Consider the following 72,089-nt stretch of genomic DNA (forward strand, 5'->3'; position numbering starts at 1 on the left):
CTATCACAACACCTTCTTGTAAAATGTTTTCCTCTTTCTCAGCACCGACTATGGGAGAAAAACTGCGAGACAAGGCATCCGCCTTAACATTCTTAGTACCAGGGATGTAAGTAACGGAGAAATTAAACCGCGAGAAAAACAGTGCCCACCTAGCCTGACGGGCATTCAGGCGCTTGGCAGCATCAAGATATATCAGATTTTTATGATCCGTAAGAACCTGAACGGGAAATTCCGCACCTTCCAAGAAGTGGCGCCAGTGTTCAAATGCGAGTTTAATAGCCAATAATTCCCGATTACCAATATCGTAATTCAATTCAGTCTCCGAAAAATTTTTTGAAAAAAAGGCACAGGGATGTAATCCATCCCCGTTATCCTGAGACAATACTGCGCCAACCCCCACAGAGGAAGCATCAACCTCAACCAAAAACGGCCTAGTAACATCAGGCTGCATAAGGATGGGAGCAGAGGTGAACCTCTCCTTGAGATACACAAAAGCTTCAATGGCCTCAGAAGACCACTGAACCGCATCAGCACCTTTCCTGGTGAGATCAGTCAGAGGTTTGACAATACTAGAAAAATTTTTTATGAACTTTCTATAGTAATTGGCGAAACCCAAAAACCTCTGTATCGATTTCAAACCAATAGGCCTAGGCCATTCCTGCACAGCCTGAACCTTAACCGGATCCATCTCAAAACCTTTGCTGGAGATAATGTAGCCCAAAAAACTAATTCTCTGTACAGCGAACTCACATTTCTCCAGCTTAGCAAAAAGCGAATTGTCCATTAATAACTGTAATACCTCACGCACGCTCCGCCAATGAGACTCCAGATCTGGCGAATAAATCAAAATGTCATCCAAATACACAACCACATTTTTACCGATCAAAGGTCTAAGGATGTCATTAATCAGATTCTGAAAAAATGCAGGAGCATTAGTAAGACCAAAAGGCATAACCAGATTCTCAAAATGACCCACAGGAGTGTTAAAAGCAGTCTTCCATTCATCACCCTCCTTCATGCGCAACAGATTGTATGCCCCCTTAAGGTCAATTTTAGAGAACCACTTGGCCCCCAATAACTGGTTAAACAGATCAGGAATCAATGGCAGTGGGTAAGGATTGCGTACCGTAATTTTGTTAATCTCACGAAAATCCAGACAAGGGCGTAAACCGCCGTCCTTTTTTTTTACAAAAAAAAATCCAACCGCCACAGGAGACTTAGAGGGCCTAATGTGACCGGCGGCCAAGCTTGTCTGTATGTATTCCTCCAAAGCCTTCCTCTCAGGAATAGTAAGGTTAAATAAACGACTCTTAGGAAGAGTCGCTCCAGGGACAAATTCAATAGAACAATCATAGTCTCTATGGGGAGGCAAAACCTGCGATTCCTTCTCAGAAAAAACTCTCCAAAAATCCTGAATAGGAACAGGCAATTCTCCCCTATCCAAAGCTGCAATACGCCCGTTACAACACTTGTCATAACATTTATGGCTCCAGGATTTAATTTCACTGGTAGACCAATCCAGTACAGGATTGTGACATTTTAACCAGGGCAAACCCAATATTACTGGAGAAGGCAAGTTATTCAACACTACCAAATCCAATTTCTCATGGTGAACACCATTAATAGTGAGAGGAAATTCACTGACCTTGAGAGTAATATTCTTCAAAGGGGAGCCATCCACAGAAACCACAGCAATGGGGGATGATAAAGGTTCAGGTTTTAAATTGAGTTTTTCCACGAATCCCCCATCAATTACATTCAGTGTAGACCCGCAATCAACAAACACCCGAAATTCCATCAATTTTTTCTGAGCAATCGTGGAAGCAGCTAAAAATACACCCTTGGAATTTAAACAGGCAATACGGGCGTGACTGACCATTTTTTTTTCTTTCTTCATACGAAGCTCACAGCCTTTAATCAAATGACCAGATTTTCCGCAATAGAAACACAAGCCTTCCGAAAAACGACGGTCTTTTTCTCGAGAGCGAGGTGCCACCGATCCAATCTCCATCGGTTCACCACTGTTAATACACACATTATCATAACCAGAAACTGACATAGCAGAGGATTTGCTCTCATTAACCCTAGCACGCAGTCTTCTATCCACCCGTATAGCTAATTGCATAGCCTGTTGCAAATCCTCAGGTGTAGGATAAGCAATTAGCAGGTCTTTAACCCTTTCACTGAGCCCAGCAAGAAATAGACTTTTCAGAGCAGAATCGTTCCACCCTGTTTGAGTGGACCAACGACGAAAATGTGTACAATATTTTTCCACATTACCCGATCCTTGTTTTAGACGTCTCAACTCAGTCTCAGCTGATGCGACATGGTCAGGATCATCATATAATAGTCCCAAAGCAGAAAAAAAACTATCCACTGATCTGAAGCATGAATCACTAGGTTGCAAAGAAAAGGCCCACTCCTGAGGCTCTTTGCGCAAAAGTGACATTATGAACCCTACGCGCTGGGATTCATCCCCAGAGGACTTATGTCTCAAACGAAAATACAATAAGCAAGCATTTTTAAATGAAAAAAATTCTCGGTGTTCACCAAAAAATAAATCCGGCAAACATACCTTAGGCTCCAAGAAATGTGCTCCAGGACAGTTACTCACGTGCTGACGGAGCTCGGCCACCTCCAGAGAGAGTCCCTGCAGGCGATGAGCCAAATCCTGAACCGACACCATGATGGAACAGAAAAATCTTTCCTTAGAGAATTTGCTGGCTGGACTTACTGTTATATTCTGCTACCAAAGCTAAGGAAAGAGAGGAGATCTGTCCCTACTATAGGACTCAGCTGAATCCCTACGATGTAACAGGGAACCTGATCCTTCGATCAGACCTGCTAAAGTCCTAATCTAGTCTGTACGGAGACCTATAGATGTGGGGAGGGAATCCCTACAAGTACTAAGGACTGGGAGGAATATGGGACACCTCCTAACAGAAATAGTAGCAGACAGACGAACAAACAAAATAGATAGAACATAGAGGTCCGTAGACCAAGCAAACTAACAGAGTTAGATACAGAGCACAGGCTAGCTAGAAAGTAGATATACAATGAAGTCCAGCAAAGCCAGAAGGGCGGAGCAGGACTAAATAGGCCAACAAGGTCATGTGACCAGCAAAGGAAAAAAAACCTAACAGCAAGGTTCTAACAGTGAGGGGCTCAGACAACTCCCAGATAACTTTGGAGCGCTTCACAGGACCCCCTTTGTGTGTCCTTTGTCTGGCCTTTCTTACCAACGCTTCTGTCCGGCTGCCTCGGGCCTCCTCTTGGTAAACTTGGTGCCAGTTTCCCTGACCCTATGTGGTACCTTCCTAGCGGGTGTAGCGAGGGGCTGCGCCACATAAAATGTCTCAGCCTCCAGTTTCTAGCTGAGGGTCGTTTCCCGCCTCCACTAGTTTCGGGGACCGGTCTCCCCCTTTGGCCTGACCCCTCCAGGCAGGTGGATTCGGGCGTGCGGTGGCGACTCACCCGTCCGCACCCCTGGGATCCCTTCGTTCCTCGTTCCTGGAGCCTTCTCCACTCCTCTTCCTTCCTTCTCCCTCTTCCAGGCCTGGGCCTCTGTTACTAGGCCCGCCTCCAGGGCAGAGCTCATGCAGAGCCCCTGCTCCCTGTCACTTCTGCTCAGACTTCTCTGCACTGAACTAAGATGGTGCCCATCTTTTATACTCCCTTCTCAATGCACCGAGGAACTGATTCCTCCCTGCTCCTGCACTACAGGGTTTCCCTTCCTCGGTGTGCCCTCCCCCCACTCCAGCCATGGACAGGGACTGTCATGCCCATCTCAGGGGCATATTAGTCGCCCTGCCCCACGGCAATGTGGTGTAATGCATGCAGGAGGCAGGGTCCTGATCCACACTCCATCCTTACCTGAGAGTGAGATATCACACCTCTGGGTGAGGTGCAATACCTCTGTAGCAACCGAGCCCTCGGGGTGCTACAGTTCCATTTATCTTCAGCCTAGGTGACGTATTGCAATACAGGGCTGTGATTTTGGCTATAAAAGGGTCCCCTAGACCCTTACCCCAAGCTTTTTAAGAGAATAATACATGGCGTGCCAGGAGACTCTATGGAACGCTTTCTCAGCATCCAACGAGAGTATCTAATTACAAAATTTAACTGCATCTAGCCCAGGAAATACTTTGTGCCTAGTAGCAGTGTCTGCTAGTCAGTGGATTATCCCAGCTGTTAAGCAAGGTACACCACCTGTAGTTTGGACACTTAATTTTTTTAAAGGAAATGCTTCGGGCCCCCGGGACACTCAGTGAAGAGCATCCGGAGGCACCCCAAGGCACAGAGACTGGGACTGGCGGTAGGACGCCTTGCGGTGGACCGCCAAGCTCGATCCTTATAAAAGCTTTTTAACTGCAGCAGCTTTAGTGGACTCTACTGGAGCTGGAATTCCCGCAGCTGCTGGCATCAGACTTCCCCTCCAATAGATCCTTGTAAAAGGATTTAAAGTGTACTCATTCAAATTAGAGAGACAATTTAAATTAAAAAGCTTAGACGTGCCTCCACCCCAGGGGGGCTCGCTCGACCCACCAGCGGACAGGCACCAGTATTGGCAGAGGGGGGCTGGCCGTCAGGGTCCACCGCAGCTCTGGCACAAACCCGGCGACATATATCTGTGTCTCCCCCTCCTTTTACTCCTCCACCTCTTTTCTTTTTGCATGACTATATGTACTTGTCACTTTTCCATGTGTTAGTTGTGTCTTCTGAGCAGTTTGTCAGCTTTTGGACACCTTTGAAGGTGTTTTCTATGTGTTTCTCTGTGCTTTTGTTTGCCTGCCATTGGTTTTAATGGTGTTCGAAGGTGTTCGATGAACAGTTCGACGAACAGTTCGGCGAACATACGGGTGTTCGACGAACCGAACCGAACTCGAACACTACGGGGGTGGCCCAACACTAGTGTTTAACTAAACTGTTAGGACTTGATTTGGAAAGGCAAACACCTGTCTATATAAGACCTCACAGCTCACAGTGCATGTCAGACCAAATGAGAATCATGAGCTCAAAGGAACTGCCCAAGGAGCTCAAAGACAGAATTGTGGCAAGGCACAGATCTGGCCAAGGTTACAAAAGAATTTCTGCATTACTCAAGGTTGCTAAGAGCACAGTGGCCTCCATAATCCTTAAATGGAAGAAGTTTGTGACCACCAGAAGTCTTTCTAGATCCGGCCATCCAGCCAAACTGAGCAATCATGAGAGAAGAGCCTTGGTGAAAGAGGCAAAGAAGAACTCCAAGATCACTGTGGCTGAACTCCAGAGATGCAGTAGGGAGATGGGAGAAATTTCCACAAAGTCAACTCACTGCTCGAGATGCTCGGCGCTCTGCGAGTATTTCCTGGTTGCTCGGGTGGGTGCTCGGGTCTCCTCCCTGCATGTTTGGCGCTCTTTAGAGAGCCTATGAACATGCAGGAATTGCCTGCCATGCACTGTAATGCCGTAGCCATGTTGGTTGTGGACATTACATTACAGTGATTGCTGGCTGCATCATCAGGTGTATATAAGACCAGGCGCCGCCATGCTCGTCGCAGTCTACCCCGGAATCAGGGAGAGTAGGGAGAGGTGCTGCTGCGTCAGGGAAAGATTTGCGTGTTTAGAGTTAGCATAGGTATTCCACAACATATATCCATAATATCCATCTTAACTAACAGTCCTTCTGAGGACTAATCCAGCTGAATATAATCCGTGCTAAACAGGCAGTGTATGTTGCATGAAAAAAAGTTGAAGAAACCAGCTTCCAAAAGTGCAAATATTTATTGAAGCAAATCCACGCAGTTTAAAAATTTCCAAATTACATCGAGGAATCTCACATGGAAAAAACGTAATGCGTTTCGAACACAGAGCTGTGTTCTTTGTCAAAGCTGACATGCATATGACACTCTATAGTATTATATCCAATAACAACCAATCAGATCGATATACTTGGTCACATGAGAGTGTGAACAGGGTGCATAATTAGTGTGAGCCAATCACATAAAATGGAAAAAACAATAAAACCATTATAGAGAGAAAGAACAAGAAAAGATTTAAAATTCATTTTAACATGGAATGTTACATGAAATAGATAAAATAAACTGACAGAAACATGAATTAGAATCAATAATGAAACATGATTTCACGGCGTGCATTGAGTCCGTCTGGGAAACGGGATCCAAGGTTGTAAATCCAGAATGCTTCTCTGGTGAGTAAATGGTGTCTGGAATCTCCTCCACGATGTGCAGGTTTAACCCTCTCTATACCAATGACCTGTAGAGAACTGCACGATCTCTGGTGAAATTGAATAAAATGCCTAGAGGCATGTGAAATATTATGGTTGGTACTAGAAAGAGAAGATATATCAGTTAAATGTTCTGAAATGAAAACTTTAAGATTTCTTGTTGTGCAACCAACATATATAAGATCACAAATTTTGCATAGAATTATATAAACCACATTCGTGCTGTTACAATTTATGTGTCCTTTGATTTTGAAAGTTTCTGTGTGGTTATAATTGAAACATTCTTTAGTAGCTGATGTATATTTGCATGTCCGGCATCTATTTTGGCCGCACTTATAGAAACCAGAGTAATTTAGCCAAGTATTACTTTTTAAATTATTAGAGGAGAAAAAAGACGGTGAAACGATGTTACCAATAGTGACACCTCTCCTTGCTACTACAGAGCAATTGGATTGTAAAATTTTAGATGAAGCTGCATCCTCATACAAAATGGATATGTGTTTGAAAAAAGTAGATTTGATTATATTAAACTGAGGGCTATACTGCAATGACAGGACTAGTCTATTAGAATTATTGTGATCAATACGTGGCCCAAATTTTGGTGTCTCTTGTGTTTGATTATATATTTGGCTCTACTCAGGGTCCATTTAGGATACCCCCTTTCTGAAAGTTTGGACCATGTATGTGTAAGTTCTGTAGATAGAGTGTTTTCATCAATGCAGTTCCTTGCAACACGTGTGAATTCACCCACAGGTAATGCTTTGATAGTATGGGGCAGATGACTACTACTTGCATGCAAAATAGTATTTCCAGACTGTGGTTTACAGTAAGTACTAGTCAATATGTGTCCATCTGGGATGCCCCGCAAATTCAAATCCAGAAATGAAATGGCAGAAATTTCAATCCTATGCGTAAATGTCAGATTGCAATGATTGACAACTAAATATTGCACAAAGTCGGGTATGGCAGACACATCGCCTGACCAAACGAATAGTAGGTCATCTATGTACCTGCCATACCAGACCAGGTGTTTGGTAAAAGGATTATCAGTACTGTAAAGATAACCTTCCTCCCAATAGGCCATAACTAGATTGGCTAATGATGGAGAGTGCTTAGCACCCAATGACACGCCTCTAGATTGTAAATAATATTGGCCATCAAAAGAAAAATAATTACATGTCATAAGAAAATTGACCACTTGTATAATAAATGGACATAGGTCTTCCGTATAATCACTGTATTTTTTCAAATGATATGAGAGTGCTTCCACTGCAATTTCTCGTGGGATTGAGGTATATAATGCCATTACGTCACAAGCAATCCATGCAAAATCTTGTCTCCAAACTATATTAGACAGTTGTCCCAATACATCTCCAGTATCTTTGAGAAAACCAGCTGTTCGTTGTGATAATGGTTGCAAAAGCGAGTCAACCCACTCACTTAATCGTTCAGTGACCGATCCTATGCCTGAGATGATGGGCCTCATAGGGGGTGGGCTGACTCATTTATGTACTTTGGGCAATGCGTGCATAATAGGGGTGATTGGAAAATCTACCAAAAGGTAATCTCTTTGTTTTTTAGATAATACACCCAACATATAACCGTCACTTACAATTTCATAGGTTTGTTTTTTAATATCTACAATCGGATCACACCTTAATTTACGATATGTGGATGAATCCTCCAATAAAGATGCAACCTGGGATCTATATGTGTCAGTGTCCAGCACAACTACTAAGCCCCCCTTATCAGCCATACGTATAACAATATGTGGCATATTTCTCAATTCCTGCAATGCTTGATAGTGTAAAGATGATAAGTTATGGTGGGAACCATGGTGCTTGACATCCTGTGCCAGCGATTTGAGCTCTCTTTCCATTGTATCCTGGAAGCGATCCATACAGTCCACCCTTGTCTGTAAGGGATAAAAGAAGGATTTCTAGTTTTGAACTAAGTAGACATCGAGGTTTGAATAGAAACCGGTTCCAAAGGATTCTGAAGATCCTGCAAATGCAATAAAGACATCTGTTCCTTGAAATTCAAGTCTCTGTATTCATTGACAGTAATTTGAGGGAGTTCAGGTTGCTCATTATCCTCTGTTGTAAAGTGTTTTTTTATAGTAAGATTCTGTATGAATCTATTCAGATCCAATAGAGTGGAGAAAAGGTTGAAATTACGGTCTGGTACAAAATTCAAGCCAAGTGAAAGAACTTCATCTTGTTTCTGAGTTAAAACTTGTTTTGACAAATTCAGAGAATTGGATTTATGTGATGTTAAAAATATTTCTTTCGGCGAGTTGTCATGTCTGAGGGGTTTGCTGTGTTTGCGTCCTCCCCTCCTTTTCCGTTTTTTGTCTGTTTGTGGCTCTTGTAATATTTGGGCTTGCGATAATAAGTGAGATTCTCCCGAGTTTCTGTGTCTGACGTGCAAATCAGATGGCGTATTAGACTGACTATTTTTCTTTTTTAGAATGGAATTAGGTGATTGGGAGGTGCGTGCCCACCTACCCCAATCATACACCTGTTGCTGTGAATAATCCATTTGATCCCTTTGGAATTTAGACCTTTTCTGTGTCATAATAGTGGTTTCTAATCTGGAAACTGCTTGTTGTATGCGATCATTATAAGTCTGATAATCGGGGTTAATTTTGTATTGCTCCAATTTATTGTGTGTGGCTTCAATCTCTTTTTGTAATTCAGTGAGTTTTGACTCCTCATGTTTTAATAATGAGCCTCATCAGATTCAAGGAGCAGTCTGAAAGTAGCTGATTCCAGCTCACAACAAATTCCTCAGAGTAAATTGTTGTGGGTATTTTTTTGATTCTTAAACCATTTTGTATGAGGATGCAACTTTATCTAAAATTTTACAATCCAATTGCTCTGTAGTAGCAAGGAGAGGTGTCACTATTGGTAACATTGTTTCACCATCTTTTTTCTCCTCTAATAATTTAAAAAGTAATACTTGGCTAAATTACTCTGGTTTCTATAAGTGCGGCCAAAATAGATGCCGGACATGCAAATATACATCAGCTACTAAAGAATTTTTCAATTATAACCACACAGAAACTTTCAAAATCAAAGGACACATAAATTGTAACAGCACAAATGTGGTTTATATAATTCTATGCAAAATTTGTGATCTTATATATGTTGGTTGCACAACAAGAAATCTTAAAGTTCGCATTTCAGAACATTTAACTGATAAATCTTCTCTTTCTAGTACCAACCGTAATATTTCACATGCCTCTAGGCATTTTATTCAGTTTCACCAGAGATCGTGCAGTTCTCTACAGGTCATTGGTATAGAGAGGGTGAAACCTGCACATCGAGGAGGAGATTCCAGGCACCGTTTACTCACCAGAGAAGCATTCTGGATTTACAACCTTGGATCCCATTTCCCAGACGGACTCAATGCATGCCGTGAAATCATGTTTCATTATTGATTCTACTTCATGTTTCTGTCAGTTTATTTTATCTATTTCATGTAACATTCCATGTTAAAATGAATTTTAACTCTTTTCTTGTTCTTTCTCTCTATAATGGTTTTATTGTTTTTTCCATTTTATGTGATTGGCTCACACTAATTATGCACTCTGTTCACACTCTTATGTGAACAAGCATATCGATCTGATTGGTTGTTATTGGATATAATACTATAGAGTGTCATATGCATGTCAGCTTTGACAAAGAACACAGCTCTGTGTTTGAAACGCGTTGCATTTTTTCCATGTGAGATTCCCCGATGTAATTTGGAAATTTTTAAACTGCGTGGATTTGCTTCAATAAATATTTGCACTTTTGGAAGCTGGTTTCTTCAACTTTTTTTCATGCAAACATGTGAGGCCACACGTACCCGTGCTTTCTTCCAAAGCCTACAGCAATCAGGTGAGCTGAATCTACTTTCCTCTTTTTTCACAGTGTATGTTGCAGACTGCAGTGTATGATACAGCACAAGAGGGCCCATTGAACGTCCTGTTAGTATAGATATTCCACAACATATACAGTTATATGAAAAAGTTTGGGCACCCCTATTAATCTTAAGCTTAATGTTTTATAAAATTGGTGTTTTTGCAACAGCTATTTCAGTTTGATATATGTAATAACTGTTGGACACAGTAATGTTTCTGCCTTGAAATGAGGTTTATTGTACTAACAGAAAATGTGCTATCTGGGTTTTTAGTGCCGCCTGTGGAATTATAACCGATAGGCGAATCAACCTGTCAACTGAAAATGCTCAGAGGCTGATTCTTATAAAAATGAACAAGCGCTGGATTGGGCCAGACTTCTCAACACCACCGAATGATAGCAGCGTAACATAAACTCAAATACAGTGTCTTTATTTGGGGAGGCCTAACTCTATTCCCATGCACCTCTGTCTTCACATTCAGACATCGGTATACGCTTCCTGATTTTTGCTCTTGTCCTCCTCCTTCTCCGATTCCTCATTCTCCACCACCATATCATTATAATATTTACCATATTAACATATCTATGTTTTTTGCCAGCCATTGCTTCACTGCATAGGCAAACAGTATGGGAGACACACTTCCTAATAAAGGGGCATTGGAGTTCCTCCAAATTTTTGGCAGCTATACAAGGCATGAATCATGCCTAGTATGTCCTGCCAGCCTCTGTGTTACTATCATGCCCAGCATGTCCTGCCAGCCACTGGTGGTGTGGTACTATCATGCTAGTACTAACACCAGTGGCTGGCTGGCAGGACATGCCATGTGAGCTTGAATGCTAGTACCACAGAGACTGGCAGTACATACTAGGCAATGGGCATGAAAGTACCACCAGTAGAATGACTAGGTGGTCTCCAGGGCTCCGTCTCCCCTTCTCGCTGCTGTTAGGCTGGATTAACATTGCGTTTATGCTGTGCCTTACAACGGATCCGTTGTAAATCAGCGCAGATGCAATGTACCGTAGACTTGCATTGCAAAAATAGGCATGCGTTTGAAAGTATGCATTATTTGCAACACACAGGAAAACATGGTCGGCGGCTGGAGGCCAGCTGAGCACTTCTCTGACAAATGTGTTCTAGCGTCATTCTGTGCCTGCTCATCTCTGTCAGCAGGCATATTTGTCTGATGGCAAAGATGTAGCAGAGCTAGAGACAGAATATCCGTGGATTACGTCAGAGCGAGGATTTTGTTTTTTATTAAAGATGGAGTCCCTACATGTGTTTTGTGTTTTATTTTTATTAAAAAAAAACATTTCTGTGTTGTGGGTATTTTTTCTGTTTACTAGAAATTCATGGTGGCCATGTCTAGTTTGACGTGACGCCATGAATTTCAGGCTTAGTGCCAGCTGATAATACCAAGCTGGTATTAACCCCATTATTACCCAGCATGCCACACCCCACCAGGGCCGTTGGAAGAGCCGGATAAAGCGCCTGGAAATGGCGCTACGATGAATGCGCCAATTCCAGGGGTGGCTGCGGGCTGCCGTTTTCAGCATGGGGGGCCCAGAATGCTTGGGCCTTACCATGCTGAGAATCCCAGCCCCCAGCTGCCTGGTTTTACCAGGCTGGCGATCAAAATATGGCGGGAGCCCACGCATTTTTTTTTTAATTATTTTTTTATATAAAAAAAAACATTGGGCTTTCCTGACTTTTGATCGCCAGCCAAGGTAAAGCCAGGCAGCTAGAGGTGGCAGCCCGTAGCTGTCTGCTTTATCTGCGCTGAGAATCAAAAATTCTGCGGAGCGCTATGTCATTTTTGTTTTATTATTTATTTATTTTCAGACTTCTATATGTTTGTCAGGCCCAACAGCTAATCACAGATGCTGACACAGAGAATGGCTGCTTGAGTAGCCTGAAGGCAGCCCATAAATAGTACCATACTAGAATGTATGGGCTGATTGTAGATTAATCGAACAGCCAATCACAGACGCCCATCCTCTTTGACAGCATCGGCGATTGGCTGTTGGGTCTGTCACATATAGAAGTGTGAAAATAAATTTTTAAAAACGATGTAGCACTCCGCAGAATTTTTGATTCTCACCGCAGATAAAGCTGACAGCTACGTACTGCCACACCCAGCTTCCTGGCTTTACCTTGGTCTGCGATCAAAAGACAGAGAAGCCGAATATTTGTTTTCAACTAACTTTACTTTTTTTTTTCCCGCCATATGTTGATCGCCAGCCAGATAAAACAAGGCATCTGGGGGCTGGGATTCGCAGCATGGTAAGGCCCAAGCGTTCTTGGCCCCCCACGCTGAAAATCGCAGCCCACAGTCACCCTGAAAATGGCGCATTCATCATAGCACCATTTCTAGGTGCTTTACCAGGCTCTTCCAGCGGCCCTGGTGGTGAGTGGCACCCTGGGTAATAATATGGTCAGTACAAGGCTAGCTTTGTATTATCAGCTGGTTCTAAGTCCGAAATTCATGGTTTCACGCCAAATTAGACATAGCCACCATCAATTTCTAGTAAACAGAAAAAAAAAACATAGAATTTTTTTTTTTTTAAAAAATAAAACACATTTAGGGACTCCATCTTTAATAAAGAAAAATCCTCGCTCCAACGTAATCCATAGGTCTTCTGTCTTCAGCTCTGCTAGATCTTTGCCATCAGACAAATATGTCTACTGACAGATGAGCAGGCACAGAATGACACTGGAGCACTGTTACTGTGTAGTGCAGTGCTATGTTTCTTTTTTTGTCATTTCATGCAGTGTAGAAATTTTGGGAAAAGTGTGGATTGTGCTCTGGAAGTGATCAGTTATAGCTAACTATGTTATTTTCTGCAGAGATAAGTCCTGCATAGAAAATGTGATATATCGGTCTGCAGATAAACAACTTCACCTAGAGACATCACTGGTGAGTATGTGTATTACCTATACACACAAACTGACACCATACACAGAGCTCCTGTGTATAATGTCACTGGTGATCCCTGTATTACCTGTACACTGACACTATATACAGAGCTCCTATGCATAATGTCACTGGTGATCACTGGATTACCTCTACAATGACACTATACACAGAGCTCCTGTGTATAATGTCACTGGTGTTCCCTGTATTACCTGTACACTGACACTATATACAGAGCTCCTATGCATAATGTCACTGGTGATCACTGTATTACCTCTACACTGACACTATACACAGAGCTCCTGTGCATAATGTCACTGGTGATCACTGTATTACCTGTACACTGACACTATATACAGAGCTCCTGTGTATAATGTCACTGGTGATCCCTGTATTACCTGTACACTGACACTATACACAGAGCTCCTGTGCATAATGTCACTGGTGATCACTGTATTACCTCTACACTGACACTATACACAGAGCTCCTGTGTATTATGTTACTGGTGATCACTGTATTACCTCTACACTGACACTATACACAGAGCTCCTGTGCATAATGTCACTGATAATCTCTACATTATCTGTACACTGACTCTATATACAGAGCTTTTTTACATTTTCATTATCAGTCACTATCTGGTGCCATTATGTGCCATGGTTATGGCGTGGCGGTATTTGTCCCTTGTATATGGTATTATTCAGACAGTCACTATGTTGTGATAATATGTGGTCTTCTCATGGTGTGGCAGTATATATACCTTGTACTTGGTAGTATTTGATCACTATGTGGTGGTATGTGTTTTGGTCATGGTGTGGCGGTATTTCTCTCTTCTATATGGTATTATTAGTCTAGGTTTAGTGGATTGTTGACAGTCATTTGTTTATTCGGATATTAAGAATGGTAACATTCTTTATTTGCAATACATATTAAATACTTGGATGTTTAAATTCTCCCTGTGTTTTGACTACTACACAGCTGCAGAGATTTATTGGTTAATAAAGTTGATTTATTTTGAAAGAGTTTGTGGACTTATGTTATTCCTATATACGGTAACTGCATGGTGCTGGTGGGCCCCAAGATTGATTTTTTTTCCTGGTGGGCCCCAGGTACTCCAGTCCGGCGCCAGCCCCTGATGTGCCGAAATAGTTGAACCCCCCCACCCCACAATTGACTCCATTTTGGAAACTAGACCCCTTAAGAATTTTATCAAGGGGTATAGTGTACATTTTGAACCCAAAGGTACGACAGAATTTGATAACATTAGGTCATCATATTGAATAAGTTGTCATTACTCTTGAGCGCAAGTGCTTGCTACTTGAGTTTGCATCGGGTACTCAGGTATACACCAAGTATCGCGGGTGCTCGAATGACATGCTCGAGTCCCCGCCCCGCATGTTTCACGGTTGTTAGACACCCAAAAAAAAACATGCGGGTATCGCTCGTGCATGACAAGCAATCCCAGCAATGTTTTTTTTGGTCGCGAAGCATATGGGTCAGAGACTCGAGCATGTCACTCGAACACCCGCGATACTCAGTGCATTCCCGAGCACCCAATGCAAAATCAAGTAGCAAGCACTTGCGCTCAACACTGGTCGCCATATTGTCATCTTTTTTTTTCTTTACTTTTTAAAAAAAACCCACCCTAGCCCAAACCCTAACCCTAGCACAACCCTAACCCTAAAGTTCATTTTTTATGCCGTTCCTCGTGTGGTATAAGTGATTAGAAGTCTTTATTCTTCGGGTCGGTGCAATTACAGTGATGCCAGATTCATATCGGGTTTTTATGATTGACAGCTGTCACACACTAAAAAACGCATTTTTTTGCAAAGACTAGTGTTTGCATCACCATATTTTGAGAGCTAGAATTTATCCATATTTTGGTCGACAGAGTCATGTGATAGCTTGATTTTTGTGGGACAAGTTGACGTTTTTATTGGTACCATTTTTGGGCACGTGACATTTTTTGATCGCTTTCTATTCAGATTTTTGGGAGGCAGAATAAACAAAAACCATCAATTCAGGAATTGTTTTTTTGCAGCTTTTTTTATGCCGTTCCACGTGTGGTAAAATTAATAATGCAGCGTTATTCATCGGGTCAGTGCATTTACAGCGCTACCACATTTATACATTTTTTTTTATGTTTTAGCGCTTTTACACAATAAAAACGATTTTCTAGAAAAAATAATTTTTTTGTATCACTTTATTCTGAGAGCTATAACTTTTTTTGGGGGGGGAAATGGAGCTGTGGGATGGCTTGTTTTTACGGGACAAGATGACGTTTTTAGCGTTACCATTTTTATTTACATTCGTCTTTTTGATCGCGTGTTATTCCATTTTTTGTTTGGCGGTATGATGATAAAGCATTGTTTTTTGCTTCGTTTTTTATTTATTTTTTTTACTGTGTTCACTAAAGGAGTTAACGCGTGGGACAGTTTTATAGTTCAGGTCGTTCCAGACGCGGTGATACCAAATATGTGTACTTTTATTGGTTTATTTTTTTTTTTTCATAATAATTAAATATTATGGGTTCAATATATTTTTATTTTTTGGGGATTATTTTTTTCATTTTTTTTATATTTTTACAATTTTTTTTCTACTTTTACACATTGTCCCACTATGGGATTTTCACTTTTTGCAGCCTGATCGCCTGCATGGCATAGAGAGCAGCAGCTCCCTTTGTCATGTAGCCTGTCAGCGCTGCACACAGGGGAGACATTACTTTGGCCGTGCACTGCGCATGACCAAAGTAAAGTCCTGCCTCCTGGTGACCCGGATGTTGTCATGACAACATCGGGTCATCATGGCAACATCCGGAAGCCGCCGCAGACATTGCTGGACGCTGGCAGGAGAGGTGAGTATAACGATCACCTCCCCCCTTGCCACCGCAATGCTGCGATCGACTTTGATTGCAGCATTGCGGGGGTTAATGTGCCAGGAGCGCTGTGGGACTGCTCCCAGCACATAGCACCCGGTGTCAGCTGTGACAATCAGCTGACACCCGGCGGCGATCGCCCCGAACCGCTTGTGTGAGAGCACGATCACAGCGTGCGTAATAGTACGTAGCTGGTACATAAGTCCCAGGGCACAGCTACATACTATTACTGACATGGTCAGAAAGGGGTTAAAAAGCGTTTTTGTTGCAGATTTTTCTCCACTCATTGGAATGGGTGAAATATGCTGCAAGAATTAACAATATGCAGATTTTAATCTGCTGCAAATCTGTAAGGAAAAAATAGGCGACGTGTGCATGACTTCAGGATTCTCATTCAGATTGCTGGTACAGTACAAAGATGTGTATTTGATGCAACATGTGCACATAGCCTTGAAATTAGTTGGGGAATGTTAGACACTGACTAATTTATATTTATTGGGCTCCAGAAGTTATAGTTAATGGGGGGGGCACAGAGCTAGATTACTTATCAGTTTATATTTTTAATGGTGCGTGGCTGATTATATATTAATCTTGGGGTACATATTTGTATTAAGGGGAGCAATGTGATGGAGACGTGTGTGTGTGTATATATACACATATGATATATGTGACATTATTTTCAGGGCTGCTGTGATCAGTGTGACAAGACACATCGTGGGTGGAAGATGTCGACATGAAGGTCTGACCAGATTGAGAAGAAACAACAGAAAATGGCTCTAATCAGACGAGATGTAAGTATTTATTCTGATGTGTATGACTTGGATTAACACTGTTCTTTGTAAAATTCCTTAGGCCACTTTCTCACATTTGTGTGAAATGTCTGTGAGCTGCCAGATTTTTTTATTGGATATCACATGAACTCAGAGTTTCATAGATCCATTCACATATCTGTGAAAATCACGGATCCGAGAATGAGATCTGCGAGACTTGGAGCATGTCCTGTTCTCATGTGGTTTTGAAGATCAGAATAGGACTTACTCAGTGGGTCTGTGTGCTGTTTGAGAGAAAAAGAAAATTGAGCAGCACACTGATACAGAAATGTAGCCTTACTATATACAGCGCCGTCCCTTATTGTATAGTGTACTCCCTTATTATGTATAGCACAGTCATTTAAGGGGTATTCCCATCTCTAAGTTCCTATCCTAATATGTAGTAGGTGTAGTAATATTAGCAAATGGCCACACACATAGTGACAGTTAGTCAGCTGTTAGTGGTCGTAACTAGTGATGAGCGAGCGCGCTCAGTTAACCCTTTCACCGAGCACGCTCGGGTACTGACCAAGTATTTTCGGAGTGCTCAACAACTATGTTCGAGTCGATGCGGCTGCATGTGTCGCGGCTGTTACACAGCTGCAACACATGCAGGGATTGCCTGTTTGTTAGGCAATCCCTGCATCTTATTATGTATAGCACGGTCCCTTACATAGCATATTCTTGTTAGTTTTGATAATCACTGCGCCCTCTCTCTATCACATGGTTCCCACTTGTTAGATATATAATGACTGCTGATGAAGCAGCATCTGATCAGATCAGTCCATCATCCGCCTCCATTAGAAAAAAAGCTTTCTCATGCTCCATCAGCCGTCATTTTAGTTTATTTCTAACAAGAGTGAACGCAATGAAATAAGGACGGGCCGCCAAAATATTGAGAATCTGATATGTAAAGGACGAGAGAGGACACTATGTAAAATTATATTACACATATATAGCTTTGTCGCCACAAAAGGATGGGGGCCCAGACACATTTCTTGAACAGGGGCCCCAACCTTTTAGTGTCCGCCCTTGGACGGTGGTATGTGGCGCCCTGCTACGGCCAGGTGCCACAGAACCCAGAAGGGTGCATGGATGGACTTCTCCACAAGATGCCCTTACATATTCACACACCTCCACCCTACCACCTCATACCAGCAGAGGGAGCCCCATTGGGGATATATAAACTGGAGGGTGGAGGTAGGCAGTGAGTTAGTTCACTGGGTGGTTTTGGGGTGTGCTGGCGCTTGGACCGGTGGGGGCGCAGCGCGCTGGCTGCTGTGCTGGGGCGAGCCAGGGCCTACAGCACGCTGAAGCCTACTGAGGGCCCTGAGTGTGGCCGAAGGCAAGAGGAGGGAGGAGTTGAGGGGGCAGAGGAGCGTACCTGGCTCACCCCGAACTATACACCGGGAGCCGGGTCCGCGTCTACCGGGCCCCTTTATACCCAGTAGGGATCACCAGATACCTGGAGGACTACAAGTCCCAGGTCTACCAACGCTGACTACCGTACCAGGGCTAGGAGTTATGGAGGCCCCAGCGTTCAGGGAGGGTGATCTCCAGGAGAAGGCTCTACCACCAGGTCAGCAGGTGCAAGAGAGAGAGAGACAGTAATTAAGCCAGGCCTAGCTCTAGGCAGGTCAGAAGCTTAGCAAGTGAAAGCAACGGATCAGGAGACCTATACCCGCTCACTGGGGAGAGTCCAGAAGTGCACCCTTCCTACCGAGTACCCTGGACCATACCTGCATCTCCACCAGTAAAGGTACCGAAGCGAACCCCGGTGTGAGTGTCCGTCATTTCTCCCTGACCCGTCCTGGCCGTCGCTCACCTGCACCACCATCCATTTCCCTGCGCTGCCCTGGGGCCCGCTCCACCTGTGGGGAACCATTCCATCATAAGCTGCCCTAACATCTGCCTCAGAGAATTGCTCCGCAGCGGCGGCTCCCTTTAGCCGCATTCCACAGGTGGCATCACGAACACTTTACAAATCCCCTATAAATAATTCCCCTTGTTCGGTGACCGACCTTGGTCACGGACCGGGTCACCGCCACTGTGACATTTCCCTAACCGACGACCGGCCCGGCACCGAGTGCCCCATGGCCCAGGGGGCATATCATGTATATATATGTATGTATGTGCAAAACATAATACAACAACAGAGGACCTGTGTCTCCAGTCACGCACTGATTGGCTGCCGGCATTTATTGCAGCGCAGGGAGTCGGCGGGTCCCCTGCACCATAATACATTTCAGCTGAATGTGTGTACAATGATGCACATCAAGCTGAAATAGTCGCTGGTATCGGCGGCCCCCTCCAGCTGCATCAGACATATGTCCGCCCCTGGTGCAGGGAGTAGCTGGGATCCCTGATATCACAGCTGAGCCTAGACCACATGCAAGGCCGTCCCTGGGATGCCATACTATGTATATTACTTATACTTGAGCAGTTGGGTGAGAAGTTTTTAATTATAACACAAGTGTTGGCACATTATCATTCTGATGCAATTAAGGCTTTTTATTACTATATACAAATACATGTAAAGTTGTACAGAATAATAATTAATTATTGTTAAATGAGGAGATTAATATTATTGCACTATGATTTCCTGATGTACAGTGATTAATCACTGATTATGGAGTATATCTTATATATACCTTGTTTATGCACTGTGAATGTCAATAGCTTGAGAAAGGCTCACAGTATAAAGAGCTGAAATGTCGCACATACACAAGTGAATAAAGATCAGTGTTTTTACTATCTCGCATATGGAGTGCTGCCATTTTTTTGCTGTATTTCACTATAAATAAATATCTATATGAATCTCTAGTTATATGGTTACATTTTTTATATGTAAAACAAAAACTGCATAGATTTGTCCTCATATTTATTAGTGTAAAATATACGGACTCGAGACAATCGGCAGGATCTTTGTAAAACTTCTTTGGCTGGTATTCAGACTAAAGCTTGTCACCGCAGGAGTCGCAATTAGAGATGAGCGTTGTTCTACTCGAACTGTTCGCCAATCTCAAATTCGAGCTGTTTTGGGCGGTGTTCGAGCCGGTCGGCGAACACGAACAATTTGAGAAAAATTCGGCTGTTCGAGGTTATGTTCGATAACTGTTCGTGCACCAAAATCATAACTGGATTTTTTCTCAGTAATGATGAAAATTAATGTTAATACGCAGTTTGAGTGTACAGCGGGGCGGGGGGAGGGGCAGGGGATGGATCTCTGCAGGAACAATGAAGATCTCCATTTTTTTTTCTCTTTCCCGCATTTGCAGTGGGGAGGTGCAATCTGTCAGCCTATCAGCAGCGCACACACGGAGCGAAGTGCTTTTTTTCACACAAGCAAGGGCATGTGTGATTGGCAGTGTATGTCACATGTCCTTGCCCTATAAGACCAAGCCATTTTCCCCGTCGCCACCATTTTCTCACTGCTGCAGCTGCGTGTTAGACGGCACCGCTGTTGCTGTGTGCGCTATACCTTGTTAATTTCAAGCCAATTTTCGCACAAATATACAGATAGCTTGGGAGTAGGGAATAGTTGTGATTGCAGTCCTTTTAAGGACTAGGTTACAGCATTTCCTACGACTTTTATCAGGCAGGTCTGTGCTCTTAAATAGATAGATTGTGGGAGTAAAGACTAATTGTAATTGGAGTCCTTTTCAGGACTAGGTTACATCAGTTCCTATCAGTTTTTGCCAGGCAGGTCTGTGCCAGTGCTGTGCAAGTTTTTTTCACAGCATTTGGCTGAATCTAGCAAAGCTAATCCTTTTTGGCCTATTGCAGAGTGTGTTAGTCAGTGGAGTAGCCTATCTGTGTTGCAAGATATACCACCTGTGTATAGAATACCAATTTTTTTACTGCACCTAGTGAAGTAAAATCTTTTGGGCATAGCATCATTCTATTAGTCCATCTATACTGACCTCCATCAGGTTGCAAACTGAATATAATTTTTTTCTGCATCTAGCTCTGAAAAAATATTTGGGCTTCTAGCAGTGTGTGGGACTTGGTCTATTAGTCCATCTATACTGACCTCCATCAGGTTGCAAATTAAAAATAATTTTTTTCGTCATTTAGCTCTGAAAAAATATTTGGGCTTCTAGCAGTGTGTGGGACTTGTTCTATTAGTCCTTCTATACTGACCTCCAGCAGGTTGCAAATTGAATATAATTTTTTTCTGCATCTAGCTCTGAAAAAATATTTGGGCTTCTAGCGGTGTGTGGGACTTGGTCTATTAGTCCATCTATACTGACCTCCATCAGGTTGCAAATTAAAAATAATTTTTTTCTGCATCTAGCTCTGAAAAAATATTTGGGCTTCTAGCAGTGTGTGGGACTTGGTCTATTAGTCCATCTATACTGACCTCCATCAGGTTGCAAATTAAAAATAATTTTTTTCTTCATTTATCTCTGAAAAAATATTTGGGCTTCTAGCAGCGTGTGGGACTTGTTCTATTAGTCCATCTATACTGACCTCCATCAGGTTGCAAATTAAAAATAATTTTTTTCTGCATCTAGCTCTGAAAAAATATTTGGGCTTCTAGCAGTGTGTGGGACTTGGTCTATTAGTCCATCTATACTGACCTCCATCAGGTTGCAAATTAAAAATATTTTTTTTCTGCATCTAGCTCTGAAAAAATATTTGGGCTTCTAGCAGTGTGTGGGACTTGGTCTATTAGTCCATCTATACTGACCTCCATCAGGTTGCAAATTGAATAAAAAAAATTTCTGCATCTAGCTCTGAAAAAATATTTGGGCTTCTAGCGGTGTGTGGGACTTGGTCTATTAGTCCATCTATACTGACCTCCATCAGGTTGCAAATTAAAAATAATTTTTTTCTGCATCTAGCTCTGAAAAAATATTTGGGCTTCTAGCAGTGTGTGGGACTTGGTCTATTAGTCCATCTATACTGACCTCCATCAGGTTGCAAATAAAAATAATTTTTTTCTTCATTTAGCTCTGAAAAAATATTTGGGCTTCTAGCAGTGTGTGGGACTTGTTCTATTAGTCCTTTTATACTGACGTCCAGCAGGTTGCAAATTGAATATAATTTTTTTCTGCATCTAGCTCTGAAAACATATTTGGGCTTCTAGCGGTGTGTGGGACTTGGTCTATTAGTCCATCTATACTGACCTCCATCAGGTTGCAAATTAAAAATAATTTTTTTCTGCATCTAGCTCTGAAAAAATATTTGGGCTTCTAGCAGTGTGTGGGACTTGGTCTATTAGTCCATCTATACTGACCTCCATCAGGTTGCAAATTAAAAATAATTTTTTTCTGCATCTAGCTCTGAAAAAATATTTGGGCTTCTAGCAGTGTGTGGGACTTGGTCTATTAGTCCATCTATACTGACCTCCATCAGGTTGCAAATTGAATAAAAAAATTTTCTGCATCTAGCTCTGAAAAAATATTTGGGCTTCTAGCGGTGTGTGGGACTTGGTCTATTAGTCCATCTATACTGACCTCCATCAGGTTGCAAATTAAAAATAATTTTTTTCTGCATCTAACCCAGCCAATAGTTTTGGCCTAATACCACAGTTTGGCCACTCAGCTCTGCTCGGTTACCATCCATTGTTTTTTTGTGCAAACAACTCCAGAGTTGTGAATTAGTTAACCACCAAAATGAGTGGAAAAAGGCCTGCTGCTGGTGGAAAGGGGAATAGGCGTGTTGGGAAGGGGAAAAAAGGTTGTGTCCGTGGGGTAGGTGCAGAAGAAAGACCATCTTCCAGCCAAACTAAAATGTCTACTTCTTTTAGCGGACAATGTGATAAGATCCCTTTCTTACGGCCACGCCAATCGCTACAAATTCCAGATGAGGCACAAAAACAGCAGGTGCTTCAACGGATATCAAATGCTCCTTTAAGTGGGCTCTCCTCCACATCAACTTCAACATCACAAATACTCCAGTCCTCAAAGGTGTCACCCAAATCGCACTTGCTTCCTCACAGCTCCCAAATCTCCAGCTGCCCGTCTGAGTATGAGGTAGAACAGATGGTTGAGTCTGCAGAGCTGTTTACTCATACTATAGCCTGGGAATCAGAGGTCGACTCCAGCGCTTCTGTGAATCCAGACGAGGAAATGATCTGCACTGATGCCCAGAATCTTTATGAGTCGGATCCAGGACCAGACGCAGAAGGTTCTGACCATAATGTAGACCCTCATTCCCAAACTGTAACTCCTGTTGGTGGAGACAATGAGGAAGACGATGATAAGACTCAAATACCTGATTGGAGCGACAACTTTAGTTTTTTGTCAGGGCAGGAACAGGTTGGCTCTGAGGACGACGGGTGTGATAACGCACAGGGTGATGATGATGAGGTCGGAGATCCCACTTACTGTCAACCCACAGTCAGCCAAGAGATGAGGTCAGCAGAGGAGGTGGAGGAAGATGCTAGTGACGACGAGGTCAGGTTGCGCCTTCCTGGACAGAGACGTAGTACTGGAAGCACGTCAACAACTGCATCCTCAAACACAACTCTGCCTCTCACCACAAGTCGTGGTGGCTCTTCAGGTCGCATGGGTGCTAAGCTTTGCATAGCCTGGGCATTTTTTCAGATCGATAAAGATGACCCAACTCGTGTTATCTGTAACATTTGTCAGCAAAAGCTAAGTAGAGGCCAAAAAATACATAGTTTGAGTACTTCATGCATGAACCGGCACATGGACATGAAGCATAAGTTGCAGTGGGAAGCTCAGTGTGCTACAATGCGGTCTAGCCGGCCGGGCCAACCACCGTCTGCCATATCTTGTGCATCCGCGGCCTCTTCATCCTCTGTGACTGGGGGGACAGCAGTCACACCTGTTTTGGGGCGCAGACCTGCCACCTCTTTACCCGCAACAGCCAGCGTGATTGGCAGGTCATCATTTTCTTTGGAGGTGGTAACACCAGCTGGTCTTGAGCGCTGTCCGACATCGATAGCACCACCTTTGGATCAAGGCAACCTAACATGTCCGCCTGCATCTTCCTCACAGACCGGCAGTTTGCCGGGGACACCCTTATCAACCCCGTCTAAGCACAATAGCCAGCCCTCGGTCCCTCAGATGTGGACAAGTAAAAGACCATTTTCTCCTAGCCATGAGAAAGCTAAGAGGTTGAATTTCACCATCTGCAAGCTCTTGGCTACAGAAATGCTGCCTTTCCGCCTGGTGGACACAGAGGATTTTCGAGACCTTATGTCCGTCGCAGTGCCCCAGTACCAGATGCCCAGTCGGCACTACTTCTCAAAAGAAAGGTGTGCCTGCGCTCCACCAGCATGTCGCACACAACATCACCGCTTCTTTGAGAAACTCTGTGTGTGACAGGGTGCATTTCACCACAGACACTTGGACGAGTAGGCATGGACAGGGGCGTTACATGTCGCTGACTGGGCACTGGGTAACTATGGTGACAGCAGGACAAGGGGCTGCTGTCCAAGTCTTGCCGTCCCCACGAGTTGTGCGTCAATCCTCTTTATGTCATTTTTCCTCCACTGCTTCTGCCTCCTCAACCTCCTCTCGGTCTTCCACCTGCACCCAAAGCCTGTCTGGTCATGCCACAAGCTTTCTAACTGCGCAGAAGGGATCCTGCACACCTCCTTACTATGCTGGCAGTAGGGCTCAACGTCATCAGGCGGTTTTTACATTGAAATGTCTGGGAAATGTGAGTCACACAGCTGAGGAGTTGTGGTCAGCTCTGGAGAACCAATTTCATGAATGGTTGTCTCCACTGGACCTGAAACCAGGGAAGGCCGTGTGCGACAATGCTGCAAACCTGGGTGCGGCCCTTCGCCGGGGCAATGTCACACACGTGCCTTGTATGGCTCACGTGTTGAACCTGGTTGTCCAGCAATTTTTAGCCCACTATCCCAGACTAGATGGCCTTCTGCAGAGGGCACGGTCGCTGTGTGCTCACTTCCGCCGTTCGCATCCCGCAGCTCAGCGACTTACATCTCTACAGAAGTCGTTGGGCCTGCCACTTCACCGGCTAAAATGCGATGTGCCTACCCGGTGGAATTCAACTCTGCACATGTTGCAGCGACTGTGGCAGCACCGACAAGCCCTGGTGCAATACGTTCTGACGTATAGCCTGGGCCAACGAGATTCAGAGGTGGGGCAAATCACGCTGGAGGAGTGGTCTCAGATCAGGGACCTATGCACCCTTCTGCACAGTTTTGAAATGGCGACGAAGATGTTTAGTGCTGACGATGCCATTATCAGCATGACTATTCCGGTGATTTACATGCTGGAGCACATGTTAAACAGAATTCGGAGTCAGGTGGTGGCACAAGAGGAGGTGGAGGAAGTAGAGGAGGAGGAGTTGTATGCGGAAGGGCTAACATCTGCAAGGTCCAGACGGTCGGCAGCACCAAGGCGGCAGGCATGTGAGGGTGGGGGAGATGATTTTACCAGGGCGCATGGTAGCAGCCAAACTAGTGAGGAAGGTGCAGGAGCCCAGGAAGAAGTGGAGGACGAACTGATGGAAGACTCATCAGATGAGGGAGACCTTGATCACATTTCTGTTGTGCGAGGTTGGGGGGAGAGGACAGAGGAAGGAAGCATGATTGCTACCTCGCCACCAACACAACAGGGACTTGGTGCTCCTGGATGCGCAACACACATGAGTGCCTTCTTGCTGCACTACCTGCAACATGACCCTCGAATTGTGAGAATTAGAAATAATCCTGACTACTGGGTTGCCACACTGTTAGATCCCCGGTACAAAAGTAAATTTGCAGAAATTATTCCTGCCATAGAAAGGGATGCACGCATGCAGGAGTATCAGCAGAGACTGTTGCAGAATCTTACATGTGCTTTTCCACAAAATACCAGTGGTGCACGTAGTGAATCTCACAGTTCCAACTTGCCAACCGTGGGACCGTCAAGTGTTCAGCACTCAAACCGTAACAGAACCACAGTATCTGCTGGTAACATCAATTTAGCAGAATCATTTCACCACTTTTTTAGCCCATCCTTTGCAAGGCCACAGGAGACAAGAAGTCTGACACATAGTCAACGCCTAGAGACGATGGTACAGGAGTATCTCCAAGTAAACATTGAAGCCACGACTGTGTCACTGGACCCTTGCTCTTTTTGGGCTTCCAATCTGGATAAATGGCCGGAGCTAGCCACTTACGCCTTGGAGATCTTGTCATGCCCCGCAGCCAGCGTTCTGTCTGAACGTGTGTTCAGCGCTGCTGGTGGTGTGCTGACAGATAAGCGCACGCGGCTCTCCACTGATAATGTAGACAGACTCACGTTCATAAAGATGAACAAATCATGAATCCGAAACGACTTTTCTACCCCTGTGTCATCCTGGGGAGAGTAAAAGCTTGATGATTGGTTAAAATCACCCTACCAACCGTTTTAAGCTTTCAAATTACTAATCATGTTTATCTGTATCTTGACTGGAAAATAATTTGGGCTTTGTAGCAGTGTGCAGCACTGTTCCTATTAGGCCATCTATAATAAGCTTCACCAGATTTAAAATTAAAAATAATTTTTAGCTGCATCTAGCCCGGAAAATAATTTTGGGGCTCCGAGATGCGCAAGACACATAAGTGCCTTTTTGCTGCACTACCTGCAGCATGACCCTCATATTGTCAGAATTCGAAGTAATCATGACTACTGGGTTGCCACACTCTTAGATCCCCCAAACTTTTCGATCAACCTTTTCATTTTAATAAAGACCAAAAAAATGGTCATTTTTGAAATTATAAGCATTAGCAAGTTGTTAGAAACTGAAATCAAACAGTTTTCAACTCAAAACTTTATTCTAGGTGATGTTACATTTTCACATAGGACCCCTTGTTCGAAAGGAGCTTCTGAACTCTCTCGTCCATTGAATTTGTCAGGTTTTGGATGGTTTCTGCTTCAATTGTTTTGCATGAGGACAGAATACCCTCCCAGAGCTGTTGCTTAGATGTGAACTGCCTCCCGCCATCATAGACACTCCTTTTAATGATGCTCCAAAGGTTCTGAATGGGGTAGAGGTCAGGGGAGCATGGGGGTCACACCATAAGTTTGTCCCCTTTTATGCCCATATCAGCCAGAGATGCAGATGTTTTATGTGCAGCATGAGATGGTGCATTATCATGCAGAAAAATTATCTTGCTGTGAAATACACGGTTCTTCTTCTTGAACCATGGCAGGAAGTGCTGTTTGAGAAAATCCACATACATTATGGAGTTCATCTTTAGCGCCTTCAGGGATCCTAAAGGGGCCGACAATCTCTCTCCCCATGATTCCAGCCCAAAACATTACTCCACCTCCTCCTTGTTGGCGCTGTAGCCGTGTTTGCGTGGGGTGTCCATCAACCAGCCATCCTCCACTCCATTCATCTGGACCATCGAGCGCTGCACGGCACTCATCCGTGAACAAAACAGTTTTGAAATCAGTCTTCATGTAATGTTTGGCCCACTGGAGCCGTTTCTGCTTGTGTGAAGTGGATAGAGGAGGTCGACAGGATGGCATATGCACAGCTGCAAACCTCTGAAGGACCCTGCATCTTGTTGTTCGGGGGACGTTGGAGGCACAAGCAGCTTCAAAAACTTGTCTGCTGCTATGACAAGGCTTTTTTGCCGCTGCTGTTTCAACCTGACGTAATTGCCTGTAGGAAAGAGTCCTCAATTTGCCCTTATCAGCACGCACACGTGTGTACTGTGAATCAGCTACATACTTCTTGATTGCCAAGACACTTCATCCTGATCATCGCACAATGTTGATTGTAGTCATGCCTTGACCTAAACACTCCACAATTTGTTGCTTCTCAGCAGCCGACACATCCTTTTTCTTTCCCATTTTGGCAGAAAATGTAGGCTGCTTAATAATGTGAGAGAGCCTTCTTAAGTAGTCTTGCCTTTCATTGGACACACCTGCCAAACTAATTAGCACAGGTGTCTGCAATTGCTTACAGTGATATAAAGAGCCCTGACACACATCACCATCAATGAGTTTAACTGACAAACAAACAAATTCTTCCCTTATCACTCCTAAACACTTTTTGCATAATAATTTGGAACGCGGTGTACATGTGCTTTTCCACAAAACACCAGTGGTTCACGTAGTGAATCTTACAGTTCTAACTTGCCAACCGTGGTCTGTATGGAATTGTTCAATAAAGGGCCCAAAATTAAGATAACATAGATGGGAGAGGTCTCTATGAATAGGAATTCCTAAGTATTTGATACCCTGTGAGGGCCAGGCAAAGGGAAAGTTGGACTGGATGGAATCCTATATGGATTTAGGGAGGGAGACATCGAGGGCCTCAGACTCGCTGCATTGATTTTAAAATTTTACCATGTAACAAAGTGATCTATTTCAGCCATAACAGCAGGGATGGATATATGTGATTGAGTGATATATACTAGGACATCATCAGCAAATAGAGAGCACTTTTACTCGGTGCCTCCCACCTCAATCCACCTAATATTGGGGTTATGGCGAATTGATGAGAGCAGGTGCTCCGTCACTAGGATGTATAAGAGAGGGGACAGAGGACATCCCTGCCTTGTCCCATTGGTGATTGTGAAAGGTGATGAAAATGTTCTGACGCACCCCCTGGGCCTTGGGACACCCGGAGCCGGACCCTTTTTGGTGGATGCTGGTGGTTGTAGTCTTCGTGGCGGCGATCCGGTTCCGTGGCTCAGGGCGGTCAAACCAGTGGCGGAACTATTTATGTGGTTTTGATGTTTAAATGTCCGACTACGCCACCCGTGGATTGCGGTCAGAGTGAACCGCCGCTACAGGGCAGACCGCTAAGGCTGGTGTTGTGGGTGCAGCAGAGCGTAGCATAACTCCCCACGGGAGGAGTATAGCCTCAGGGCAGTGTATGCGGAGGATGGGGGTGATGGTGCAGGGCAGCAGCAGTAACGACACGGAGTCAGTGATGCAGTTCAGGGCCTTTACTCACAGTTCTTATTATCCAGACCACGTCTGCGGGTAACGGCTGCCCACGTCGTACTGTGCTCACCAGGTGAGGGGCTCAGACAACTCCCAGATAACTTTGGAGCGCTTCACAGGACCCCCTTTGTGTGTCCTTTGTCTGGCCTTTCTTACCAACACTTCTGTCCGGCTGCCTCGGGCCTCCTCTTGGTAAACTTGTCGCCAGTTTCCCTGACCCTATGTGGTGCCTTCCTAGAGGGTGGAGCAAGGGGCTGCGCCACATAAAATGTCAGAGCCTCCGGTTTCTAGCTGAGGGTCGTTTCCTGCCTCCACTAGTTCGGGGACCGGTCTCCCCCTTTGGCCTGACCCCTCCACGCAGGTGGATTCGGGCGTGCGGTGGCGACTCGCCCGTCCGCACCCCTTGGATCCCTTCATTCCTCGTTCCTGGAGCCTTCTCCGCTCCTCTTCCTTCCTTCTCCCTCTTGCAGGCCTGGGCCTCTGTTACTAGGCCCGCCTCCGGAGCAGAGCTCATGCAGAGCCCCTGCTCCCTGCCACTTCTGCTCAGACTTCTCTGCACTGAACAAAGATGGTGCCCACCTTTTATACTCCCTTCTCAATGCACCCAGGAACTGCTTCCTCCCTGCTCCTGCACTGCAGGGTTCCCCTTCCTCAGTGTTCCCTCCCCCCACTCCAGCCAGGGACAGGGACTGTCGTGCCCATCTCAGGGGCATATTGGTCGCCCTGCCCCACGGCAATGTGGTGTAATGCATGCAGGTGTCGGGTCCTGATCCACACTCCATCCTTATCTGAGAGTGAGATATCACACCTCTGGGTGAGGTGCAATACGTCTGTAGCAACCGAGCCCTCGGTGCTACAGTTCCATTTATCTTCAGCCTAGGTGACGTATTGTGATACAGGGCCGTGATTTTGGCTATAAAAGGGTCCCCTAGACCCCTACCCCAAGCTTTTTAAGAGAATCATATATGGCGTGCCAGGAGACTCTATGGAATGCTTTCACAGCATCCAACGAGAGTATCTACTTACAAATTTTTAACTGCATCTAGCCCAGGAAATACTTTGTGCCTAGTAGCAGTGTCTGCTAGTCAGCGGATTATCCCGGCTGTTAAGCAAGCTACACCACCTGTAGTTTGGACACTTAATTTTTTCAAAGGAAATGCTTCGGGACCACGGGATACTTAGTGAAGAGCATCAGGAGGCACCCCAAGGCATAGGGGCTGGGACTGGCACTAGGATGCCTTGCGGTGGACAGCCGAGCTCGATCCTTATAAAAGCTTTTTAACTGCAGCAGCTTTAGTGGACGCTACTGGAGCTGGAATTACACGGCTGCTGGCATGAGACTTGCCCTCCAATAGATCCTTGTAAATGGATTTAAAGTGTATTCATTCAAATTAGAGGGACAATTTAAATTAAAAAGCTTAGAGCTGCCTCCACCACAGGGGGGCTCTCTCGACCCACCAGCGGACAGGCACCAGTATTGGGAGAGGGGGGCTGGCCGTCAGGGTTCACCGTGGCTCTGGCACAAACCCGGCGACACGGAGGTGGCACGGGCAGGAGCGGACTGGCCGTCTCGGCTTCTCACTTTTTGGATTTTAGAAGGGCATGACATGCCTATATCTGTGTCTCCCCCTCCTTTTACTCCTCCACCTCTTTTCTTTTCGCATGACTATATGTACTTGTCACTTTTCCATGTGTTAGTTGTGTCTTCTGAGCAGTTTGTCAGCTTTTGGACACCTTTGAAGGTGTTTTCTATGTGTTTCTATGTGTTTTTGTTTGCCTGCCATTGGTTTTAACGGTGTTCGAAGGTGTTCGACGAACAGTTCGACGAACAGTTCGGCGAACACACGGGTGTTCGACGAACCGAACCGAACTCGAACACTACGGGGGTGGCTCAACACTAGTCGCAATATGACCCTACTCACCTGCATCACGCTACCATGCAGCAGTGGCATAAAACGAAGCTTGGTAGCTTGACCTATGTTGTGACCAAACTTCGTGTAACCCAAGCATAGGCTAGACCATGTGTGTGGGCTAATGTCACTGCCATGAAACAACAATCACTGGCACATCAACATCAGCTGCTGCCCTCTGATTGGCCAGCGGCGTGTATTGCAGTGCAGGAACTCAACGATTCTCTGCACCGTAACACACTTCAGCTGATTGTGCGTCCTGATGTGCACATCCGAATGAAGTAGTCATATGGGCCCAGTTGCACTTTATGAGACCGCAATCATTATGCCCCTGGGTAATGTAGAGGACATGTGATGATACTAACATCATTGTGGATGGGGTGTAAGATGAAGTGATCGGTGCTGCACTGCCACAGATAAAAGCACAGGATCACTGCTCAGTCAGTTCCAATGCTGGAATGAATGGGGTCAGTGCTGGGGCGGATTACTAACAGCCAATGAGTGAGGATTGGGCGAGCAGAAGCAAGTGCTGGACAATTGAGTCAGGCAGTGCTAGCTCTGGTTCTGAGTCTACAAAAAAAAACACAGGGTGTACAATCTAGTCTGGAGAGTAGCATGTAAACAGGGTGCAACAAATAAAAAGAAATTCAGGAGTAATGAAAGGTAGAAATCAAAAACAAAGTTTATTGGGCAGTCATCCAAAATTGAAATTAAAAAAATAAAAAAGCGGTATCTATCAAGGCAGGTGGTGGTATCTATCAAGGCAGGTGGTGGTATCAAGGCAGGTGGTGGTATCGGTGGTATCAAGGCAGGTGGTGGTATCAAGGCAGGTGGTGGTATCGGTGGTATCAAGGCAGGTGGTGGTATCGGTGGTATCAAGGCAAGTGGTGGTATCGGTGTTATCAAGGCAGGAGATGGTATCGGTGGTATCAAGGCAGGTGGTGGTATCAAGGCAGTTGGTGGTATCGGTGGTATCAAGGCAGGTGGTGGTAACAAGGCAGGTGGTGGTATCGGTGGTATCAAGGCAGGTGGTGATATCGGTGGTATCACAGCAGGTGGTGGTATCGGTGGTATCAAGGCAGGTGGTGGCATCAAGCCAGGTGGTGGTATCAAGGCAGGTGGTGGTATCGGTGGTATCAAGGCAGGTGGTGGTATCAAGCCAGGTGGTGGTATCAAGGTAGGTGGTGGTATCGGTGGTATCAAGGCAGTTGGTGGTATCGGTGTTATCAAGGCAGGTGGTGGTATCAAGGCAGGTGGTGTTATCGGTGGTTTCAAGGCAGGTGGTGGTATCAATGCAGGTGGTGGTATCGGTGGTATCAAGACAGGTGGTGATATCAAGGCAGGTGGTGGTATCAAGACAGGTGGTGATATCAAGGCAGGTGGTGGTATCGGTGGTATCAAGGCAGGTGGTGGTATCTGTGGTATCAAGGCAGGTGGTGGTATCAAGACAGGTGGAGGTATAAAGGCAGGTGGTGGTATCGGTGGTATCAAGGCAGGTTGTGGTATCAAGACAGGTGGTGGTATCAAGGCAGGTGGTGGTATCAGTGGTATCAAGGCAGGTGGTGGTATCGGTGGTATCAAGGCAGGTGGTGGTATCGGTGGTATCATGGCAGGTGGTGGTATAAAGGCAGGTAGTGGTATCAAGGCAGGTGGTGGTATCGGTGGTATCAAGGCAAGTGGTGGTATCAAGACAGGTGGTGGTATCGGTGGTATCAAGGCAGGTGGTGGTATCGGTGGTATCAAGGTAGGTGGTGGTATTGGTGGTATCAAGGCAGGTGGTGGTATCAAGGCAGGTGATGGTATCGGTGGTATCGAGGCAGGTGGTGGTATCTGTGGTTTCAAGGCAGGTGGTGGTATCAATGCAGGTGGTATCGGTGGTATCAAGACAGGTGGTGATATCAAGGCAGGTGGTGGTATCGGTGGTATCAAGACAGGTGGTGATATCAAGGCAGGTGGTGGTATCGGTGGTATCAAGGCAGGTGGTGGTATCGGTGGTATCAAGGCAGGTGGTGGTATCAAGACAGGTGGAGGTATAAAGGCAGGTGGTGGTATCGGTGGTATCAAGGCAGGTTGTGGTATCAAGACAGGTGGTGGTATCAAGGCAGGTGGTGGTATCGGTGGTATCAAGGCAGGTGGTGGTATCGGTGGTATCAAGGCAGGTGGTGGTATCGGTGGTATCAAGGCAGTTGGTGGTATAAAGGCAGGTAGTGGTATCAAGGCAGATGGTGGTATCGGTGGTATCAAGGTAGATGGTGGTATCGGTGGTATCAAGGCAGGTGGTGGTATGAAGGCAGGTGATTGTATCGGTGGTATCAAGGCAGGTGGTGGTATCTGTAGTATCAAGGCAGGTGGTGGTATCAAGGCAGGTGGTGGTATCAAGCCAGGTGGTGGTATCAAGGCAGGTGGTGGTATCAGTGGTATCAAGGCAGGTGGTGGTATCAAGGCAGGTGGTTATATCGTTGGTATCAAGGCAGGTGGTGGTATCGGTGGTGTCAAGGCAGGTGGTGGTATCGGTGGTATCAAGGCAGGTGGTGGTATCAAGGCAGGTGGTGGTATCGGTGGTATCAAGGCAGGTGGTGGTATCAGTGGTATCAAGGCAGGTGGTGGTATCAGTGGTATCAAGGCAGGTGGTGGTATCGGTGGTATCAAGGCAGGTGGTGGCATCAAGCCAGGTGGTGGTATCAAGGCAGGTGGTGGTATGGGTGGTATCAAGGCAGGTGGTGGTATCAAGCCAGGTGGTGGTATCAATGTAGGTGGTGGTATCGGTGTTATCAAGCCAAGTCATGGTATCGGTGTCATCAAGGCAGGTGGTGGTATCAAGGCAGGTGGTGGTATCGAGGCAGGTGGTGGTATCGGTGGTTTCAAGGCAGGTGGTGGTATCAAGGCAGGTGGTGGTATCAATGGTATCAAGACAGGTGGTGGAATCAAGGCAGGTGGTGGTATGGGTGGTATCAAGGCAGGTGGTGGTATCGATGGTATAAAGACAGGTGGTGGTATCAAGTCAGGTGGTGGTATAAAGACAGGTGGTGGTATCGGTGGTATCAAGGCAGGTTGTGGTATCAAGACAGGTGGTGGTATCGGTGGTATCAAGGCAGGTGGTGGTATCGGTGGTATAAAGGCAGGTAGTGGTATCAAGGCAGGTGGTAGTATCAGTGGTATCAAGGCAGGTGGTGGTATAAAGGCAGGTAGTGGTATCAAGGCAGGTGGTGGTATCGGTGGTATCAAGGCAGGTGGTGGTATCGGTGGTATCAAGGCAGGTGGTGGTATCTGTGGTATCAAGGCAGGTGGTGGTATCAAGCCAGGTGGTGGTATCAAGGTAGGTTTTGGTATCGGTGGTATCAAGGCAGGTGGTGGTATTGGTGGTATCAAGGCAGGTGGTGGTATCAGTGGTATCAAGGCAGGTGGTGGTATCAAGGCAGGTGGTGGTATCGGTGGTACCAAGACAGGAGGTGGTATCAAGGCAGGTAGTGGTATCGGTGGTATCAAGGCAGGTGGTGGTATCGGTGGTATCAGGGCAGGTGGTGGTATCAAGACAGGTGGTGGTATAAAGGCAGGTGGTGGTATCGGTGGTATCAAGGTAGGTTGTGGTATCAAGAAAGGTGGTGGTATCGGTGGTATCAAGGCAGGTGGTGGTATCGGTGGTATCAAGGCAGGTGGTGGTATCGGTGGTATCAAGCAGGTGGTGGTATCGGTGGTATAAATGCAGGTGTTGGTATCAAGGCAGGTGGTGGTATCAAGGCAGGTGGTGGTATAAAGGCTGGTAGTGGTATCAAGGCAGGTGGTGGTATCGGTGGTATCAAGGCAGGTGTTGGTATCAAGGCAGGTGATGGTATCGGTGGTATCAAGGCAGGTGGTGGTATCGGTGGTTTCAAGGTAAGTGGTGGTATCGGTGGTATCAAGGCAGGTGGTGGTATCAAGGCAGGTGGTGGTATCGGTGGTATCAAGGCAGGTGGTGGTATCAAGGCACTTGGTTGTATCGGTGGTATCAAGGCAGGTGGTGGTATCGGTCGTATCAAGGCAGGTGGTGGTATCAAGACAGGTGGTGGTATCGGTCGTATCAAGGCAGGTGGTGGTATCAAGGCTGGTGGTGGTATCAAGCCAGGTGGTGGTATCGGTGGTATCCTATATAGATTGGAAATATAACAAATAATATTGTTAAAGCGCATTAAAGTCACAAAAGTAGTCAGTGAACATCTTGTATAACTGTGTACAATTGGTGTGCTCTCTAAGTAACTCAACACACAGCCATTAATGTCTAAACCACTTACAACGAAAGGGAGTACACCCCTAAGTGAAAATGGCAAAATTGTGCTCAATTAGGTACTTTCCCTCACCGGTTTCATGTGGTTCATTAACGCTACATAGTCATAGATGTGAATTTGGAGCAGGAGCATTAAATTTGGTGTTATCGCTTCACACTGGTCACTAGAAGTTCAACATGGCACCTCATGGCAAAAAAACTCTCTGAGGATGTGAAAAAAAGAATTGTTGCTCTATGTAAAGATGGCCTAGGCTATAAAAATATTGCCAACACTGTGAAACTGAACTTCAACATGCTGGTCAAGACCATACAGTGGTTTAACAAGATAGGTTCCACTCAGAATTGGCTTCGCCATGGTCGAACAAAGAAGCTGAGTACACGTGCTCAGCGTCATATCCAGAGGCTGTCTTTTCAAAAGAGGTGTAAAAGTGCTGCCAGCATTGCTTCAGAGGTTAAAGGGGTGGTGGGTCAGCCTGTCAGTACTCAGACCATACTTTACAATCAAATTTTTATTGCATGGCTGTCGTCACAGAAGAAAGCCTCTTCTAAAGATGCTGCACAAGAAAGCCCGCAAACACTTTGCTGAAGATAAGCATACTGTGGCGCCCCTGAGTGTTCAGTCACCACAGAGGTACTACATTTAGTGGTGCCTCACTCTCAGGTAAGGAAGGAGTACAGCCTGGGACCCTAACACCTGCATCCAACACTACACTGCTCCAGGCCGGCTGGAAGGGCAAGATGCATTGCTTTCTGCTGAGCCCTGTCCCTGGCTGGAGTGGGGGGAACCAAAGTGAGGAGGAACCATGTAGTGGGTGTAGGTGGAGGAAGGAGTTTAAGGGAGCATTTGCTAGGAGTATATAAGGGGAGGCCATTTTAGTAGAGTGAGTCTTAGAATGTGAGAGTGGTGAGGAGCAGTCTGAGGAGCAGTGTATCTTCAGGAGCTCTGCTCCAGTTTGGGGCCTAGTAAGCGAGGCCCAGGAGAGAAGTAGAGGGGAGCAGAGGAGAAAGGCTCCAGGAGCTAGAAGGGATCCCAGGGGTACGGAAGGAGCTGGAAGCCACCTGTACACCCGAATCTGCCAGGCGGTAGAGGGATCAGGCCCCAAGAAGTGAACCGCTCCCTGGGCTAGTCATGTTACTTCAGGTCTCGGCTAGAAAACCGGAGGCTTCTGACCTTTATGGTGCAGTTGCCATATTCGCACTCAAGTATCCAAGAAAGCTAGCCACATAGGATCAGGGAACTCCAGGTTGCCCTGAAGGATCCGAGGACACCATCTTGGGACTTTGTTTGCGAGGCGCAGGGCAGGAAGGAGAGACCCAGCGCGGGAAGGCAGCTGAGGAATGGAACATATAGAAAGGGTTCCCGTTAAGTACTCTTGAATTGCTTGAGGGATTGCTGAACCCCTGCTTGGTGAACGCAGCACGACGTGGGAAGCTCTAACCTGCACAGTGTAACCTGAGGAACTTATCAACTGTGAGAAAACTCGGAAGACTGCACCCCACTGTCTCTGTCAGTTATTGCTGTTGCACCATCATCACTCCTGCACTACAATGCCCAGCATCACCACCTACAACACCTACACTGCCCTGGAGCTAAGCTCTACTTGTGGAGAGCAACACCAACACTGCTGCACTGGCATCAGCTCCAGGGGACCTGCTCCGCAGTTGCGGCTCAGCATAGCCGCATACCACAGGTGGCGTCACAAACTCTAAATACCAAAAAAACTATAAATAACTAACCCCCCCCTTTTTAAAGAGTGACCCCAGGGTACGGGCCCGGGAGCCGTCTGCCGTGACATCCCACAGAAGGTAAAGGCCTGGGTACCGAGTTTCCCCTCATATCCTCCCCTGGGCAAGACAATACTAAGGACATGAATTACTGGAACCATGTCCTGTGGTCTGATGAAACCAAAATAAAGTTATTTGGTTCATATTGTGTAAAGTGTGTTAGGTAGCGAGCAGGTGAGGAGTACAAAGACAAGTGTGTCTTCCCTACAGTCAAGCCTGCTGGTGGGAGTGTCATGGTTGGGGCTACATGAGTGCTGCCAGCTGTGGTGAGCTACAGTTCATTAAGGGAACCATGAATGCCAAAATGTACTGTGACATACTGAAGCAGAGCATGATCCCCTCACTTCGGAAGCTGGGCCAAAGCGCAGTATTCCAGCATGATAATGACCCCAAACATACCTCCAAGATGACCACTGCCTTGCTAAAGAAACTGAGGGGAAAGGTGTTGGACTAGCCAAGCATGTGTCCAGACCGAAACCCTGTTGAACATTTGTGGGGCATCCTCAAACAGAAGGTGGAGGATTGCAAGGTCTCTAACATCCACCAGCTTCGTGATGCCATCATGGAGGAGCGGAAGAGGATTCTAGTGGCAACCTGTGAAGCTCTAGTGACCTGCATGCCCAAGAGAGTTAAGGCACTGCTTGAAAATAATGGTGGCCACGAATCATCTATTTAATTCTCTTCCTCCTGTCAGAACTAATCCTCACCTTTAGCTCTACTCAACTGGCACTTCTGTTTGATTTCTAATTTTTGATCTTCCTGTAATATCTTATTTCCAGATGTTGTTCCGCCATTGTTGTATCTCTGATTTGTCTTTACTTTTTTGATTCATGATAAATAAATAATTTAAAACAAAATGAAAATAATGGTGGCCACACAAAGTTTTGACACTATGAGCACAATTTGGCCATTTTCATGTAGGGGTGTACTCACTTTTATTGCCAGTGGTTTAGACATTAATGGCTGTGTGAGTTATTTAGAGGGCACACCAAATTTACACTGTTATACAAGCTGTACACTGACTACTTTACATTGTATCAAAGTGTCATATCTTCAGTGTTGTCACATGAAAATATATAATAAAATATTTTCAAAAATGTGAGGGGTGTACTCACTTTTGTGATATACTGTATCCCCAAAGATCAACTGCTATAAGCTATTCTAGTGCCTGATCTGCATTGTCTGGTGATGACTGCTATACATTGACTGGGACTACACACTGGAAATCTATTCAGTATGTGTATATTAAGCCAGAACTTATAATAGCTGATCAGTGGGGGTGCCGGGTGTTAGACCCCCCACTAATCTAATATTGATGACTTATACTAAGCATAGATAACCAATATCTTGTGATGTGATAGGTCTACCCCTTTAAGTAACAGACTAGCTATATTTTTATGTTTCTTAACATCTAACCATCCTGGTTAATATTGAATAAATTATTTACTACATATTTTGCTAGAACTACAAGGATGTCATTTAATGCTGAAACCATTCCTACATGCAATTGCTTAATGGTGCATCATTTTGCAGGGAAGAATTGAGGAAATGCCTTTAAAATTATGTGGTCATTGTCAACTGCATACATTGTAAATAAATGTAGGTTTTTGCCTTCGTGACCGGGCCAATTTTTTCAATTCTGACCACTGTCAGTTTATGAAGTAATTACTCTGGAACGCTTCAACATATTCCCCTGATTCTGAGATTGTTTTTACATGACATATTGTAGTTCATGATAGTGGTAAAATTTCTTCGATATAACTTGCGTTTATTTGTGAAAAAATTGGAAATTTGGCAAAAATTTTGAAAATTTTGCAATTTTCAAACTTTGAATTTTCATGCCCTTAAATCAGAGAGATATGTCACACAAAATAGTTAATAAATAACATTTCCCACATGTCTACTTTACATCAGCACAATTTTGGAACCAAAATTTGTTTTTGTTAGGGAGCTATAAGGGTTAAAAGTTGACCAGCGATTTCTCATTTTTCCAACAAAATTTACAAAAACAGTTTTTTAGGGACCACATCATATTTGAAGTCACTTTGAGGGGTCTTTATGACAGAAAATACCCAAAAGTGACACCATTCTAAAAACTGCACCCCTCAAGGTGCTCAAAACCACATTCAAGAACTTTATTAACCCTTCAGGTGCTTCACAGGAATTTTTGGAATGTGGAAGAAAAAAATTAACATTTAACTTTTTTCACAAAAATGTTATTTTAGACCCAATTTTTTTATTTTCACAGGGGTAACAGGAAAAAATGGACCACAAATTTTTTTGTACAATGTCTCTTGAGCGTGCTGATACCCCAGATGTGAGGGAAAACCACTGTTTGGGCGCACTGCAGGGTTCGGAAGGGAAGGAGCGCCATTAGACTTTTTGAATGTAAAATTCGTCTGAATAATTAGCAGACGCCATGTTGCGTTTGGAGAGCTCCTGATGTGCCTAAACAGTGGAAACCCCCCACAAGTGACACCATGATGGAAACTAGACCCCTTAAGGAACTTATCTAGATGTGTGGTGAGCACCTTGCACCCCCAGCTGCTTCACAGAAGTTTATAATATTGAGCTGTAAAAATAAAATTTTCACATTTTTCCCACAAAAAATGTTTTTCATTCCCTAATTTTGTATTATCATAAGGGTAACAGGAAAAATTGCACCATGAAATTTGTTGTGCAATTTCTCCTGAACACGCCGATACCCCACATGTGGAGGCAAATGACTGTTTGGGCACATGGCATGGTTTGAAAGGGAAGGAGCGCCATTTGACTTTTTGAATGTAAAATTTGTTTGAATAATTAGCGGACGCCATGTCACATTTGGGGAGCCCCTAATGTGCCTAAACAGTGGAAACCCCCCACAAGTGCCACCATTTTGGAAACTAGATCCCTTAGGGAACTTATCTAGATGTGTGGTGAGCACTCTGCACCCCCAGCTGCTTCACAGAAGTTTATAATATTGAGCCATAAAAATAAAATTTTCACATTTTTCCCATAAAAAATGTTTTTCATTCCCTAATTTTGCATTATCATAAGGGTAACAGGATAAATTGCACCCTGAAATTTGTTGTGCAATTTCTCCTGAGTACGCCGATACCCCATATGTGGGGGAAAACCACTGCTTTGGTGTACGGCAGGGTTCGGAAGAGAAAGGAGCGCTATGTTGGCTGGGATAGGCAGAAGACACAATGTCACATTTGAAGAGTCGCTGACATGCCAAAACAGCAGAAATCCCCACAAGTGACCCCATTTTGTAAACTACACCTCTCAAGGAATTCATCTAGGGAAGTAGTGAGTATTTGTTAATTTTTATATTTATACCATTGGGCAGTGAAAAAAGCATAATTATATTTTTACCACAAAAAAATGTTTTACCCTCAGATTTTACATTTTCACACAGGGCAATGGGTAAAAATGATGTCGAAATGTGTCACACAATTTCTTCTAAAAGTGTCAATACCCCATATGTGGCTGTATCGTACCGCTCAGCCATACGGCGAGATCTGGGGGGGACGGAGTGCTATTTGACAATTGGAGAACAAATTATTGTAGAATAGGCATTTGGATTTGGGAGCACAAAATTTTCTGAATTTCTTTTGGGGGGCAAGGGTCATTTTGCTTTTCCAAAGCCTTTCTGCTACCAGTAACTTGGAAGTCCCTTATATTTTTAACAGATGACGGACCTGAGTGGGGACTAGCTTTTATTGAGGACTGAGTTGAAGCTTTTATTGGGAACATTTTACGTAACATTTATCCGGCGCTCTAGGCTGAGCACTTACATCGGGGTTTCCATCTAAATTTCCAAGTGATGTAATTCAGATGAAACCCCTGCGGGATCCATTCACTATAATGAGGCAGCGGAGTTACTCTGGATTCCGTCTGGCCTCTGTTTAGCGGTGTCCTTTTTTCAGAAGTGCACAAAACTGTGGCCAACCGCACTTTTAAGCACGCCTAAAACAAATGACACCGTGGGATCCCAGGCTAGACGGCGTCCACAGTGGCCTATGTCTGCCTCATTACAGGGAATCTTCCGTCATGGCTTCCGGCTGAATCATGTATTTCAGAGATTTACACGGAAACTCTGGTGTAAGTGCTCAGCGCAGAGCACAGGATAAATGTTGGCAGAGCCTTACTGGGATCTTTGGGAGACATAATAAGCAAATCAGTAGCGGGTGAAGAATTGGTTTTATTTATTTTTTACGCCGTTCCTAGTGTGATATAACTGATTATATTACTTTATTCTTCGGGTTGGTGCGATTACAGAGATACCAGATTTATATCGGGTTTTTATGACTGACAGCTGTCACACACTAAAAGACGCTTTTTTTTGCAAAATCTAGTTTTTGCATCACCATATTTTGAGAGCTATAATTTTTCCATATTTCGGCCGACAGAGTCATGTGATGGCTTGTTTTTTGCGGGACGAGTTGACATTTTTATTGGTACCATTTTTGGGTAAGTGACATTTTTTGATCGCTTTCTATTCCATTTTTTGGGAGGTAAAATTAACAAAAACAAACAATTCAGGAATTGTTTTTTGAGGTTTTTTTTTATGCCGTTCTGTGTATGGTAAAAGTGTTCAGGCAGCGTTATTCTTCGGGTCAGTACGTTTACAGCGATACTACACTTACTGTATTTTTTTATGTTTTGGCGCTTTTACACAATAAAACAATTTTATAGAAAAAAATATTTTTTTTGCATTGCTTTATTCTGAGCGCTATAACTTTTTTATTTTTCGACTGATGGAGCTGTATGGCAGCTTTTTTTTTGCGGAACAAGATGACATTTTCAGTGGTATCATTTTTATTTCTATTTTGTTTTTTGATCGCATTTTTTTCCACTTTTTGTTTGGCAATATGATGAAAAAGCATATTTTTTTGTTCCGTTTTTTATTTATTTTTATTACGGTGTGCACAGAAGGAGTTAATTAGTGTGACAGTTTTATAGCTCGGGTTGTTTTGGACGCGGCGATACCAAATATGTGTACTTTTTTTGGTTTTGTAAAAATATACGGATTTATTGGTTTAATATTTTATTTATTTATTTTTATTTATTTTGTGATTTTTTTTTTAATAGTTTAAAAACTTTTTTTTAACTTTTTTTTACATTTTTTCTTAGTACCTGTATGGGACATTAATTTTTATTTTTCTGATCACTGATCTCATGTAATGTAATAGACATATATTACATTACATTACATGAGATCTTCCCTGACTGTTTGAGTCAGAGTCTCCTGTCTGGCTCAGCTGCAGCTGAGCCAGACAGGACACCATATATGGCAGAGCTGGAGGCGGTCATGTGACCTCCAGCTGCCATAGCAACCCCAGGTCCTGGAAGGACTCGGAGGTCTTCGGAGAGGTAAGAAAGACGACCCCTCTCCTCCTGCTGTCTCCTATATGCCGCTATCACTATAGATCGCAGCATATAGAAGACAGCCAAGGGTTAACATCACTGGGACCTGATGTAATCAGGTCCCGATGATGTTCCCTGTCAGAGCTAACGCTCTGCACCGGAATCGCAGCGCTTGCAGGACCCTGGGGGTCCTGAGCGCTGCGAGACCACACACCGTTTTTAAACGTCGGCGCTGCACAGAGCCCAGCAAGCGCCGACGTTTATCTACAGAGGGCGGTCGGGAACCGGTTAATAACCAGTTCATTTAAAAGTGCAGTCCAAAAATTATAATATGTATGTACAAAATTAGGACCATATTTATTTGTGTATGCCAATACACCTCATATTTAAATCTCCCCATTTTGGCAAATTCCCCCTCATGTTGCCATCCCATGGCTCCAATGCTATCATTCGAGCATGTGCAGTGTTGGCATTTATTTCTCCATAGGCCGTTTGGCCGAGTATGTACAGTGATCTGGCCTGAAGCAGCAAGGAGAAGCCGTGTGCCTCTAGGAAATTAAACGTTGGAAGAATAGGATGGGTCCGCTCAGCCCTGTTAAGCTGGATACACAGAGGAGCTGAGGGAGAATGGAAAAAAAAGCAAAAAGATGCAAAAAAGAAATCTCATGTTGGGCTTGTCTGTATATTAACAATAATTATACAGATTTGGATCTTTGTGTCATTGGGGGAATGATGTTTTAAATGCCCAAATGCAGATAGAGAAGAGCAAACATAAAAAACGTATGGTTTAAAATTCGCGCTAGCGGTAGTGAATGAAGGAGTTCGGGAGAATAAATAGCTAAAATGTACTTTATTGATACAAGTGCTTAAAAAGATTTCTTCTAAAAAGCTAAAATAGACAATATAAGGAATTGGTAAAATGAGTAAATAAATATAAATAAATGCATATGGTTATAGATTAATTAATAAAGCGGCTTCCCATCGGGTCTTGAGGTAGTCGATACTTGGGAGGCAGAAGGGTGGACCTGGTGGAAGAGGAACCGTGTTAGGGTATAGTAGTACGGTATAGTAATACAGTACTTAGGGTATCGATTCTTGGTAGGTTGTTTTTTATATGGGTTACCTGTTATGATCGGTCTGTTTCTCCTTGTGGCAACCTTGAAGGCCTTTCGGCGGTGGACTCTAGTGTCAGTAGGAGATGATGGTAGATACCTGAGGTGCAGGACAAAATTCGTTAAAACTTACGAGTGATTGACCAAAGGTTACTAGTGGGAGTTGTACTTTACCTGCTATTGTTATGGCAATCAGCAGGCAGCAAGAGCAACGACGTGCGGATGTGTTTCTTGGACCGTGATCCACAGTGAGCCAACTATTGAGGTGGACAGGTCCGGGATGATTTTTTGAAAAAGGCTCGAGGTCCTAGGGACGTAGAGAAAATAGGTTTAATGTTGTAGGTACTCGGTTCTGGGGTGATACGATAGGGTTAATACTTACCCTGAGGTAGACCTGTTCTATTTTGGGTGTAATAGTTACAGTTGTCCTTTTGAGAGATGCAGCAGGTGGCTCTGGCTTGTCCCTGTCCCTGTAGGAGAGGTGCAGCAGGATGCTTCTGGCGGTACTGGTGAGGTGGCGTCTATGGTGTACCCTATGTCCTGCTTGGAAATTAGGGAGGGTTAGGGTTGGAGGTATAGTTTGATTGGTCTGCAGTTTCAGTGTTTATTTACCTTGTTATTTACCTTATTTCATATATTTGCTGGCATAAGAGGACAGGTGCATCAGGTGTTCCGGTCGCACGGAGGGTGCAGCAGGAGGCTCTGGCTGAATTATTGGTTAGTTAGGCAGCAATAGTCTTATAATAGGATGCTCTGGTGCAGCAAAAGGTTCTGAATGCCAGGTGGGTGCAGCAAAAGGCTCTGACTGGGTGGTCAGTCGGTCAGGCAGTGATGAGTCCTGCCATAAAATGCTCTGGTGCAGCAGAAGGTTCTGGTTGCAGGGTTGATATAGCTGGGGGCTCTGGCTGAGTAGTCAGATAATGGTATCACGATGCTGTGGTGTAGCAGGAGGCTATGGTTGCAAGGTGGGTATAGGGCAGACCGCGTAGTCTGTGAGCTCTCAGTGCGGAGGCCTGTGGGCGCCTTCTCAGCTGGGTCAGCGATATTCCAAAGCGTTTCGACAGTGATGAAGACAGCCGTAGCTGTCGAAACGCGTTGGAATATCGCTGACCCAGCTGAGAAGGCTCCCACAGGCCTCCGTACTGAGTGCACGCCACTTACCACGTGACAGCGCGCCACTCTGCCCCTCTCGCGCGCTTTCAAGCGAAAGCGCGCATTTCTCCTCTTCCCTCCCTCTCCCGCTCTGCCTACCTGGAAGCACGCGAGCTGCGGCGGTCACCGGCCAGGACTCCGCTCTCGCTCCGGGCTCCATCACCTCCTGACATCACCGCGGGACTGCAGACTGTAAATACCCTCGGGCCTCGGCCCCCACCACCTGCTACCACACGTAAACTGCCAGGAATAGACACCCTAACCTGCACTATTCTATCCTTGGCAGACTCACAGACTACGCGGTCTGCCCTATACCCAACTTGCAACCATAGCCTCCTGCTACACCACAGCATCGTGATACTATTATCTGACTACTCAGCCAGAGCCCCCTGCTATATCAACCCTGCAACCAGAACCTTCTGCTGCACTAGAGCATTTTATGGCAGGACACATCACTGCCTGACGGACTGACCACCCAGTCAGAGCCTCTTGCTGCACCCACCTGGCATTCAGAACCTCTTGCTGCACCAGAGCATCCTATTATAAGACTATTGCTGCCTAACTAACCAATAATTCAGCCAGAGCCTCTTGCTGCACCCTCCGTGCGACCGGAACACCTGATGCACCTGTCCTCTTATGCCAGCAAATATATGAAATAAGGTAAATAACAAGGTAAATAAACACTGAAACTGCAGACCAATCTAACTATACCTCCAACTCTAACCCTCCCTAATTTCCAAGCAGGACATAGGGTACACCATAGACGCCACCTCACCAGTACCGCCAGAAGCATCCTGCTGCACCTCTCCTACAGGGACAGGGACAAGCCAGAGACACCTGCCGCATCACTCAAAAGGACAACTATAACTATTACACCCAAAATAGAACAGGTCTACCTCAGGGTAAGTCTTAACCCTATCGTATCACCCCAGAACCAAGTACCTACAACATTAAACCTATTTTCTCTACGTCCCTAGGACCTCGAGCCTTTTTCAAAAAATCATCCCGGACCAGTCCACCTCAATAGTTGGCTCACTGTGGATCACGGTCCAAGAAACACATCTGCACGTCATTGCTCTTGCTGCCTGCTTATTGCCATAACAATAGCAGGTAAAGTACAACTCCCACTAGTAACCTTTGGTCAATCACTCGTAAGTTTTAACGAATTTTGTCCTGCACCTCAGGTATCTACCATCATCTCCTACTGACACTAGAGTCCACCGCCGAAAGGCCTTCAAGGTTGTCACAAGGAGAAACAGACCGATCATAACAGTTAACCCATATAAAAACCAACTTACCAAGAATCGATACCCTAAGTACCGTATTACTATACCGTACTACTATACCCTAACACGGTTCCTCTTCCACCAGGTCCACCCTTCTGCCTCCCAAGTATCGACTACCTCAAGACCCGATGGGAAGCCGCTTTATTAATTAATCTCTAACCATATGTATTTATTTATATTTATTTACTCATTTTACCAATTCCTTATATTGTCTATTTTAGCTTTTTAGAAAAAATCTTTTTAAGCACTTGTATCAATAAAGTACATTTTAGCTATTTATTCTCCCGAACTCCTTCATTCACTACCGCTAGTGCGAATTTTAAACCATAGGTTAATTTATCTAGTATATCTACTACGGACACTTAGTGGTTCCCTGTCCAAAAATTCGCTGCCTTTGATAGTGAGTAGCCTAATAGCGCCTCCTACACCTACAAAATATAAAAAATGGTTTGAGTCCATATTGACTACCATGAGTTATACCAGCTAGTAATAAATTATTAAAAAATTAGCATCCTGGAAATTTCAATCTAGAGGCAGCATATTACAGAATGACGGTAAGACCTGGGGGTGACATGTACAGACAGGATCTTGTATACTCACTCTTTTAGTGTTTTCTGCAGCAGAAGAAACAGAAGAAGGACTGCAGTCTAAAAAATAGGTCGAAAAAAGGTAACATAAGCGTTAAGAAAAACATCCTCCATTTCCAGAGATACCATGATATTGAGTACACTCGCTTTCTTTACAAATATGTCCAGAAGACTCATGAAATATGAGGAGATCTCCTGAACTCCTGGTACAGTAGACAAGTAGCAGAGTTTATAGTCTGTCCTGTCACTGGTCACCGTCCGAATGAATGGAAGTGCCGGGTGCTGCAGCTCGCACCATTCAAGTGCATAAAACTGCCATCGATAACTCTTTACCAACATCCACCATACATGTACGGTGCAAGTCGGTAGCGGGTGCTTGGAGCGGTGAGGCAATCCCATATCCAGCAGATAATGGCTGTGACACACAGCCAGAACCTACCTCTAACAGCCGAGACTGTTAACCTATTAACCCCTTAACGACATATGACGTATATATTTACATCATATTTTGTGTCCCTGCCTTTGATGCGGGCTCAGATGCTTAGCATGCATCTTTACCTGCATATGACAGCTGATTTTAATCAGCCATCGCATGCCTTAACAGCTGCGGGTGGAGTGCTGCTCTGCCTGCGACTGCTGACCAGTTAAATCCATCTGTCAATCACTGACAGCGTGATTTAACACGTACCAGCTGAAATCGCATCATCCATCCCGCTCGTGGGACCCTCAGCAGCTATGGGTTGTCATGACAGCCGGGGCTCTGCTGATTACCCCCGTGCCTGTCATTACGATCTTCCTGTGAATGACGACCCGTGGCCGGCATTTTTAGGAGATTGTGATTTCGGCTATATATAGTAGTGCTTCAGCACTGCTATGTATAGCACAAGCGATTGGACTATCACATCTTCAAGTCTCCTAAGGGCACTATTAAATATAGTAAAAAAAAGGTTTTAAAAATATGAAAAAAATAAAATAAAAAATACATATTTGGACTCGCTGCGTTCAGAAATGTCCGATCTATCAAAATATAAAATAAATTAATTCCATTGGTAAACGGCGTAACGAGAAAATGAATCGAAACGACAGAATTACTCTTTTTTTGGCAGCTGCAACATTGCAACAAAATGAGGCGATCAAAATATCATATGTATCTCAAAGTGGTATCAGTAAAAACGACAGACCAAGGCACAAAAAATGAGCCCTCGCCCAGCCCCATATCCCAAAAAATGAAAATGCTATGGGTTTCAGAAAATGGTGACAAATGCAAAACATTTTTTCATACAAATTTCTGAATTCTTTTTTCACCACTTAAATAAAAAAAAGGCTATACATTTTTGGTATCTGCATATATGGTAAAATCAATGGTGTGATTCAAAAGTACAATACGTCCCACAAAAAACCAAGCTCTCATACGGCTATGTTGGCAGAAAAATAAAAAAAGTTATCGCTTTTGGAAGAAGGTGAGGTAAACAAAAAGGAAAATGACCACAGTATGAAGAGGTTAAATGCCGTGATTAAACTCTAACAGCTGCATTAATAGCGCTTCGGCATGGGGGAGCATCATTATATGCAACAATGTGAAGTGATTGCAGGATGCCGATGAAGGGCTCAGCGCCCATCACCAGTCGCTGGGCTTCAAAGGAGAGCGTGATTTCTACTCTATGCAGCAATACTGTGGTATTGCTGTGTACAGTACAAGCGATCAGCCGATCGCATGTTCAACTCCTCTAAGTGGATGAACAAATACAGTAAAACATAAATTAAGTTTTTAAAAAATATAAAAAAAACTAAAAATAACATACCGTATTTTTCAGACTATAAGACGCACTTTTTTCCTCCAAAAAGTCTTATAGTCCGAACCTGCTATATATACTGTGTATGATGGAGGGTGTGGGGGAAGCGGCAGAGGAGCGGGACACAGGAGGCAGCAGCCGCCTGCTGCAGCCCACACTGTGCCTGCTGCTAAAGAAAATTAATATTCACTGCTTCCCAATAATCTCTATCATTATATCATCTAGAAGGTTTGCTCAGTAAATATCTGCTCTTACCTGGTCCTGATGGTCTTCTTCTTTGTTTTTATGATTTTTGTCGTCTCCTCCCTACAGTGAATGAAACATAAATCATCTCATGTAAATGTACAAGTAACAGTAGGGTTTAGGATTTGTAAAAGTTTAATTTTCATGACAGACATAGTAAATTCCCCAGTTTCTCACTCCAACCCAAATACTTTCTTAGTAAAATTTGTACATTTACTACATCACACATATAAAATATCATGAACCCAAAACGATGGATATAGATTGAGCATATACTCCCACAGTACTGGGAAAACCCAATAACATTGCTGAAATTGAATATTTGGTAAGGAGCCAAAAGGACAATAATAGGGAAAAAGTTGAATGAGACCAATTAATTAAAAAATATATAGTTTATTAATGTGTAGCAATATCAAAAAAGGTCAATATAAAATAGTAGATACATTAGTGACAGATAGATGGTGAGTATACCAAAAAATAGGACCACAGCAAGGACTACAATGTATAAATCATTATACTACAAGTCTCCAAGAAGCAAAATATAAAAACATGACAATGGCCAAAAATAGTATGGAACACAATTAAACCCACTGGATGGCCCCCACATCTAAAAAGTGACAGCACCTTGTGATAACAGTATGACAATCAGTCAAGGTATAAAAATGCAGAATGAGCTGCATTATGTGAAGTCACCAAGTGAGAATAAGATAGGGTTTAAAGTAGACAGCTACGGTTATATGAAAAAGTTTGGGCACCCCTATTAATCTTAAGCTTAATGTTTTATAAAAATTGGTGTTTTTGCAACAGCTATTTCAGTTTGATATATGTAATAACTGTTGGACACAGTAATGTTTCTGCCTTGAAATGAGGTTTATTGTACTAACAGAAAATGTGCAATCTGCATTCAAACAAAATTTGACAGGTGCATAAGTATGGGCACCGTTATCATTTTCTTGTTTTAAATACTCCTACCTACTTTTTACTGACTTACTAAAGCACTTTTTTTTGGTTTTGTAACCTCATTGAGCTTTGAACTTCATAGCCAGGTGTTTGCAATCATGAGAAAAGCTACTTAAAGTGGCCACTTGCAAGTTGTTCTCCTGTTTGAATCTCCTCTGAAGAGTGGTATCATGGGCTCTTCAAAACAACTGTCAAATGATCTGAAAACAAAGATTATTCAACATAGTTGTTCAGGGGAAGGATACAAAAAGCTGTCTCAGAGATTTAACCTGTCAGTTTCCACTGTGAGGAACATAGTAAGGAAATGGAAGAACACAGGGACAGTTCTTGTTAAGGCCAGAAGTGGCAGGCCAAGAAAAACATCAGAAAGGCAGAGAAGAAGAATGGTGAGATCAGTCAAGGACAATCCTCAGACCACCTCCAGAGTGCTGCAGCATCAACTTGCTGCAGATGGTGTCACTGTGCATCGGTCAACTATACAACGCACTTTGCACAAGGAGAAGCTGTATGGGAGAGTAATGCGAAAGAAGCCGCTTCTGCAAGCAAACCACAGACAGAGTCGGCTGAGGTATGCAAAAGCACATTTGGAGAAGCCAATTTCTTTTTGGAAGAAGATCCTGTGGACTGATGAAACCAAGATTGAGTTGTTTGGTCATACAAAAAGGCGTTATGCATGGCGGCAAAAAAACACAGCATTCCAAGAAAAAAACTTGCTACCCACAGTAAAATTTGGTGGAGGTTCCATCATGCTTTGGGGCTGTGTGGCCAATGTCGGCACCGGGAATTTTGTTAAAGTTGAGGGACGCATGGATTCCACTCAGTATCAGCAGATTCTTGACAATAATGTTCAAGAATCAGTGATAAAGTTGAAGTTACGCAGGGGATGGATCTTTCAGCAAGACAATGATGCAAAACACCGCTCCAAATCTACTCAGGCATTCATGCAGAGGAACAATTACCATGTTCTGGAATGGCCATCCCAGTCCCCAGACCTGAATATCATTGAACATCTGTGGAATCTTTTGAAGAGGGCTGTCCATGCTCGGCGTCCATCAAACTTAACTGAACTGGAATTGTTTTGTAAAGAGGAATGGTCAAAATTACCTTCATCCAGGATCCAGGAACTCATTAAAAGCTACAGGAAGCGACTAGAGGCTGTTATTTTTGCAAAAGGAGGATCTACTAAATATTAATGTCACTTTTCTGGTGAGGTGCCCATACTTATGCACCTGTCAAATTTTGTTTGAATGCAGATTGCACATTTTCTGTTAGTACAATAAACCTCATTTCAAGGCAGAAACATTACTGTGTCCAACAGTTATTACATATATCAAACTGAAATAGCTGTTGCAAAAACACCATTTTTTATAAAACATTAAGCTTAAGATTAATAGGGGTGCCCAAACTTTTTCATATAACTTGTATATACATGAATAGTAAATAATATATGCATTACCCATGAAAGGATTGTGTCCTGGAGTGAGTCTTAACACCCCAACACGCGTTTCACACGGGCTTCCTCAGGGCACAATTTCATCACCCCCTGAGGAAGCCCACGCGAAACGGGCATTAAGATTCACAACTGGGCACAATCCTTTCATGGGTAATACATATTTACTATTTTCATCATCACTGTCTGATCCTCACTTGGTGACCTCACACAATGTAGCTAATTCTGCATTTTTATACCTTGACTGACTGTCATACTGTTTTCATAAGGTGTCACTTTTTACATGTGGGGGTCATCCAGTGGGTTTTAGTATGTTACATACTATTTTTGACAATTGCCATGTTTTTATATTTTGCTGCCCGGACACTTGTCCTATAATGATTTATACCTTGTAGTCCTTGTTTTGGTCCTATTTTTTGGTATCCTCACCATCTACTCTTTTATATTGACCTTTTTTGATATTGCTATACATTAATAAACTATATATATTTTTTTATTGGTCTCATTAGACTTTTTCTCTATTATTGTCCTTTCTGCGCCTTGCAAAAAAATTTCTATCACACAGATGAAGGGGTTTTCCAGGATTAGAATACTGATGACCAATCGTTAGGATTCGCCACCAATATCAGGGAAGCAGACGTCCCAATCCAGATGGAGACCCCATTCATTAGCTAACTCTGACATTTACTTATTAGCGGCGGTGCAGATGGGGGGGTTGCAGGGTCTACAATTTATTAGGGTATATTAATGCCTCATTCAGATGTCTGTGACGTACGGTCTGAGTACAGACCTTGATGCACTGATTGGCCCACCACAGTATCACAGCGCCAATATGGCGACGTGTGTTCTTTATTTGGCAAAATCCTGGTGACAGGTTCTCTTTATGAGTGTGTTCACACTGAGTCTTTTTCCTCAGTGTTTGGAGTCGAATCTGAGCAGAAATTTCCAGTTTTTGAGGAGTTTTGAATTTTTTTCTGAGGATTTTGGAGTTTCTGCTCCAAAAACTCAGTAAAATGATTCAATGTGAACACATCCTAAAGCTAAAAATTGATTACATCATCAACAGTAAGTGCACATAGAATTTTTTGATGTGTTCTTTTAAGCAAATCCTCTCCAAAATCCAACTCAAAAATTGCTTTAAAAACTCTTGGAAACCAATTCCAGTTCATTTTTATGGGAAATCCACTTTGTTTATATGAGGAGGTGTTTTTAAGTTTTCTTTCCCTTGAAAAGGATTAGAAAATCACTTTTTTTGGAAAAAATAAATTGCATGTAATTTCTTTGAAGAGGATTCAAAATGAAACCTCTCCCCACATGGTACTGTCCAATCAGAAGGCAGCAAAGAACGCAACAGGAAGAAAAAACTCTTCTAAAACTCTTCAAAACTGTTAAAAACCAGGCATATAAGATGCATGACTGGAGAGCAATGAATGGCCGCTATCTGTGCAGTCATATATATATATATATACTGTAGTAAAGAATCCTCGTTATCATCCTGTCATCTAGAAGGTTTGATCAGTAAATCTCTGCTCTCACCTGGTCTCGATGGTGGTCTCCTCTATTTCGATGGTCTCCTCCCTACAGTACATGAAACATAAATCATCTCATGTAAATTTGTAAAAGGTTTGTTTTCATCACAGACATAGTACATTCCCCAGTTTCTCACTCCAACCCAAATACTTTCTTAGCAAAATTAGTACGTTTACTACATCACACAGATGAAGGGGTTTTCCAGGATTAGAATACTGATGACCAATCGTTAGGATTCGCCACCAATATCAGGGAAGCAGACGTTCGAATCCAGATGGAGACCCCATTGATTAGCTAACACTGACATTTACTCAGTAGCGGCCGTGCATGATGGGGGGTTGCAGGGTCTACAATTTATTACAATACATTAATGCCAAGCAAACATAAGACTAAGACAGTGACATTTTCTGGAAAATTTGTATAATTGAGCCAAAATAGAGAAAATGGTGTAAAATAATAAAAGAGCCGTGGCTTTCATGATAAATCCTGTACTGCAGCAATGGTCACGTGAGTAGTTGCTAACTACATTGCTGCAGTACAGGATTTATCAGTAAATATCTGCACTTACGTAAGTATGATGGCGTCGTTATTAATTTCCTCTTCCCTTATTTGCTCGTCTGTCTCCTCACTATAGTACATGGAACAGATATCATCTTATATGTTAGGCGAGTGTTACACTGGGACTTTTTGTAATACTTATAATTGATTTTTTGTACAATACACAAACTATATACTGTATACATACACACACTATATACATATACATGTAGCACCCTGAGGATTCGGCTGCTACAGGGGTATTGCACCTCAACCCAGAGGTGTGATATTCCACTCCCGGGTAAGGATGGAGTGTGGATCTGAGCTCGGTAGGCTGCATGCACTACATACATCCCATTTCCGAGGAACAGGCCGACGGTACTCCCACTTAGAAATGTGCAGGTACGACCGAGTCTGTTCCTGGCTGGAGTGGGAGGGGGGTGGTACATCCCATGTAGTGTAGGGGCAGATAGGGGGAGCAGCCTGGGTAAAGATAGGAGCTCATTGGGTGCTGGTCACCTGAGCTCACACATAGAGGGATATATAAGGTGGGCACCAACTAAGATCAGGGTCAGACGCAGAGAGTCAGATGCAGAGGATCGGATGCAGAGAGGATCAGCTGCAGAGAACAAGTTAGGAGAGGAGAGAAGAAAGACCAAGACCCAGAGTGAGAGAGGAGAAAAGAGAAAGACCCAGAGCACAGAAGAGAAGGGACCCAAGAACCCAAATCAGAGCACCGGGTGAGGAGTCAGCAAAAGGGTACCGGAACCCAAACTGGTGGGGGTAAAAACAATCCCCAGCCAGAGACCGGAGACCGTGGGCAGTGTCTGTCACGGTCACCCACCACATTCACCCCGAAGGCACACCACATGAAGGGTCAGGGAACCCAGGGCCAAGGGTGTCCCAACAGAAGGCCCGAGGGAGCTGGACCTAGGTGGATCACTGGTGGGGACGGCTGAAGAAAGGACAGAGGGAGAGCTCAGGGCCACGCTCCGGACTTGTTTGGGGGTTGGCTGGATCCAGGACCTGGTGGACGCAGCACGGCTCGGGTGGTCACTAGCAGCTGGAGTGACCAGTACAACATCTGCAGTAAGTAAACACCCTTAACTGCACAACCCGACTCTGTCTTCATTGCCGTCTGCACTACACCACCACAACCCCCATCCTCTGCGCCTGTCCCCTCTGAGGCTATACCCCTCCCGTTGGGGGTTATTTCACCAAGCTGCGCACCCACCATCGGCCTCAGCGGACCCTGCTGCAGCGGCGGCCACAGTGACCGCATCACAACGGGTGGCGTAGTCGACACAAAAGAACTTTAGTAACATCTGTAGGACTGCCACATCACACTGAGCTTGACGCCCTGGGCACGGGACCGGGTCACAGCCGCTCGGAGACTACAACCCCCCATCTGATCCGGTGCCGGGTATTCCCCTCAAAAAGGAATATGTCCCAGGGGGCGCGTCAACTTTGGCGTAGTCGGCAGGATTACGTGCCCACAACAACCGGGTACTGCGTGCCTGAAGAAAAGTGCAAGTTTACCTCAGAAAGAAGTCTCCCGCCGGTTCCGGAGGGTCCACGCCATCGGACTCCATCACCAGTCGTTTCCCGCCGATTGTCCGCCATTTCCAACTTGTTCCCGCCATCTGCAGAGTTTCCCGCCACTGGGCGACGCTTCCCGCCAAAACCGCAGATTTCCCGCCTTGGAAGAGCAGCGGACGCCATTATGGGCGTGCCAAAGGAGGGCAAGAGGCCACCTCCCATCGTGGGCCGGGACAGAAAATGGCGCCAAAAGTGGAAACCGCCCCCACCAACAGAGACTGTGATGCTGGAGGTGTCTGTCAGCGTGAAAGAACTCCCCCTGGAGCTGACAGTCACCGAGTTGCCCCGGGACCGCCCTCGAAGTGGGAGGAGACGAAAGAGAAGAGAAAAGATGGGTGTCGCCTGGAGCAGCCTAGAGCGAGCGCACCCGGAGGCAAGAGGTCTAACGAGAAGTAGCGAAGGAACTCACCCGGAGATGGAGAAACAGCAGAACAGCACCGGCCCACTGGCCAGGAGTCTGCTAGAGACCGAGGAAGGAGGGCAGAGCAGCACCGGCCCGCTGGCCAGGAGCCTGCCGGAAGCAGAGCAGAGCAGCACCGACCCGATGGTCAGGAGCCTGCTAGAGTCCACAACCCCGCTAGGTCTAGCGGAGATCTTAGCGCAGCTCCCCCGAGACCGGGAGTGTGCACAAACTGCCCTGGAGGGCCTCGCAAGGAGGATGGCCCGGGTACAGCGTGAGATACTGGCGGAGTGGAGCCGGGAGATGGCCCAGCAAGCAGAGACCAGTCAACGGAGCACGCTACCCTGGAAGAGGAAGCAGACCGCCTCTGAGGATGGCGCGGGAGGACCCAAGGCCGGAGACGGCGCCGAGGAGGGAGCCGAACGCATGGAGGCAGGTAAAGGGGACGCCTATACCCCAAGCCGTGACACCGCTTACCTGCCCCAGCTCCCCGTCGCAGAGCCCGAAAGTCCCCCTGCTGTGCCCGTAGCCGCCATGTCACCGCTATGGACTAGGCCCCGACCGGAAGCCGCCGCAGCGACCCCTGTGACGTCACGCGCCTCGACCCGGAGCGTGACAAAGCGGGAAACACCACCAGCCTGGTCGCAAGGCCTAGTACCCCCGGGCGCCGCATCACCAACAGCGCCCCCTACCTCCGCGGAGCCTCCGGCCTGGCCGCAAGGCCAGGTAGCCCAGGGCGCCGCCGTCCTAACGGTGCCCTTCACCTTCCAGGTGCCCCAGGCCTGGCCGCAAGGCCTGGGCAACCCGGGCGCCACCACCACCGCGCCCGCGCCCGTAATACCAAGGGTGCCACACCTGGGGGAGGACCTCTTCAGCCAGCTCACATGGCCGGACGGGCGGCCCTTCATCTGGCCCGAAGGATACCATGAGCTGGAGCGGCAACAAAGACTAGGGCCTTTGTGTGAGCCCCTGATCCCGGCTCCGAAGCCCGTGACTCGGGTCTCGCCTCCTTTAGAAGAAGCTCAATTCGTGTGGGACCCCACGGGAGAAGATTTGATGGGGTTCACCGGAGAAACTCGGGCAGTCGCCGCTGAGCGTACTGAGTGTTGTCGTCAGCAGCTAGCAGAGTTTGCGAGGGAACGGGAGGAGAGGCGGGTCAGAGAACAACAGGCCCAAATCCGGAGCGCGGAGCAGAAGAGCCGGACTAGGAGGAACCCCCGTGCAGCGCACTGTCCCCGCACCATCGGGACGGTGATAAAGTTCAACCCGCAGCATGGGTGGGGCTTCATTCGGGACCGTAACAACCGCGGTGACGTTTTTGTGACCCGCAGAGATGTCGAGTCCCACCTGCCGGAAGGTCACAAAGGCCGTGACCTCTACGTCGGAGACGAGGTCACTTTCACCCGGCACAAGTGTGCCAAAGGACCTTACGCCCTCCACGTGCACCGCTTGACGGAGGAGGAGTTGCGGTACGGGGAGGAGGAGCCAGAGGACCCGGACGGGTCTGAAGCAACACCATACCAAGAAAAAGCAGGAGGGAGCCGTCGTTGAGGACGGGAGTAGAGACTGTATATAGTTGCCTGTCGGGGCACAGTGAACCGTTGCTGCTAAAATAGTCCCCGTTGGGACCAGTGAACTGTTTACCCGTTAACCCCTTCATCCTACAGGCTGAGGACTGTGAGCAGCCATTCCCTTCCCTCTACCTGGCCGAGGACTGAGAGCGGCCAACTTCCCCTGTATATAGTTGCGCGTCCTAAAGCGCCCCCTACCGGTTTTATAGAAAACCAGATTTTCTAAGAGACTGTCGCACTTTTCCCGGACACACGGTGCACAGCGTCCGGAGGAGGAACCAGAAACAAGAGACGACGAGAAAGTTTTATCTGCTAAGATATGTTATTTATATAATGTTTTTATATGTTTTATTATGTTTATATGAAAAATTTTGTATGTTTTGGTGTTTTTGTCTTTACAGCCCGAGGACGTGCTGTGATTTACCAGGGGGGAATGTAGCACCCTGAGGATTCGGCTGCTACAGGGGTATTGCACCTCAACCCAGAGGTGTGATATTCCACTCCCGGGTAAGGATGGAGTGTGGATCTGAGCTCGGTAGGCTGCATGCACTACATACATCCCATTTCCGAGGAACAGGCCGACGGTACTCCCACTTAGAAATGTGCAGGTACGACCGAGTCTGTTCCTGGCTGGAGTGGGAGGGGGGTGGTACATCCCATGTAGTGTAGGGGCAGATAGGGGGAGCAGCCTGGGTAAAGATAGGAGCTCATTGGGTGCTGGTCACCTGAGCTCACACATAGAGGGATATATAAGGTGGGCACCAACTAAGATCAGGGTCAGACGCAGAGAGTCAGATGCAGAGGATCGGATGCAGAGAGGATCAGCTGCAGAGAACAAGTTAGGAGAGGAGAGAAGAAAGACCAAGACCCAGAGTGAGAGAGGAGAAAAGAGAAAGACCCAGAGCACAGAAGAGAAGGGACCCAAGAACCCAAATCAGAGCACCGGGTGAGGAGTCAGCAAAAGGGTACCGGAACCCAAACTGGTGGGGGTAAAAACAATCCCCAGCCAGAGACCGGAGACCGTGGGCAGTGTCTGTCACGGTCACCCACCACATTCACCCCGAAGGCACACCACATGAAGGGTCAGGGAACCCAGGGCCAAGGGTGTCCCAACAGAAGGCCCGAGGGAGCTGGACCTAGGTGGATCACTGGTGGGGACGGCTGAAGAAAGGACAGAGGGAGAGCTCAGGGCCACGCTCCGGACTTGTTTGGGGGTTGGCTGGATCCAGGACCTGGTGGACGCAGCACGGCTCGGGTGGTCACTAGCAGCTGGAGTGACCAGTACAACATCTGCAGTAAGTAAACACCCTTAACTGCACAACCCGACTCTGTCTTCATTGCCGTCTGCACTACACCACCACAACCCCCATCCTCTGCGCCTGTCCCCTCTGAGGCTATACCCCTCCCGTTGGGGGTTATTTCACCAAGCTGCGCACCCACCATCGGCCTCAGCGGACCCTGCTGCAGCGGCGGCCACAGTGACCGCATCACAACGGGTGGCGTAGTCGACACAAAAGAACTTTAGTAACATCTGTAGGACTGCCACATCACACTGAGCTTGACGCCCTGGGCACGGGACCGGGTCACAGCCGCTCGGAGACTACAACCCCCCATCTGATCCGGTGCCGGGTATTCCCCTCAAAAAGGAATATGTCCCAGGGGGCGCGTCATACACACACTATATACTGCTTATATACATAAGAACGTTATATACTGTATATGACTCACCCCCTGGGCCGTGGGGTACCCGGAACCGGGCCTTCTAGTGTACGGTGCTGATGGGGGTAGTAGTGGTGGCAATCCGGTCCCGTGGCTCAGGGTGGTCAGACCAGTGTGCTGTGGCAGTCTATTTGTAGAGCTATGAATGTCCGACTACGCCACTCGTGGATTGCGGTCCGAGATAACAGCCGCTGCTAGGCAGACCGCTGAGGCTGATGTTGGTATGCAGCACAGAGGTAGGATAACTCCCCACAGGAAGAGTGTAGCCTCAGGGCAGTGTAGGCGAATGCTGGGGGTGGTGGTGCAGGGCGTCCCAGTACCGTTAGTGCTGGTGCGGTAAGAAACACAGAGACAACGTGTTGCAGTCCAGGGTCTTTTACTCACGGTTGTTATCCAAGTCACTTCTGTACAGGTAGGACTGCCCGAGCCGTGCTGCATCCACCAGGTGAGGGGCTCGGTCAACCCCCAGGCAATTCGTGAGTATGGCACAGGACTCCCTTCTATCCTTTCTCTGGCCGTGCCCCACCAGTGACCAAACTTCTGTCCAGCTGCCTCGGGCCTTCTCTGGGAGTAATTGGCGCCAGCTTCCCTGGCCCTATGTGGTGCCTTCCTAGAAGGTTTAGCGAGGGGTCGCACCAATAGATGATCACGACCTCCGGTTCTTGGCTGAGGATTATTTGCCTCCACCAACTTAGGATCCGGTACCTTTTTCTTGCCTGACCTGTCACCTGTAATCTCCTGGGTCCTTAGGGTCCCTTCTACCTTTGTGTTTCTGAGCCTTTCTACTTCTTGGTTCCTTCTCTTTCTGTTCTGTTCCTTTCTCTATCTGTTCTGTTTCTTTCTCCTCTCTCTCTCGCCCTGTCCGCGACCCTGGGCCTGGCTCTGGAGCAGAGCTCCTGCAGAGCCTCTGCTCCCTGTCTTCTCCTCACAGACTAAACATTGAACTAAGATGGTGCCCACCTTATATACCTCCTCCTCTGTGTCTGAGCCCAGGTGACCTGCATCCAATGAGCTCCTACCTATGCCCAGAAACCAACCCCTATCTGCTCCCACATCACTAGGTTCCCCCCTCCCCACTCCAGCCAGGGACATGGTCAGTTGTGCCTGCATAAATATATAAATGGGAGCACTGTCGAGCTGTCCCCCGGAAATGAGGAGTGTGTGTATGTATGTGTGTGTGCAGCTAACTGAGCCCTCGTCCACCCTCCATCCTTACCCGGGAGTGGAATACCACACCTCTGGTTGAGGTGCAATACCCCTGTAGCGGCCGAACCCTCGGGGCGCCACATATACATATGTAGTCTACAAATTGTAGACATACACACAATATATAATGTATATATACACAACCTTTATACTACATACACACAATATAGTCTACACATATACATACTATATATTGTATATTTATACACACATACACTCATTCATTCATCTTTGTTACATCTGTGGTCCTTCACTTCCAAACTCCTTCCCACTCATCTCAAGACAGTCGTGGAGGGGGTGACCTGAAGTGGAGGGGGACGTAGTACAGATAGGACTGAAGGCTGTTTCTTGTCCTGTCTGCACACTGCTGTGAACCCTTCCTCTACCCCCAATTTTAGCTTCTGACCCAACATTGACAAGAAGCTGAGAATGACATGACAATGGAGGATGCGCAGCATGAACTGTAAGTGATGCTGTGCATCCTCTGTTCACTTCATGGAGTGGCTGCAGATATTTGACCCCCTTAGCGCTGACGCTACATAATGAAAAGCATAATTATTTTCAGTCTATTGGTTTATCCATCCACAACAGTCAACAGTCTATCATGTGGACCCTCAAGAAATTTAATTGTCCACCCCTGGGATACAGGAATCAAAACAATTGATATAGAAGAGTATACATTCCATATGAATGCTATATCCAGTCATTTCTACTCACAGCTGGAAATGTTTTTTTTACAAAGCAGGCCATTTATTAGAAATTCCTGAGAAACCAGGTATACTATTATTAAGCTGAGCCACTAGAAATAGTCAGGTGGATGGCCTGTGGTGGTAAAACAACTACTGGGTAACTAGTAATAGAAAGCACTGGAGCAGCGAGTATGAGCAATAAACAGCTGGGTCACTACAAATACTGTACTCCACCACTGGCTCAAGCGGAAACACAACTTGTATAATATATTAGGCTGATCATATAGTATTATATTTCCAGAAATAAGATACATACGGGATTGTTTCCAGGTATGGACGCCATTTTCTTTTTTTGATTCTGAATGGCCTGAAAGCTGGTGGTGATGTTTTTATTTTGTAGATCCATCTGTTGGAGAAGTGAAGAAAAGAAAAGTAGTGAGAAACATTCGCTGTCATGAAAACTATCAAAGCAACCTCAGACCCACAATGATCCAACAAAGGTGACGTATCAGAGAGATGGCAGTAATCAGGGTGTAGTGTGACTGCAGGGGGCGCCACTATCTAATAGCAGCTCATCTTGCTGCAGCTTCTTTCATCAACTAAGGAATTTATCAAAGTAATTTAACCAGAATTCTGGCATAAATTGCACTGAAAAATGACTAAATTTTGGCACAACTTGGAGTTGCAGAAAATTTTTTTGACTTTTGTCATTTTCAAATCAGTTTCTTCCAGCGATGCCAAAATGAGTGGAGCAGTGACAAGACGGGTGCGCAGTGAGGATGTCACACCACAGCTCATCTAATTCATGAAAAGCTGTAGCTGTACTCCAGAAATCTTACTCCAGTCAGTTTTCTGGCATGATGAACAGAGGTCGTCAGATGCTCCTGATTCATGAAGAGGCGCACACATCAATATGGATCAGGTACTCCACCATACCCCCTCATCAAGACGGGTGAGAAAATCACTGGTCTTGATGTATTGGAACCTTACTTCTTATTTCTTAATATAACTCCGACCCAGTTTTTTGTTCTAATAAAAAAATTACATTGTTCACAAAATTAATCATTAAGAGGTTAAAATGCACTTAAGGCATCAGAGTAATGTGCCCAATATATTTACATGGTACATAAATTCAAAATATGCAATAAAAAAGTGACATTTTTGGTTTTCTTTTCGCTTTAATATTACGAATTAAAGAATTGATAAGAATAGTTTTAGGCAATTACTTCCTATTTCTTCTGCACTCGTTTTTACATGTGTGGTCCATTAGAGGATCACATTCCTACATTGTACCTCCCAACTTTGAAAGCCATATGGTCATACGTTGCGAGTATTGCACTTAGTGTTCCATCACAGTACAATACCCTCTTACATGCTCCCCAAAGTATAAAACCTCCCCAGTATGACACCCCATAATGTACGTCCATACAGTATGATGGCCCAATGGTACATTTGTAGCGCCCCGAGGGCACGGCCGCTACAGGGGTATTGCACCTCTGCCAGAGGTGTGATATTTCACTCCCGGGTAAGGATGGAGTGTGGACCAGGGCTCAGTAAGCTGAATACAGCACACTCACCCCATTTCCGAGGGACAGTTCAACGGTGCTCCCATTAGACAGAAATGCAGGCATGACATGTCCCTGGCTGGAGTGGGGAGGGAGGAGGAATACCCAGTGGTGTAGGAGCAGATAGGGGTTGGTTTCTGAGCATAGGAAGGAGCTCATTGGTTGCTGGTCACCTGAGCTCACACACTAGGGAAGGGTATATAAGGTGGGCACCATCTTAGTTCTAAGAGTAGAAGAAGTCAGTTCAGTCAGAGAAGAAGCAGAGTGGAGATGTGACAGGGAGCTGTGGCAATCCACGGGTGGCGTAGTCGGACATTATCAACAGCACATAGCAGACTACCATTGGTCTGACCACCCTGAGCCACGGAACCGGGTCACCACCACTACCCCCATCGTCTCCCTATTGCCCGGCTCCGAGTGTCCTACAGCACAGGGGGCGAATCACATTCCCACCCATAATGGCCCAGACGCACACATTTCTGTGCCCCTACACATGATGTCCCCAAAAAGTGTACCCCAACACAGTATGTTGCCCCAAGATATTCCCCTCACACTATGATGCCTACAGCATATTACCCCAAAGTGCCCCTTCACACTCAGTACAATGCCTCAAAATGCCCTCCCAGTGCCACCTCATGACAGTCAGAATAGTGTAATTGCTTAAAAAAAATCACAATACCTTGTTTCCATGATAAGCATGAATCTACAAGCTTGCTCTATTCTATGCTGTGTGTGGATTGGCGCTGCACACATGATCTAGTGAAATCATCATTCTGCACCCAACTTTAGAAGGCGTGGAGAGCATCGACTGTGTGGTGGTGCAGGGAGCTGACGGCTCCCTGCTCCACTATGATATTCAACCATATTCATACAGATTGGACATGTGCTGACCACCTGAGAGTGCTTCCCAAATCAGGCATCCTAGACAGGAGGTATGCTATAGAAAGTATACATACTTTTAAATATTACTCGTCTTTCTAAAGAAGCCATATAAATGCTGAGCCATGTTTTATTTTTCCTGGCACCAAAATTAAACAGTCAAGTAAATAGAATTCAAATAATTCATGTGTCCTATAAACCTCATTTGTTCTATAGGGGGCAGCAACTTGGACAAACACAACTTATAACACAACTATAGCAATGTGGACGAACACATTGCTAAATTTTACTTATAGGATCAATGGTCCATTTAAAACAATGGCTTGATTTTTTTGAGCCCATGTAGAGCTTTGCACAAATGTTCACAGATATTGCATGGGGCTCCCAGTGGGTGAGCTCAGTCATTGTTTGCAGAGCGCTTTATTCCGGACCCTTCTTTACTTTCTTTCCTTTTGTTCTGGTGGATGCAACTTTTATAATCGGCCATTTGAAAATGAGGTGTCCCACTGCCTGCAGTTTCCAAGGCTAGGCAGTCCCCCCACCCCTCCATGGGAAAATGAAGAGGTTAATTTAATTATTTCATAGTAGCTACTAAAGCTTTTTGCATTTCTATGCCCCCTAGGTCTCCTGGATCAATTAATAGCAATAATTATACTTCCATAGGTTGTTTACAAAAATGAGCAAATTAATAAATAACCCCATAATATCCAGCGCCCAAAGACATATCGAGCGGGCGGATGAAATATTCCACTGTTCCTTTTATTTTAATACTGCCATTTATCTCAGTCAGTAATATGTTTGATGAAATGGATGTTTACAAGGAGTGGAAAAAGTAAATGTTTCTTCAATACTTGACACAAAGTGAAGCTCTTTTTGTGACGGAGGCCTGGCTTTTTCATGGATACCATACATGGTGTTATGGCATTTTATGAGACCCCCACCACTCCTCCTTTATTTGTTTAAAAGCTTTCTGAGCCCTGTTGTTTTATTAGCAGTTGCAGAATTAAGAAAGCCGTTGGACCGCAGATATGGTCTTCATGGCGCGTCAACTCCAGGAAAAGTGCCAGGAGCAACACAGCCATCTTTTCATGACGTTTGTCAACTTGCCTACTTTGGACACATCATACGAAGAGAGCAGTCACTGGAGAAGGACAGTGGTCAGAAGAATAGAAGGAACAAGATGAAGAGTAAGAATATAAGGAACAAGATGAAGAGGAAGACCAGCAACCTGATTGCTTGTTTCATTCAAGGTAACAGTGAAGAAGACCCTGGTGGACCTGTCTAGGCTTGTGCAAAATTGATCTTCCTGCACAGTGTTCATCCATCAAGTCGCTATAGCTTCAGAGCGAGCTGAAGGTCATTATAAATAATAATAATAAACCTCCTAAACTGGGAAATGACTTTCACACACTGAATGACAACTATCACAGTAGACAGATATATAGTATGTGCCGACAGGTTTTATATCATCTCTACCTAAAAAAAAACACTTACAAATTGTCCTCCATCACTTCTAGTTGTTTGTCATGCGTGTCTATTCTTTCTTCTATGGCTCATTTGGTGTCTTTCCTGTTGTACATAGAACATCTATCATCATCTCATATGAAAATGTATAACTATCAGCAATTTAAAGAACATTAGTGAACAAAGTCCTCACCTTGGCCTCCACCCCAAATACTTTGTCAACATTTTCCATCTACATCACACAAATGATACAATTTTGTCTACATGGATCTACCCCTATATGGCGCACACTGGATAGGGACAGAATAAACCCAGAAGGCTGGCGGTACAAGTAGACCTAATGATCCATCTGCCCATATTATTTACTTTGAATAGACTTATTTAATGCTTTAATGACTGGGAAATTTTCCATTTTTGAGCCTTCACTTTTTTACTCCCCTTCCTCCAAGAGCCATATCCTTTTTTTTTTTGGACTACATAGTAATTTGAAGACTTGATTTTTTGCGGATCGAGTTGCAGTTTTGAATGACACCAATCACTTCACTATATAATATGCTGGAAAATGGGAAAAAAATTCCAAAATTCCAAAAGTGGTAAAATGATGAAAAAAAACCTCAATTCATTATTGCATTTATTATTTGGTAAAAATGGCCTGGCAGTATTATTCTTTAGGTCGGTTAGAGTACAGTGAAACCAAACTTATAAGGATTTTTTTTAGAATTTAGTGGTTAAAAATACTTTAACTTTGTAAATAAAATAATTTGTTTTGTAACATCATTTTCTGAGACTTGTAACTGTAGACCTGAGCTTTCATTTTTATGGATACATGTAATCTATTTTATTGCATTTCTTGCATTTTGACTCTTTTCTGTTTGGTGTAAAGTGTGGTTAAGGAAATTTTCTGTCTTGATAGATTGCGATTTTTTTCACCACTTAAAATAAAAAAGAAAACTGTGCATGTTTGGTATCTCTATAAGAAGAGAATCGTAGTGCCAGGGCATCTTTACCAAATAATAAACACTATAAGTACCCCATCCACCCAAAAAAAAAAAATTTGCGGAATTTCCATTTTTTCTCTTTCAATTTTGGTGCACTTGGAAATTATATCCCACTTTCTAGTACATCACATGATGAATTGAATAGTGTTATTCAACAATACAATTCGCCCTGCTAAACACAAGCCCTGATATGGTTATGTTGATGGAAAAATAAAAAAATGATGGCTCTTGGAAATAGGGGAAAAAATTAAAATTAAAATGAAAATTACCGTGTTGGTAAGGGGTTAAATAGGTAAACAGCCGAGGAAGGGAATCACAGGAATTAAAGCCCTACATGTTACGTCATCCAATTCCTGTGATGCCCTTCCTTTTTGTGGACATTTGTGGTCTGTATAAACATGCTATTTTCTCCTATTCCATTTAGGGATTTTCCTCTTCTTCCCTCCCTTTTCTAATGTGTTATTTGATCACTTTATTTTCCTGTTTTGGGTAGGGACATAGGATTCCCTTTGAGGATTAGCATTCTAATATTTATCTGTTTACATTGACTATCTGGATATTATCATTATTTAATCAATTAGATCTACCACACTAAAATAGATTTTTTCCACATGTATTTATAATGCTATATGGACTATATCTATTGTGATATGTATATATTATTCTAAGGGGGTCATTTAATGTCTTTCAGTTTTTAAGTATGTTTTAATCTGTGGTGTTTGGTGCTCTAAATTAAATTTATATATTTTCTTGTATATTGTTGCTTGTTACTTTTTACCTATTTGGAGTGCCTGGTGTCTAATTTTGTACCCCCTGGTTATCTTCTCGTTCTTATAGAAACTAAAACTTGTCCAGGATAATACAAGGCTGCATACAGCTACATCGAAGAAAACAATGTAAGAGTTCTAACTGCTGGAACATTCAGGATATAACTATATTTACTGGTCCTTACAGGTCTTGTCCACCTTTGCGAACAATTTTTTTTTACTTGAATGCATTTATTGATGGCTAAAAATTATTTTTCTAATCGAACTTTAGCATAGTTTGCCTTCTATAGCTTCTGTGTTGCAATATCTGTTGCTGGCTGCATAATCAGGTAACTAAAAATCTGTCAATCAACTTGTTCTAATGGTCCAATAGGAGAGTTTGTAACTGTATCTGTCTTTTTTTAGCTCCTCTCAACCATTTTATGACCACATCACCGTTAAATGTGCAGGGAAAGAAAGGGCCTGTAAAAGCCAAATAGTGCAAAATTTGTAATAATACCTAAATGCAAAAATTGTCACCTAACTGCTGGAATAATCCATTATCTCCTGTATTTTTATACCATACTTTATCCAAGATGGAATAAATATTACATTTTATGCGATTATCTTTGCTTTGCTGGACTGAAATTTTGAATTGAAAAGTCAGTGTCTCCTGGCAGATGTCCGTGCGATCTGGGGGTCCTCAACACTCCAGAGGTGAGTTGACTTTTCCATATGTGTTTAAAATATATAATATCTGATATATTTCTGAGGAAGCCATATAAAGATATTGGCTCATTTTACTTTTCTTCCCACAAGTCAAATAACAATTCCTCTAATGTTTGTACCCCATAAAAAACACTTTGCCATCTTTGTAAATAAAATATGATACATGAGCGGCACCCAGTAAATGGCAACTATATGTGTAATAGATATGTCATGTACAGACAGGTTTATACCATCAGTACCTGAATATAGGGAGTCACACATTGGAGATAAGGAAACATCTATATCATTGTGATCTATAAGATTTTCTTATATTACATCAGTAATTCTCTGAACTTACAGAGCCAGGATCCTCTTCTTTTTATTTTCTATTTTTGTCTCTAAATCAGTTTTCTCAGAGGTTTCTTCACTATTGTACAAGGAAGATACATCAACTTATTAAAATGGTTAAAAACTCAATAGTACAAGCACATATAAGAAGCTTTGTAATATATCTTATCATCCCATCAGAGAAATATGCTTCATTCTGCACTTATAAGTCACTTCTACGCCCCTTTGCATCCTGAACTCATCAAAACAATAGGTTAAAGGGAACCTGTCAGGTCCTATAACGCTATTAACCTTCAGATTCAGGGTTAGTCTGCAGGTTAATAACATTACGAAGGTGCCCGGCCGCAGTACTGAAAGTGCAGCACCCAGGAGAAAATGAACTTTATTTCTCCTGAAAGCTGCTGGCTTTCTGTCAATTACAATCACCAATCACAGAGCTGTAACTGCACACCAGCACTGACTGACAGCTCGCTCATCAGTGCACCAGTGCAGAGCCTGCTGTCAGTCAATTACAGTCACCAATCACAGAGCTGTAACTGCACCCCAGCACTGACTGACAGCTCACTGATCAGTGCACCAGTGCAGAGCCTGCTGTCAGTCAATTACAGTCACCAATCACAATGCTGTAACTGCACCCCAGCACTGACTGACAGCTCGCTCATCAATGCATCAGTGCAGAGTCGGCTGTCAGTCAATTACAGTCACCAATGACAGAGCTGTAACCACGCCCCAGCACTGACTGACCGCTTGCTAATCAATGCACCAGTGCAGTGCCTGCTGTCAGTCAATTATAGTCACCAATCACAATGCTGTAACTGCACCCCAGCACTGACCTGCAGCTTGCTCATCAATGCACCAGGGGAGAGCCGGCTGTCAGTCAATTACAGTCACCAATCACAATGCTGTAACTGCACCCCAGCACTGATTGACAGCTCGCTCATCAGTGCAAAAGTGCAGAACTTGCTGTCAGTCAATTACAGTCACCAATCACAATGCTGTAACTGCACCCCAGCACTGACTGACAGCTTGCTCATCAGTGCACCAGTGCAGAGCCGGCTTTCAGTCAATTACAGTCACCTATCATAATGCTGTAACTGCGCCCCAGCACTGACAGCTCGCTCATCAATGCACCAGTGAAGAGCCTGCTGTTAGTCAATTACAGTCACCAATCACAAAGCTGTAACTGCACCCCAGCACTGATTGACAGATCGCTCATCAGTGCACCAGTGCAGAGCATGCTGTCAGTCAATTACAGTCACCAATCACAATGCTTTAACTGCAACCCAGCACTGACAGCTCGCTCATCAATGCACCAGTGCAGAGCCTGATGTCAGTCAATTACAGTCACCAATCACAATGCTGTAACTGCACCCCAGCACTGACTGACAGCTTGCTCATCAATGCACCAGTGCAGAGCCTGTTGTCAGTCAATTACAGTCACCAAACACAATGCTGTAACTGCACCCCAGCACTGACTGACCGCTCGCTCATCAGTGCACCAGTGCAGAGCCGGCTGTCAGTCAATTACAGTCACCAAACACAATGCTGTAACTACACCCCAGCACTGACTGACAGCTCGTTCATCAATGCACCAGTGCAGAGCCGGCTGTCAGTCATTTACAGTCACCAATCACAATGCTGTAACTGCACCCCAGCACTGACTGACAGCTCGCTCATCAGTGCACCAGTGCAGAGTCGGCTGTCAATCAATTACAGTCACCAATCACAACGCTGTAACTGCACCCCAGCACTGACTGTCAGCTTGCTAATCAATGCACAAGTGCAGAGCCGGCTGTCAGTCAATTACAGTCACCAATCACAAAGCTGTAACTGCACCCCAGCACTGATTGACAGCTCGCTCATCAATGCAAAAGTGCAGAGCTTGCTGTCAGTCAATTACAGTCACCAATCACAGAGCTGTAACCACGCCCCAGCACTGACTGACAGCTCACTCATCAATGCACCAGTGCAGAGCCTGTTGTCAGTCAATTATAGTCACCAATCACAATGCTGTAACTGCACCCCAGCACTGATTGACAGCTCGCTCATCAGTGCACCAGTGCAGAGCCTGTTGTCAGTCAATTACAGTCACGAAACACAATGCTGTAACTGCACCCCAGCACTGACTGACCGCTCGCTCATCAGTGCACCAGTGCAGAGCCTGTTGTCAGTCAATTACAGTCACCAAACACAATGCTGTAACTACACCCCAGCACTGACTGACAGCTCGTTCATCAATGCACCAGTGCAGAGCCGGCTGTCAGTCATTTACAGTCACCAATCACAATGCTGTAACTGCACCCCAGCACTGACTGACAGCTCGCTCATCAGTGCACCAGTGCAGAGCCGGCTGTTAGTCAGTGCCGGCGCATGCTACAGCTGCTGTTCAGTATTTATGGTGCGGTGACTGAAGCCACACCGGCTGACCCCTGTGAGTGCAAGCCAGAGGCTGCCAGGGGAATAAAGCTCATTTCATCCCATGTGGTGTTTTTATTCACCTTATTTTTTTTGGGGGGTCAGTCGTATGCTGTAGGGTCAGCTTTTTTTTTAAACTGCCATCAAGATGATAATATTGTCATATCCTAGAGAACATAAGCCATCATCAGTTTCGGAATTGGGAAAATTCTTTTAACAAAAAATTATCTTAGATCTAAAAGGGCAGAATACATGCACCAGACCGAAATCGTCCCGCCCTCTGTGCACTTGCATCCTCATTTACTTATAACACTATATTATCTGATATAATATACATACTTGATGGCTGGGTGCTGGTGACGCCATCTCGGTGTCTCTATTTTTTCAGGTATGTAACAGAAAACAGTTTTCATACATGAGGCCTCGTGTCATGACTCATTCATTATACACTATATTAAAATGCATGCATATGATTTAAAGGGAATATGTCACCAGGATTTTCACACCTAATCTGATATAAAGACCCTAAATCCAAGGATGTGTCACTTAATGGGCTGCTTGCTGTTATATCAGCAGGAGACTTGAGGACTAGTAAACTTGCTGCCATGTAGTCCTCTATATTCATAATATTTGTATAACCCTCACTGATTGGCAGCTTTTTGTCAATGTACAATTTACCCAGAAAGCTGTCAATCAGTGGGGTGGGTGATTATACAGAGCTCAGCATTCAGAGAACTGCTAGATCTGTAGCATAGAAAATAATAATTTTGATTAAAGCTGCAGCAAGCAGGCCAGTAAGTGACACATCGCTGGAATCAGGATCTCTGTCAATACATCATGCTGTTTTCAGATTACATTGCAATAACTTGGTAACAGATTCCCTTAAAAGAGAAATTGTCACCAAGTTTAGACACCTAACCTGAGAGCAGTATAATATAGAGATGAAAACCTTGCTTCTAGCGGTGTGTCACTCATTGGGCTGTTTGTTGTAGTTTATATAAAATAAGCAGGAGATTATGTCTAAAGAACTAGTAAACCTGCTTTTAGGTAGTCCTCCATATTCATGACCTCTGTGTAACTCTGCCCCCACGCCTCATTGGCAGGCTTTTCCAATGCACAGTGTACACAGAAAGCTGCCAATCAGTGTTGTGTGGGGTAATACAGAGCTCAGCATTCAGAGAACTGGGAGATCTGCAGCAGATAAAACAGTAAATTTATCAAAACTGCAGCAATTGTCTTTGATCTAAATGTGCAGAATATATGCACCAGACCAAAATCGTCCCGCCCTCTGTGCACTTGCATCCTCATTTACATATAATACTATATTCCCTGATATAATATACATACATGATGGGTGGGCGCTGGTGAGGCCATTTCTGTGTCTCTTTTTTTTCATATCTGCAGCAGAAAACAGTTTTCATACATGAGGCCTCGTGTCATGAATCATTCATTATACACTGTATTACAATGCATATATCTGATTTAAAGGGAATCTGTCATCAGGTTTTTGACACCTAATCTGAGAGCAGCATGATATAGAGACCCTAAATCCAGGGATGTGTCACTTAGTGGGCTGCTTGCTGTTTTATTAGCAGGAGATTATCACTAGAGGACTAGAAAACCTTCTCCATATTCATGAGCTCTGTGTAACTCTGCACCTGTGACGCTCACAGTCCTACCCTTGGAGATGGGGGTACTCGGAGCCGGGTCAGATATTGGGGGTTGCAGTCGTGGCCTGGACCCGTTCCGTGCCCAGGGCCATCACATAAAAGGCTTAATGGGCTTTCAAGGTTTGGTGTTAATCGAGTGGATGCAATGACTACGCCACCTGTGGTTTCTGGTGATCCTCCACCAGCGCTGCATTCAGTCCTCTGAGGCGGGATGTCGTGGCAGCAGCAGATGGTACTACTCCCCACAGGCGGAGCAGGGCCTCAGGGCAGAGAAGACGGATCAGGGGAGTAGTAGTAGGAGGTGTGGTGCGGTGCGGTGTAGTGCGGTGCCGCGTTGCATTAAGGAACCGGAGGCAATAGATGCAGTCTTCCAAGCTTTACTCACGTTGTTAGACGTCAGCTGCAAGGCTTCTCCTTGCTCCTCACGGCACGCTGCGGCCACCAGGAAGGGGTTCAGCACACTCCGGGTAGTTCGGATGCGTCAATCAGGACCCCCTGCACCGGAGTGTTCCTAGACTTTCCCACTAGGTCCTCTCCTGTCCGTATGTGGTGCTTGTTACAAGGCTGGGTCTCCCTCTGGACTATGCACAGAACAAGGGTATGGGTGGCAACTATGCTCCGTCCGTTACCCGGTGGGATCCACTGAGCCTCCGGGCTTCTCCAACTAAGACTTGAAGTGACAGAGTCAGATATCGGGGGCCGGTACCCCTTTTACAGCAGGAATCCCTCTGACTAGGCCAGATTAGTGAGGACAGGTGGCGTATGCCGCTCCGTCTGCATCCCCCTGGGATCCTTTTGCCTGCGGAGCTTTACTCCTAAGCTCCCCTCCCGGCCTTCTTGGGTAGGGACTTTGACCGGGTAGAGACAGCCGTTAACTCTAGCCTGCTCCTCGCCTCAAGGCCAGAGCACGAGGACCGTGTATCTTCAATCAGCTGCAGGTTCACACAGAAAGCCACGTTCAGTGATGAAGATCACAATCAAAGACCATGAGCTCAAGATGGCCGTTTATTAAATATGAATTTTGTGGTGTAACCTAAAGTGTGTCCTCCACCCTCACCCACTACATGGTTCCCCCTATCTTTTGGTTCCCCCCATCTCCTCTTATCCCGGCTGGGGCAGAACCCTGGTGCCTATAAGCCCCCGTCAGGTGTGAGAGGTGTAGTGTTGGGTGATGTGGTGGGGTCCTGAGACGTGCTCCTTCCTTACCTCGGAGAGGAGATACCATACCTCAGTCTGAGGTGCAGTACCCCTGTGGCGACTGAACCCTCAGGGACGCCACACACCCATCCCTGATTGGCAGACTTTTGCCCATGCACAGTGTACTGTACACAGAAAGCTTCCAATCAGTGGTGTGTGGGGTTATACAGAGCTCAGCATTCAGAGCACTGCTAGATCTGCCGCAGATAAAACAGATTTTATTAAAACTGCAGCAAGCAGCTCAGTAAGTGACACATCGCTGGAATTGTTGCTTTTACATGGGGTAGCAAAAACCCTTGATCGATTCCCTTGAAATCCTTATATTCTGTTTGCCAGCAGCTGCCAATAGA

The sequence above is a fragment of the Phyllobates terribilis genome, unplaced genomic scaffold (assembly GCF_046119375.1).
Source record: "Phyllobates terribilis strain yellow unplaced genomic scaffold, ASM4611937v1 Scaffold_3__8_contigs__length_932513732, whole genome shotgun sequence".
Classification (NCBI taxonomy): domain Eukaryota; kingdom Metazoa; phylum Chordata; class Amphibia; order Anura; family Dendrobatidae; genus Phyllobates; species Phyllobates terribilis.